A 72,089-nucleotide genomic window follows, 5' to 3' on the forward strand; every position below is an offset into this window, starting at 1 on the left:
GCACTATGTCCTTAGTCATCAGTTTTGACCTTGATGCAAGACATTTTGCAGCCAAGAAGGACTGTGTTGTCAAGGGTTTCTGATCACAGGAATGCTTAGGGAAACTATAAATCCATAGTGCTCTTCCTGAGCTTTGGGCAAGGTAAAGGCGAGCCCTGTACATAAGCAATGAGTTCCTCTCTCAAAGAGCCAACTGGGTGCAGCAACTGCTCTCAGCAAGTGGAAGTTGGGCTCGTTGCTTTGTGAGGCAGAAGGTCAGTGGTGCTGAGAGCCCACCTGCAAACCAAACACTGGCAGGATGGAGGCATCCAACCACAGATCCCCCCAAGCTTGCTCCCATCCCAGAGTCCTCAGAGCCAGACTTCCACTCACAGCCCCAGCCCTGAGGGAGGAGGGTGGCTTTACATCTGCTGTGGCCACTCTGTGCATCCTGGGGTCACCACCTGCAGTGTCTGGCCAAGCAGTTCTGCACCGTGCTGGGCATGGGTGGGAGCTGGTAAAGTCCTCCTGTGGCCCCAAGGTGACTGATCTGAGCTTGTCTAGCCTGGGGACATCTGGAGAAGTTCCAGGTTCCCAGAAAGTGCAGAATATCTGGAAAGGAGCTCAAGCACAGCAGGTTTCAGAGGTGAGCTGGACAACGTCCAAAACCTCGCTCAGGACAGAGCTCAGAGCCATCTGCTGCCTTCTGCATGGATGGGGGCCAAAATGCCAGGATATGCTAAAAAAGGAGAGAAACTCTTTTGTATGCCCAAGGCCAGTCTCTTTACACCCCCAGGAGAAGGTAGTGGGCTTTGTTTGGGTGGGCACTGAGGAGGTGGGGAACCTATAATCATGCTGTCCTCACCCAGTGCAGCAAGCCCAGCTGCCACCAGCACTGCTGATTCTCATCCCTGCTGGGGAACACTGTGTCAAGGGGTCAGTGAAGGGTATATCTGTGCTGCAGTGGGCAGTGCTGGCCTTAAAATAGCATTGCTTTGGCCTAGGACCAGCAGCACTATAGCCACAGCAGCACCCACTCCCTGGGGTGGAAGCAGATCCTCACCCAAGTTTTGGGAAACACACAGGTGTTCTGGGCACCTCCCACTTGCTTCACCTCCCCTGGGGCAGCTGGAACCACTTTGTGCCCTTGTCCTTTAAATTGAGGGTCATGGAGCTCTCGTGATTTGGGGAGAGGGTCTTTATAAGGTAGGGGTAAAAGGTCAGGCTCTTGGAGTGAGAAGGTACTTTGGCTTGGGTGCTTTCAGTTCAGTGTGCTGACTGGGTGCTTAGAAGAGTTTAATTTTGAAGTGCCAATTTCAGCTGGGTTGATCCTCTCTATGAAGAGCTTCACCTCTACTTCTAAAAGCTTCTGCTGCAGTTAGGTTTGAGCATGGCTCTCTGCTTCTAGAATTTATTAATTTTCATTTGATTTAGATCTGTTTTTCTTAGTTTGCTTATAATTTGGCTTCCAGGAAAAATGAAAAAGAAAAAATGAAAAGCAAATGCAGAGCTCCTTTTCCTCTGCCTTGCCCCCAGGTTTGTGGGTTTGTGACCTGGGTGTAGGAGAAGAAAATCCTCCTCGGATCTTCAGAAGCCTGGAGGAAAAATAAAACCTTTCTGCTGTGTCAGCCACCTGAGAAGCTTAACTCAGGGTCATGCAATGTTGTGTGGGAAGACAGACCCCACGTTTCTGACCAGAGGAAATGGAAATATGTGTCTAAATGGAAACTACAGCTCTTATGCTGGCCTGGAGCATCCTTCTTGCTGGCTGGTTTCATGCTCAACAGAGGTCAGCAGTTCTCATCAGCAACTTGCGCTGGAGTGCACAGTCCTGGGCATAAGTAATGCTGGGATGTTGGATGAAAGGTCTTGGAGGGATGCAGGAGGTGCTTCTGGGTTGAACTGCCTTATCACAGGGGGGTTGTAAGGGCAATGAATCGTGCTACCTGGCAATATTTCACCCTATTTTGTTATTTTGCTGGTAAGAAAACTAAGGGCAGCCACTGTTTTATACTTTGAGATGCATTTTCTTACAGATCAAAACATTGTCTGGTTGGTGCGTAATGGAAAAGCTGGGTATAATTTATAATAGTGCTGTTGGTATAATTAAGTGTCAGAAGAAAAGCATGGAATAAAACCTTAAAATGTATTTCAGAATTTAAGGGGACCAATGGCTTTTGGATGTGAAATGTGGACATTCTTCACCTAAAGTTGTTTTCTGCAGAGTTTCTAATTAGAAATAGATGGAATATCATGGAAAAAAATTAGTGTTGTTGAAAATGTTTGGGTCAGCAATATTCATAATTCTTTCATTAACCAGGCAGTAATAATTCAAAGTAAAACACTTTCAGTAGCTGTTCAGGGTCAAGGTAGTGACTTTGTGAAGAGAGACAGAGACATTAGGTGATATTCTTGTGGCTCTTGGCTTTGAGCAGTAAGGCAGGAGGCCATTTCTCAGACTTGATTGCTGCTTCTGTTCAGAATGCCCACACTGTAGCTGCTTAGTGAGAAAGAAAGAGATCATTTCTGAGATTTTAAAATTGATTGAAGGCTTTGGAAATACGTGAGGGACATGCTGAAGTACTGACACCATGCTGCTCCATACAAGTCTGCTGTGAGCTGTTCCTTCTCATCTTCCCTCATTCCCAAGAACTTCTTCACCTCAGCTCTTTCTCTCTTGCACAGATATCTGGTTTTCCATGAAGTTTTAATTACAGACCTGTGCTTGCTAATTTTCACACTGTTTGCTCCATGTTATTTGCTCCATAGGCAGCTGAAACAGCTGGTTTAACACAGTTAATGAATGTCCAAGGGAAATGCTGCAGGAGCAGAAGACCCTGGTGGCAGCTGAGCATCTATTGGCTCAGCCTGTAGGATTGACACCTTTGGCAATGAACACAGAGGGGTTGGTTGGGGGCTGCAAGGACAAGGAGGGTCTCTTGTCTCCCTCCTCACTGTGCACTCGATCCAGGGCAGATGTGCTCGAGGGCTCAGGACCCACTGCCCTAAAAGAGCACTGGAGCTGTGGAGTCCTGGGACCCTGCTCCTGGGGGACTCTGGGAGGGTGCCCAGATCTGCTGCCTGCTCACCCCTACCAGGCACTTCCTTTGATCTGTAGAGGCGAGACGGCTGCTGCTTGAGAAATCCAATTAATCCTAAATATAAAATAAGTTTTGAAAAAACTTTGCTTTCCTTATGGTTTCAGAACATTTAATGCAATTTTAATACATTTTTGATTGATTTCTGATTTTCCTCTGGGGGCTGCCTGGCTGAGTTCCAGTACAAAACATGGAGCTTTGTAACTAAGAAGTGTATCACTCAGAATTTCTTACAACATTGTGGGTTGAATTGAACCCTGAGAATAAATAACCAGGAATTTCAAACTGTAATGCTTTAAAAATGTGTGTGCAAGCAGAGTTTTCCTCCTGGTTAGCAAGTAGTGGCCAAAGGGTATTGACCATTTTTAATGAAAACAGTTCTAAAAAAATTAAAAATGCAAATGCAAAAATGTGGACCATAATAAAGAATTCCCATTGCAGCATTAAAACATGGTTAAAATTGGGAATTTAATTTCTGGTATTTAAATCAAATCACCTGAGATGTATAACCATGAGACAGCTGAAATAAGTGGTTTGAAGCCTGGTGAATCTGGGTTCAGATTCAGACAATGTCAGAGGCATTGGAGGGTAAGGAAGCAGAGAAGATGAATTTAAACTTTCCATACTGCTTTTAGCAGAATTTTGACACCAGGGGCATCTCAATAAAGTCATTGCAATGGTGCTGCTGTGCTGATGACTGTGCAGATCAGCACAGACCAGGGCTGAGCTGGGTGTGAACTGGGGAGCTGTGCATGGCTGTCACTCCACGTGTTGCCATGTTGACCTCAGAGATGCAAAACTGCAGGTCTGGCTGCTCCTTTGGGATGTTTGTGTACCCCAGCAGTAATGGCCAGTCCACATGGTGTCACTGCTGTCCTTGGGTCTCTTTGGGTGGGGAATCTTGAGGCCTTTCAGGCTCAGTTATCATCGGGCATTAGTGGTGGACTGCATGTGAGCTGCAGGTAGCCCAGGGGACCAAAATCAGTCCTACTCCATGAAAGTTTTATTTGGGCCTGTCTTGAAAACTCCTTGCCTTCATTTCTCATACATTTCCTATTTTCTGGATCAACAGAGTCTAAAGTGAACCAGTTAAACACCTGAGATCTGCTGTTCTTGCCACCCTCCCTGTGTGTACCATGGAGGTTGCTGGAGTCTGAGCACAGTTTTCCCCATCTGGGTCCTGTACTGACTTCTGAGCTGTAGCAATGTGGGTTGAAGCTGCCTGCTGAGACCTGTAATGACCCAGCGAGCTGGGGACACCTTTGGACAGCACAGGCTGGAGCAGCATCGCTCTTATGGTTCTAGGTCTAGCATCAGCCCCTGGTTATTTCAGAAAAAGATCTATGCTCATAGTTCTGTAGGGTGTCTGCACAAATTCAACTGCTGCTGGTCTCAGTTCAGGTCTGTTCTTATATTAGCCATAGCAGCTGCTCTGAAAACAGCATAACGACTCCAGCCCCTGCTTCTGACTAGGACACAGGTAAGGATTTATCAGTGGAATTTAGTCTTTGTGGCAAACTGGGTTCCAGGCACAAAGATCCTTCTGCCACAGGACTCGCTTCAGGGACAAGTAGATCTATAAAGCACCCAGCTTTCAGGCAACAGAGTCTTTTTGCAAGATGAAAGAATTAGCAATTTTTTCAACTTTTTTCAAGAGGAGGAGTTCCCTGGGTGCTTTTTACCCTGCATATCCTGCACTCTGTGGCTTCTTCAAAGAGACCCCACAGATGCTCCGTGCTCTTCATTTTCAGTTGCTAGCAGGAGGGATTTGGGTCTCAGTGGCCCTGTTTCTTTTGATATGCAATTTGTTACTGATAATGAATTGCTGAAATACAGATGCTGTAGTCCCCCACTGAGCTGAAGCTCAGCTCAGTGCTCTTTCTGACTGAGGGAGTAACCTGAAATAGCCCCTTTGGAGGGGTTGACCTGCAGAGCCACAGGAACACCTGGACATCCATCAGGTCTGTCCTGAGCTCCTGAGAGTCTGTAGTGGTGTAGCTACACAGAGAACAGTTCTTCACTCTCACACTACTAGGAGGGCTGTCAGGAACGTATGTCCTTCTTGAAAATCATGTTGTGTTGTGGGTGTGTTTTAAGATGTCCCGGTAACTAGAAGAGAACCACAAGAGAGACAGCAAGGAGGTTTTCCATGTTGAAGCTGTTTATTACGTTAGATAAATACATTTGCAACAAGATTGAGTTATTTCCTCTGAGTGCAATTGCTGGTAGTATGGCACAATGATTAAAAAAAGAACTAAAACTAGCAGAGGCACTTGTTGCATGCAGCTGAAATTACTACCAAGCCCAGTGATGCAGCCCCTGCTACAACAGACCTTCCACTGGCTGTGAGTGCGGATTTGCCGGTGGGGTCGGCACCGGCTGGAGCTGCAGTGATGCACCTTGGGTGGGAGGGTCCTGACTCCCAGGGCAGGGAGGATGATATGTCTGCTTTAGGCATGATGTTTAGTATTGCTTTTGGTTAAAGATTAGTGAGGTTGTGTGACTGGAACCAGTGGGGAAAGGCAGAAGTTAGAATGCATTTACATTATTTCTATAAAAACAATCATGTTGACTTTTACACAGTGATTATACGTAGGGATTGTTGAAGAACATTTTTGTCAACTGAAGGATGGACTTGACAGGCTATGCCAGGAGGACAAGAGCATTTTTATTAGAAAATAGAGCTAGACAGAGGGGTCTTTCCATTAGGATTTTCAGGAAAATCCATAAAATGGTTTGCTCAGCTGGACAAAGAGAGAAAAAAGTAGCAAACATTCTCGCGGATAAAATTTGTCAATTTGCTTCCCCAGCATTTGTAACCCTTTGTTCTTACACAGACTTTGCTCCTGCAAGGACTCTGTGTTGCTGTCCCTGCCCTGCCAAGGGCAGGCACATGACCAACCCTGCTCTCTGTAGTTGGACAGACTGCTCAGAGGCTTAAACTTAAGCACCTGCGTAAGTCCTTAGCTGAACAGGAGCTTATCAGTGACACGTGACAGTGCCAAAGGGTTCTGCATGCAGATAAACACCGAGTGGAGTATTGGCACTGGGAGGTGTGAGGACAAGCTTTGTCCTTGCTCTGCGTCAGCTGTGCGTGCAGGCAGGTGACCTGCAAACTGAAAGTTTCCTAGACTGCAAATTAGGTTGTTTTGTTTTTTTGTGAGTAGCCCCACTAGTATCAAAGTGGGATACAAGACTTAAAGACAAAAAATGGGTTCTAAACTTCCAGGAACAGAAGTGTTGCTCTTTGAGGTGGGGCATCCATTTCTATGGTACACATGGACCCGCTCATGAATAAGAGAGAACAGTGTGTTTGCTGCAAGTATGATGAACATTAACATTCACACCTAGAAAAGTCCTCTGTTACTGCTGATTAACTGCTAGCAGAAACTGAGGCTAAATAACAGCCTGGTGAGCAGTCTGCAGTGGGTAATGGAAGCAGTGGAGGACTCTTGCTACAGGACATCAGAATTAAAGCCAATCTGCAAATCTTCTGCTCCTGAACGGGATCTCCTACAACAGAGATCAGCAAAAATTGTGCAGTTTAAAAGATCTATGCAAAACTCTTCATGTGCCTTATAGCCTGCTATTTTGGGATCTCTGTAATCACAGTGCCGAGCACCTCACATCCTCAGAAATCAGTGGAATATGTAGCAAAGCTAGGTGCTATTTGGCATGGCTCAAAATCCTGCAATCAAAATGAAAGAGTAAATGGGGGTCTGGACAAATCCTTTGCCTGGGGAGAACTTCCCATGCTGTATACTACGATCCAGACCTTCCCTATTAGTTTCATCAGGACGAATTGTAAATAAGAACCTTAATTCATGTGTCTCTATCTAAGGCTTTCCAAGTACTTTCTGATACTGAGATAGACAAAACGATATGAGACAAGATAATATTGTGCACAGAGGCACACAAAGTGACTTGTGTGATCATCAAACAAATCTGTCAGAGCTAGAACAGTAACTTACAAAGTCTATGTCCCAGTTCCTTGCCACAATTCCTTCCTTCCTCTTATGGCAAGAACTAGAGGTCAGGTAGGATGGTAAGGAAGAGAAGTAGTGAAATGCCCTTCTTGCAGTTTTGTGCTTTCAAGTCTTGTGTGTTCATGATACTTGCTGTGGTTGCAGTACCTGCCTTGTATTGCATCTTTCAATCCCATGAGCTGAACATGTAGTCACTAAAAAAAGGCAGCTGTGAGGAAACCTTAGAATTTGAGGAACAGAGGACATGGGAATCTTGCAGTCCCCACTCCTCAAAGGTAAATAATAAATTTCCAGAGCTCCTATGTTCACTTATGACTTCTTGCATAACGGCTGTCTTAATGAAAGGAGAGAAGTAAATGTACCTTACAAATTTGTGGGAAAAATCTTCCACTGAAGGTGCTGAATCTCTCAGAGGTAGAATGTATATTGTTGTGTGTTACTGCAAGTGTTTTGCTGAGGAGTCTGAATGACAGAGCCAGGAGCAATGTCTATGCTTATTGTCCTTGACATTCTAGTCCTGTCTCATCCCACTGAAATACACCTGAAACAAAAGATGGATGAAGTTGCATGTGGAATCACACTTTGAAAATCACAGCAAGTTCTATGGGTTTGACACCAGCAGTGTCCAAGCTCTGCTCCATGGACTTCTTATGGCTACCAAGCTCATAGTCAGTGGTTTGACTAATCCATGGACCCGTGGCAGAGGATATGCCTAGTTTTTGTATGAGTAGGATAGAGCAAGGTGGTGCTACAGGGTCAACATTAGCCCAGTACCCCCTTATTCTGAGTGCTTCTGCATCCTGATCACTGGAAATACAGCTGCAGTGGGGTAGGGAGTCTGTGCAGAACCAAGTGAGTCAAGAGTAAATCTACTCATATAACCCTACTTAACCAGGGGTCCTTCAGCACTTCTGCTTAGAGATGCTCTGGCACACAAAACAGTAAAATCCGTGCCTTTTCTGAAATGCTACTGTAATGACTGAGGGAAATATTTGAAGCAATCTATTTCCAGGAAAGACAGAATATTCTTGTTGCTTGTTCATGGTACTGATGGTTACCCAGGATTTGTGGGTGGTACTAAGGGTGGGACAAACTGTGCTAGACCAACAGTTATATTAGTAAAAGTCTTGAGAATCTTGTGCTACTTGAGTTACAATGATAACTGTAAAATAAGGGTTGCTGCATAGTAGTAAACTGTGCTGCCAGAATGGCTTGCTGATATCTTGACCTGTTGAGCAAAAATCATTTACACTGTGTGCTCTTAGAGATATTGCTGTTGTCCTGCATATCTGAAAATGGTCGTTTGTGTGTGAGCCTTCCCAGTGGGAAAAGGCCTCCTGGACAGCAGCATTTTATGGCTCTGTCTGGTGAAGTCCTTTCAGTCATCTAGATGCTGCTCCTCCCACGTGGACGTTGGGATGGCACTGTAAGGGTCCATGATGACTTTTGCACAGCGAATAATCATCACAATCAGGAAGAGGCAGAGGAAAACAAAACATGCTAATGTCAGTCCCTTGTCCACGTCAACGTACACAGGCTCTGGGGTTGGTCCCTCCATTGCTCATGCCACTCTTCATCTGGGTTTATATTTACTCCTAACATCATCAACCACCTGCAAAACAAACACGGTGTCAGGCACAAGTGATCGCTGCTCCTGGGTATGGGGAAACTTGGGGGTAGAACTGGAAACAGAAAACCTCTGTGATATATTGTTGCAGGGAAATAAACCCACTGGAAATGTCACAGCTTAGGTAACTGAGAGCTGTGAGCAGAAGAAACCTCATTTCCATGTTAATTTAGCCCACAAATGCTTCTTGCTAAATATTAGACACTGAGATGTTAACGAAGGAAAGAGAAGCAGTAATGAATGAAAGCTATCCACTTGAAATATCATCTCTTAAAAGAGGCACAGACACTGTTCTTGTCTCAGCATTTCCTAATCATAAAAATATTTCCATTCCTCTGCTAGTGTGAAAGATCAGACAAATGGCACAGCAGACTGTTTCTATCCCAATTTTCCTCTCTGTCCAAACATTCTCTGTCTCTTACTGGCACAAAGCAAAGTGAAAATTATGCGTACTTATTTTCCATAATCTTTTAATTTCCAGTACTCATAAGTTCTCCAGGTAGTAGAAGATTTTTTTTTTTTTAGGAGCAATATCATTTTTAAGTGGGTATTTCATCACCCAGAGAGGTACAGGTGATTGTGTGATTAGAACAAGGATTATCTTATCCAATGCAGATGTCTGCATAGTTGAAAGTCTCTTCTGGCCTCCTTCTGTGAATCCATAACCAAAATGGCCTCAGCAGTGATTGAGACCTTTCTGCCTCTGCAAGTTTTCTTCTGCATAGTTCTTTAGCTGGTAGCACAAATTGCTTTGTGTGATGATGCTGAAGGAGGGGAACTGACCTGACTTAGGGAATTGAGTCACTGCCCAGGGATGGGGGAAACTTTTTCTGACATTCACCTTTAGCCACGGTGGGGGGTAGAAGTGTTGAGGGTTACAATGAAGAAGATCAGGAATAGGGAATGCCTATTTAAAGCAAACAAAACAACAAAGTCATTTACATCAAATGCAATAATCAATCTGAAAACTAGTTCCTGCTTCATTTGGAGTTGATAGATGGGAATGAGAAGATATTGAGCTGTAGGGAGGACTGGGTGAAACTTGGGTATCAAATGGCCCAGCTGCTCTCTGTCACTGCATTTATGCAGTGAGGAAATCCCAGGTACAGGTTTTATCTGCACAGCCAAGTTTGCCTGGTTATGTTTCCAGTGAGCTGATGATGCTGGCAGGGCTATTGCAGTGGTTCACATCTGGCTGGAGCATCCTGTTCCTGCAGCATCATGCTGTGCCAGCTGCCACTGGGTGTCCCAGTGATTCCTGAACTCCTGTGCCCTGCAAAGCTTCCTCAGGGTGAACTGAAGACCTTTTAGAACAAAAATTCGCAGTTCCTTCCCTGTCTCATAATTTACTTCTTTTCAAGTTGTTTTCCAGCCTCACAACCTCTTGGATCCCACAAGGCAAGTATAAATCAGCTGGGCTCTCGAGTCTATTTTAAGTGCAAGGATGTCAGATTTTTTTAATTTCCTGAAAGCATAGAAATTACTGCAACAGCCAGTCCTGCAGCAGGGAGATGAAAGAAGCTGATGACACAAAGTGAATGAAACCAAGCAGACATCCCATCATCTCATGGATTTACCAGTCACATCCTTAGGAGCTCATGAAGAAATCACTGAGGAGTGGGGTCAGGCTTGTAATGCTCACCTGGCCTGATCGGAGGTCTAATATTCCCAGAAGACTCTGCTACTGCTCTATTTCACCAACCAAGAGATCTTACTTTGCAGTTTATAACTTCATGTGATGAAAAAAGGGTTCGTCAGCAAGGCTGAGTATTAAGTATGAATACTTTATGAACACAAAATTGTTATCGAAACTACTAATGCAGCCCAGTCCTTTCCTGTAGGAAAGGACTTGTGAAGGTCCAACAAGGATGAATTTGATTTTTGTCTTCTGACATTCTGGCTATTGTACCATGTGGGGTTATTTCACACTAAGTTACCTCCTGCGGAATATCAGAACTACCTGGTAATTTCCATCAGCACCGATCTTTGAGGGAAAACTGCATTTTCAATCAAATGTACTTTCTTTGAAAAGATGAATCATTTACTTGGAAAATGATCAGAGGTTTCAAGTGGAGTTCCATCCCTTGGAGATTTTTCTCTTCAAAATGACATCACAAAATCTCACAGGAGTCTGGTTTAAGTGCTGCATCCCTCTGCTTCCCTCTGCCCCAGGACTGTGGCTGGAAGATGTTTCCTAGGAAAACTGTCAGCAGCCCCTTTCCTACTGGAAGGGAAAAGCATGTTATGGAAAGGATAGACCAGGTAGAAACCTTTACCCAGAGAGCAGAATGAAAGCGTAAGGTATCTGAGCTGTTGTTTGCACAGGACATTACAAGGGCAGCTTGAACCTAGTGGTTTCAGGTTTATATTGATCCCTTTTGGTGAAAACTAGGCATTTTCAGTGGGAATAGAAATATTTTTTCCAAAAAGCTATATTCTTGAGGCTGTATAAATCACATGTCTTCCTTCCTTCTGCTCTCCCCATAAACCAGATAATATTTTGATGCTGAACTCCTATTATGCATTAAGTCACTCCTGGTGGAGAACATATATTTTGGGACTGGGCAGAAGTGTCTGCCTTTCCAAATTCACTCTTCTTGCTCACAGCTTGGCTGCTCACCTGAACCTGTCTGTGTACCAGCACTGTCAGAGGGGAAAGACTCCTCACCTTGTCAGAGCTGCACATAACACCCGTGCTCATCCGAGTCGCAGGTGGGTGGGGTGCCAGGAGGCATTCGGTGTTCCATGGCATAGGTTACTGCAATTGCATTCCAGTGGGCTTGGCAGTGCAGAGACTTATTGGTGCTAAACAGATCTAGATGCTGGAATAGGCCTATTTTCAAGGCAGTTGTCTCCAGGTTAATTTATTATGGCTGGAACATATCACTGTTCTAGATCAGGCACGTTGAGACCAGCAAGAGACAATCCCCAAACGTAAAAGGAGTTATTTGCATGTGTTCACCCAGGCTGGTTCCTCTTGAGAAAGTCCAGCTTCCAAGTATTACCATGGACATGCTATATGTCCTGCTTCCTCCTGTCTCCCAGGTACTTGTGGTCTTCTATCTCTGTAATAGCTGCACAACTTGCTGCTTAATTTTCATTTCCTTCAACTTCCCTTCTCATCTCCCTGATACCCAATGGTATGGCCAGGCTTGGAGTGGGGCATGGAAGTGTCTGACAGGTTGGTTCATGCTGGAGGAGGTGCCTGCACGTCCTGCCATCTATCTCAGCCCTAGGGGATGTGCTGTGGAGGTGAGCACAATGGTTTTGCAGTCAGTTTTTCTCAGTCTTGCTTGTGAAATCCGTGGGTGCTACTGAAATTAACTCTCACTCCAGCTACAGACTGGTTGACTGGATGTTTTGCTCTTGTTTTCTAGCACGGCTGTTGACAGCATTGTGTGTGTGGAAAAAAAGAAGAGATCAGCAGAAACAGTTATAAAGTTTCACACTTGAATGATCAAGCTTTCTATGAATAGCTGAATTGTAGAAAATTACTTTTTTCCAGCTTGACAGCACTGAGCTTTAGAATTGTATTTTTTTTAATTTCTTCAGATTTGTTGAAAATGTAATTTGGTCTAAACAAAGCCAAAAGATGAAGGACAATCCCTGGTTCAAACCATTAGGCAGTTTAGCAGTGCTGAGTGTATGTTCTGCTATAAATCCCCCAGTTTTTCACTGCAATCTCTTCCCTTCTAACTCCTCTGAGAACAGATGAGCGACACAGGCAGGCTCACCCAGGGATGGAGCTGTGCTGGCTTGTGGTGGTCATGTAATTCAGTACCAAAAATTACTCTGTGGACTTGGCTCCTTGTGGGTTGCAGAGGGCTAGGACCAGGAAGCAGTTGTGTCTCAGAAGGGTTGGCATCACCTGGTTTTTATGCCCTGGTCCCCCTGGCTTGTGTTTGTCTGACCATTCTTGCAATCAGGAGATTCTGCAGCCTGGGTCAGGGATGTGGCCTGGGGATCAAGAACTTTGGTACCTCAGTGAAGAATCCATCCTGAGCATTTGGCCTTTGCTGTTCGCTTTGTTTCCCAGTGCTCTTTTCAAGAAGGATTGCCACAGAAGAGAGGATATGTTCCATTTTTATGACCTTATGTACACAAGCAGGCAGATGTTGTCATCCTCTTTAGTGTACCAGCTCTGTTACAGACTCTCTGCAATGCTTGTGCTCATCAGTGTGCCTAAATTTTGCAATCAGTCTTCCCTGTGCAAGACACTTTAAAAGATATGGTTTATTTTTTTTTCCAGACCTGACAATCTTGGCACTGTCACTTTAAATATCAAGTAATAATGTACCACATACATTGCAGAGAGCTAGTTCCTATGCTGGTTAATCATGTTCCAACTCATCTCAACCCATAGGACATATAAAAAACCCACTTTTTTTTCTTCTATACTCCTTTCCCAAAACACCATATGTACAGGGAGGGGAAGGAAGGGAAATGATGTGATTTCATGTATGCGAGCCGATCCCTACCTTCCAGACCTGGGTAGGAAGCCTGTCACATCCCAGCATAGCAGCATTGTGGAGATAAAATCCTCACTGTAGTCATATTTTAAAAGTTTTTGTTAGTCAGTGGGGCTTTAACGGCGTTCAGGCTCCGCTCAGGTTCACCTCCACCCAGACCTGGAAGCAGTTCTCACCGGTGTGCTCTGAAAACAGAAGATAATAATTGACAATTGCTCATCAGGCAGGATGTGGGCGTGACAGGTTCGTTAAGCAGTTGGGAATCGCTCCAGCGACAGCCTGAGGCAATCGGATACAGTCATACCCGGGATGGATTTGTTTGTCAGACATTCCCTAGAACAACAGTCGTGATACAAAGAGTGATGTTCAAGCCCGAAGTCATATCAATATTTCTTCTCAAACAAGCAAAAATAACCCATTTTTAATTCATAGTGAAAGATTGACCAGGTTTGAATTGATACTGCTCAGGAGTCTGCATAATTAGTTAGGGATTGGATTTTTTTAACCTATTACTTTCAACAATGGCCGGAATTTAAGGGGAAAATTCAGTTGTTTAAACAAAACTACTTGATTTATCTGAACTGATACACCAAGACTTAAAAACATAGAAAATAAATTCAATCAGAAAAACTCTTAAAACTTGCTGGATGAGAAACCTGTTTTTTTTCCATATTGGTGTGGAAAGAAGTTCTAAGATGTAGGATGGGAACTCTGAGAAGAACAAGCCACAAATAACCCCAAATCCCTTGTGAGGGGACTCAGCTGAACAGAGTGCTGCTAAGGCAAGGGAGTAGAGGTGAATGACCAGGAAGGAAGGTGAAGTGCTGCTTCAGGTCTATGTTATGTGTGTTTGTCAAATGAAGTCACCTTCAATTTGAAGTTCAAATCTATAAAGGAATAGCCTGGACACTTAATCATACTCTAATATTCTTAACAATCTAGTTTCGATTAAAAACTCACTGCCTCTGAGCACAGGAGTCAAATGCTGTAGATAGATATAGACAGATGAGCTTCTTGCTATATCCAGAAAGCAATAATATGACCGTTAGCTTAGTCTAAAAACTAATTGTCCTTTTATACTTACAATTCTCTCAGCAGAAAATCAATACTTCATTTCAGTAACTCTGTCTTCCTGTGAGCATGAATTCTCCTGTGTACCTGTAGTACACAGGCAGGTTTAATCTTTGTTTTTAACCCACTGTTTGGTGTTTTGTTTCGGTTGTTGGTGGTTTTTTTTCCTTGCTCTACATATTGATTTTAAATCTTTATGCTCAGCATAATTTATGCAAACTCCTTTATTGAATCTAGCCCTCTCAGTTATGATCAAGAGAAAAATAATCTCTCTTCCACAAACTTGCTTTTAGCCAGTTGTAAATCACTGGATGTCAGTATTCCCTCAGAAGACTGAAGACATCATTTACGAGTGCCCAAAAAGTTCAAAATGAATAAATACATAAATCAGTTGGGAGAAAGTTTTAAAAATTGCTGTTGCACAGCAACATGTTTCCTTCTTACATAGCCCCGTGGCAAGAATAATATTAATCTTTATTGAGAAAAAATGCAGCATACACTTAAAATAACTGTGGGCTGCTTGTAATTTGAGAGCATCCTAAATCAAATAATCGTTTCTCTCGCACTTAAGGAGTATGTGCAATTACTTGTTAACAAAAGATAAAAAAAGAGATGGTTGTGCTGCCGTTTGGAGCTATTGAGTGAAGTGATGGACAGTTGGGATCTGGAGTGAAAAGTGCCTCCAGTTTCCTAAAGATCAACTTGTGTGGATAATCCTTAAATAAACTTTGCTGAAGTGAGAGCCTGAGAACATCCAGGAATCTTTCTCAGAGATTGGAAGTGGTAGAAAAGTGGGGTAAGAATCTATGATGCACCTTATGAGTTGCTGATTGTTGGACCCAATAGTGGGAAGTGCTTGGAATTAAGTAACATATATTAATTAAAAAAGGGCAGGTAAGCCAGGAAGGGGTTGTGATGTTGTCTTTGTATTGATTCCTTTGCAATCCATACGGGAGCAGGAGAAGAAAGGCCATCCAATGTTCCCTCAGACCCCAGCTCAGGGGTTTTGCTGCATCTCCCGTGCTGTCCTTGGCTGGCCAGGATCTGAGCAATGGGTGAGCCAATAGCCCAGTTCATCCCTTGAGGAAGGAGCTCTGTGTCTCCTGTGTGTGCTGCAGGGACATTTCTTAAGTTCCCTGTATGTTTGTGCTGTGGTGTGAGAGCTGCAGGGATTTTGTAAGGTGGTTCAACCAACCCATCCTCCTTGCAGCACTGGCTTCCCCCAGGGGCTGTGGGGAATGTTGTTTCATCCTTTAATAGATAATGCCAGGAAAACACAAAGCAATACTCGTGGTATGCAAAGTTTAGATGAGCTTGAAAAGGAACATCTGTCTGCAGCAGGACCACCCTTCATTCAATGCTTGTTTTAATAAGGGGGCTGAAGCTGCTTTCCTTATCACTGCTGTGACTCACAGTGTGTGCATCCCCTTTCATCATGGAGAGTGACAAAAGTAAAGGAGTCTTAGAGAAACAAATGGATTTGGCTTTTAAGCCATGGCTTGTGAGGTCTGAATAGATATGATATAAACTCATTTTAATGGAGTATCTGCTTTTTAAACTCTCTGCTGTTTAAATCCTCTGAAAGGAGAGAAACATGCCTGTTGGTCCTATCAGTTATTTTATAAATTAAACCATGGCTGTTAGCCAGGAGAACTTTCAGCAAAGCAATGGAAAAAATTTTCACTGCAGCAAAGCTGACAGGGAGGAAAAAAGAAAAACATTTTCCCACTACAGCTCTGAAAATTTAATTATTTTACTTTACAAAAGCAAAAGGTAGATCAGCAACTTCTTTTTACATTAATATATCTACCTTCTGGTGGTGATGTTCAGTGTTCTCTGACTTGCAGGATACTTCTCAGAAACACATCTTTTGCCCTTTCATCTTTAAAAACTATATATGCCTGGATCAGATTGAGGCTGTATGAACATTTTGACATTTGAGGAAAAGTATTGTGGATGAAATCTCACCAAAATAACTAGGTTACACCTGTCAAACTGCCACAAATGTTGGCATGAAGAAATCACATAGTACTGTTTCATTTACAAATCACTTTTTTAACATTAAAAGTTAAATTCTCACTAATGAAGAAAGCTCCTAATCAAGAAGGTATTAAATTAGTAAGTCTGAGGCAAAACAGAAAAAAAAAGTGACAAGTAGTTTTGCTATTGTAATAGGTGTAGATTTTGTGTATGCAGGTACTCATCAATCCATACTGATAACTAATTCATACACTTTTTTGAATACAAACTTTACTCAGATACTTCAGAAATTCATGGTGAGTGGGATTTGATCAATTAAACATAAGAAAAAATAAAGCTCAAAGTCCAGAGTGTGTTTTGACCCCCAGATTTTCACACAGGGCTCCCATAGAAGGTACTGCTCATGTCTGTTCCTTTTCTGAACTGGTTTAATCTGAAGAGGAGGGTGAGGATGGATGTTTGTAACTTGTGCTCACGCTTGTAACTTACTGTGCCACTGCTCTGATTCTTTGTGGTGATCCAGTTGGAGGTGTGATGCCAGCTGAACATCCGATCTTAAACTGAAAAAAGTCTTGCAAAGGAGTCTTAAAGACTGAATTAATAAGCTCTGAGATGTAGTAGAAGTATGGACTTGACTGCAGAGCAGGACATGGTGTGTAAACACTGTCAGCATCTGTTGCCAGGTCACTGGGCAAAAATTGACCCACAGAAGGAACAACCCTAGGGGCCAGAGATATTGTTGGGTAAGGATGAGAAACCCTTAGAAAACATTAGTAAAAACAGCCTTACTTAAACAGATTTCTCTCCTCACTGGTATGAGGAATTGGAAGAAAAAATAATTGAAGATCTGAAATGAAGAGTTAAGGGACCCAGATGACCTGAGTAAGTTTGGATTAGGGCTGTTTCAGGGAGCAGTGCTTTGTGCTACGTAAGACACCCAGAGAAGCTCACTGCTGTTCCCCTCTCCAGCTGGAAAGCCAGAACTGTTGCAGCATGTTAGCTAATTTTGGTTCTAATTTGCCAACAAGGGAAGTAGAAATATCATTACTAGTTATTCCCTGTTTTCTTTCCTCAAGAGAACAGTTTTTCTCTTGTTACTAAAAGAACTGGGAGAATGAAAATTGGCCTGTTTTCAGAGACACTGAGTGCCTCCAGCACCATCTGGAACCAGTGCAAGCAGCCAAACAGCTCAACATCACAGAAAATCTTCCCATTTTCAGACCCCTCCCCCCCCATTCTCATAGCTCTGCACGTGAATACAGCACAAAAGCTTTTTTCTGATGAAGATCCAGTTGGCACACACATAAACTATATTTTCCACTGTCTCCCAACAGGGATGGATTGCATCTTCCTTCAGAGGGAGGCCAGATGATTTTTATTACAAATGAACCAAAACCTTGAGTCAGGACATGCATTACATTTTCAATGACAGCACTGGCTGGAGTGAAGGATCCTGATAAGAATTTAAGGATAATTGAACTCTAGTCTATAGCTCTGTAGGTAGGTAACAAATATAGCAGCCTCCAAATTTGGCGTGTCACTGAGCGAGGCCGGGGGAAAGGATAAATGGCCCATTGCTCAGACGAGCGAGGATCAGTCAGGATCCTGAGTCTGAGTCCCAGCTGTTCACTGTCTCTGCCTCTTGTCCTTCCCAGGACGTGTGGGCAATATCTGTTGTAGTAAATCAAATGTGTCCAAGACTACTTTTTGGCATCAAGACTGGCTGGTAAAGAGCAATACACGCAAATGGGGGCAAACTTTTTAGCAGGGTCCATTGTGATAAGATGAAGGGTAATGGTTTTAAACTTTTGGTTTAAAACAAACCAGGGATTATTTGGATTAGATATAAGGAGGAAAATTTTTACAATGAAGGTGGTGAAACACCGGCACAGGTGAAACACCACAGAGAGGTGGTGGATGCCCCATCCCTGGAAACATTCAAAATCAGGTTGATGGGGCTCTGAAGAACTTGATTTAGTTAAAGACATCCCGACTCACTGCAGGGGGGTTGGAACTAGATGACCTTGAAAGTCCCTTCCAACCCAAACCGTTCTGTGATTCTACAAAATACTGTTAAGCTTGACCTCTGTGACAGGTTGTTATGTTATAATTTGGTTATATGGAGAGATGGCAAATTAAACTTGTAAACTCTGAGTATCTTTTAGTTGCAGAATGTATTTATGAGAAGTGCCAGATGGATGGGTGTAAAATGCAGTTTATGTTTAATCAAAGGCAGAGAACAGTCAAAAATTATCTCTGAGAATGGTGAAGCAACAGACCACTTTCTGACTGGGATTTAGTGGCATGAGGTGGGGAGAATACTGATTTAATCACCACCAGCACAGCCTGACACTGAAGACTGTCCAAGAAGTAAAAAGCTACCTGATGACTCTTGCACTGGTTGTCATTCCTGTTTCTGGGTCATGTTTCCTGGATCACCTTTAGGTGAAATCCTCAGGCACTCGTGCCCTGGGGGGCTGCTGCAGGCCAGGCTGTGATGTAGCATCCCTGCAGCAGCTCTGATTGGTGCTAGTGATGGCTTTGGCCGTAGCTTTTTCTGTGCTTGGGATTTTGGGGGTGATTAATGCCTTTTCATTCCCTCCTTCCCCCAAAACCCAGTCTGTATTAATGATAGTACCAAGTATAAGCATGGCCTGAGTGTTACCTGTGTTTCTACATTTTTTTTCTGATCATGCTCTAACTACGTGTGCATCACATCAAGAAAGGTCCTTTCCTCAGCTGGAAGCTCATTGACTTTTCTATAAGACTTGTAGTTAGAGACACTCTTTAATTAAGACTGTACTGAAAAGAGCTTTGATTCCAGACATGTATTACAGCCTGATGTTGTTTTCTCTGTCACTGCAGCAGATTATTGGAAGTGTAGTCCTTGATTAAAAAGATTGTGTGCAATTACATTCCATCTCCACATCTTCAGCTGGATCAGTAGCTTGTCAGTGGGTCATTGGGAATCAAACTGCCAGAACCTTTGTACATGTTCAATTTACAAAAGACTGTTTTTGGCACAGCACCCAACAGTCCCAGACAGCCAATACTTTATTAACGCGCCATTAGCCACAAGGAACATTTTTAAGTGAACCTAATGTACTGGGAGCAACGAGGGCTTACCTGGACTGACTCAGCAGTTTGGAAGGTCTTTTCTCCCTTGTAGAGATCCCTTGTGACTTCTTCACCCCTTTGTAGCCACTCTTATTATTTTGATTTCTGGTGGACTGGGTTCACTGGGGTTTGAAAGCAGGTCAGTATACTGAGGAATAGATACCCAGTATTAGGGAGTTCTCTTTAGAATAACTGAAATGGTCAAAGGGATGATTAGTTGCTTTATAAGTGTTTGAAGAGGATGGGACTCTTGAGTTTGGAATAAAGGTGGCATTTTGAGTTGGATGAGATATGGATGACAGGTCCATAGACCCTGAAAGCACTAAACAGAGGTCTTCCCTCTGATACAGCAGTTGTGGATGTTAGAAGATGGGCTGCCAGAAGTGGCCAGGCTTACACAGTGCTCCTAGAGAGCATCTGCTCTTGGCAGTGCTGAGCTGGACAGACCCAGCAACAGGTTTCTTAGTTTGTTATTTCTTAGATTGCTACTGCTTTCCAGCTACCTCCTGGTAACTCTCCTTAAGAAAAGAGAAGATATTTAAGGTCTGCTCCAATTTCAGCTTCAATCTCTATTTGTATCTGTAAGTAATATAGCTCTAATACTTTTAAAACCAGACACTGATCTTTGCTTCTAGTTTAACTCTGTCTCTTTATTATCAAATATATTTATATTCAGTACAGTAATGAGATTCCTCAAAGCTTTTTCATGCATGAAAGGAAACTAAACTCAAACAGCTCAGTCCTATGAATAATAAGGAGAAATGTGTCCCATTGGGTTTCTGCTTGTCCCCTGACTTGTATTCCTTTATTGTCACAGGCTCATTTTATGTCCATGCTCTTGGAGGTTTAGTTAATTGCAAATGCAGGCAATGGAGAGTTGTCTTGCAGCACTCTTGATTTTGGGCCAGAAGCAAGTACACATCTAAGAGATAGAAATTACATCCCCAAATCTGTGTGTGCTGAAAAAGAGAGAACTACCTTTGAGCCTCATCTCTCCAGACATGTAACTCAGTACAGATCATCCAGCCAATGATCTATAAAACTACACAGGGAGCAAGATATGATGATACCATCAGGATTAACTAAATTTTCTTATCTCCTTTGGTGTACATCTGTGTTAAGATTTATATTAGGATAGGAACTAAAGGATTGCAGTCATACCTCAACACAGAACTAGCCTTTTCTAAGGCAAATTTTCATATATGCACAAATGCAGATATGAAATGGGGTTTTTTTGACTAAGTACTCTTTCTTTCCCCTTGAACTGTTTTCTCTGCAAGGTCTTCTTGATGATCCTAGTGCTGAGCCTCATGGTACAGAGTGACTCCAGATCTCCCACAGGTTCAGTGTGCTGCAGCTGAGCCTGGAGCATCTGGAAGGACAGGACACTCAGCTCAAAAGCAGACCTTGCTTTTCTGTTGCTCAGCTGCAGTTCTGCCTGGTGCTGTTCCATCATTGCTGTGCTCAGAAGCTGCTCCTGCTTGTGTGCCAGAAACAGTCAGACTGCTTAAAACAGGGTTTTGATGGAGGAGGGGGATAATGAAGTGGCAGAAGGAGATTTGTAATTCCATTGTGGTTCAGCATAGGCCTTCTTTTAGAAGGTAAACAGGGGCAACTGGTTTTCACTAGTTCTGCAGTGTTTCTGATTCACAGAAATAACAAAAACTCTGATTTTCTCCCCTGTTATTGGTTATAGTGGTTGGGGGAAAATGGTTCCCTCTAAAAAAACCCAGCATTTTTCTTTTGGGTTGAAATCTCTGTGTAGGTACAGCCTGGGATGCAGTGATATGTAAGATGCTCAGGTTTTGTGCAGTGGGAGCTAACAAATGTCACAGGGATTCTCTATGACAGGACAAGGCAAGGAGTCATGTTTTGCTTCAAGTTGGCTATTTAGAGCAGGATTGTTCAAGTCACTTGTAACAGGGAAGCACAGACCTCAATTTTAGATGAGTTGAAGAGTTCACATTTCCAAAGGAAAGCAAAAAAAATCATGTGACCTATTTTTCTGAATAAGGTGAAACTAAGCATTAACTAAGAGTAATATATTAAGAAAAGATACAAGGAAGCTCCTTTACTAGCAGAAACCTCCACACTGCCACTGTAATTCAAGTCTGTGCCTGACAGTGCTGTGCCTTCTCTTTATCTGCTCTGCAAACTGAAGTTTGCAAATGGAGATTTCATCAAGATCTCTATCCATGTACAGTGACTGCACCTGCAGCTCTAAGGGTGGGGGTCAGATATGGAAAGTAGCCTGAGACTGCTATAAAATTTCGTTCTTGTAAATATGCCAAGCCTCAGAGTAGGAAAGACATGTAATTGCTGGTGGCTAATGAAGATGGAGTGCAGGAAGGAGGCTGGAGAGCCTGCTCACAAACAGCCTGATGCATGTCATGTTACTGAGGTCAGCAACCTGTGGTGATACCCAGAGTGAATAATTGGGCTTGTGTGGCAGATCTGCCTAAGGCACCCTTCCTGGGTTGAATGAACATTGCAACTGCAAACCATTGGAAAGCAGTGAGATGTACAGCACCAAGCTAGAAAATAGCACTTTATTGGCATGCTAAAATATGGTCTGCACATGGCTGGGTACCTCTCTTTGAATGACTTTTCCCTAGCAGAGAATAATGGCTGGCTTGTATTGACTTGACTGCGAGCACCCTTGAACTAAATTAGCTTTGTAAATGTGGGACTGGCAGTGGGTGGGTTGACTACTAGAGAAATTCTTTTAATAATAAAATGCCTCATAAAAATTGCATTGACTGCAACCAGGCAGACTGTGGGCAGCTTGAATTTTCTGATTGCTTCACCTTAACCCAGTGGTTTGGGGCTAACCAAAACACAAATGTCATCATCCCTGTGGCAAATGTCCTCCATGAGCAGGAAAATCAAGAGCAGCTTTATTATTCACATGGACATCTGGTGGGTCAGGGCTTAGGAGAGGGAGATCCAGTGTGATACTCAGAGTGAGTAAGGTTTGTGCTTCCAAGACATCTATATGAAATCAGTGGGCTGTATAGGCTGGCAGCCTACACTTGGCATTTCCCATATTGTGCAGTGATATGACAAGCACAAACTTTAACCCTCCTCCCCCTCAACTTTTTTTATCCCACACACTGACTCACTTCTGACTGTGCAGTGAGAAAGACAGTGGAGTTTGTGCATTGCTGGGTGGGTCCCTATGTCTGAAGGCACCACCTCAATGTCTTCTAAGGCCTCCATAAAATCAGGTCTGAGAGATAAGCAGTCTCAGGAAATCCTGCTGAACTTTCTCTCTGAGGAAAACCTTACTGCCAGAAAGGATGCTCTGATGGGAACACTGCATTCCCAAACCAAATTGCCCTTGGTATCACCTCTTCTTCTCTGCCAGCTAATAAAACCCTAGTTTTCTCAAAGGGAAGTCCAAGCAGAGTTTTGACTTTGAAAAATAAGTGCCAGCAATTACCTGATGTTTGATATGGCCATTTCTATTTGATATGCAATATTAAATAGAAAGTGTTTAAATATTACAGTAGCAGCATAAAAACTTACACTTGACCACAAAGAATGGTGTCCAAATTATTCCTTTGGCATCTTCTGTAGGTATAACTTGAAGTAAGTCTTCCAGTAGTCTTAAGTACTGATAGGCTGTCTTGTCCCAGCTCAAAACTTCTCTTAAGCTTATGAAGCAGTTTTCTGAATGCTGCACTGGGGTGGGTTTGTTTGTATTTTTTCTTGGTGACCTACTGCAGTGGATACCAACCAAAGAATCTACCAGGTTTCTTAAAAATATAACCTTGAAACTGTATTAGCAATCTAATGTGAAATGTAGCCAGCCTATGCATATCTGTCCATCAAATGACACTGTAAGTGCCATGGTTAGGAATAAATGCAGATCTGCTTTTGAAAAATTGGGGGCATCCTTACTACACACCACTCTGGTACATGGACCTGCCAGTTTATGCTGCAGGGACTCCCCTCCATTCCCTTCTATTTCAGATCTTCTGACAGAGCTAATTATGGTAGCAAGTGACTTGCATCAATGACATTCAGGGAACATGAGCATTTATGGGTTTGGGAGTTCTTGTGCACTGCCCTGAATTTCAGATGCAGTTTGTTGATTGTTGAAATGCACCTGACTGAACTGTCTTCATACATTGTTTCAAAGCAAAATAACTTGTCCTGTCTGCAAATTTTGCTTCTTCCAGTGAAAGTGTGATGGTTTGCTATTTATGTATGTTTAGGAAAACTTCACTATATATTCACTCTTTTACTTTACTGCCAGTCTGTTGGATAACTAAGAGTCTCAGAGATATGCTCTGTTATAGACAGGGACTCTCTCCTTTAAGCTTCAGAAACAACATTGCTTTTCTAACCCTAAAATCTTAGCCTGGGAACTGGATGCAAGTTCTTTGCTACCTCATGAATCACCATCCTGGGAATGATTCCGCACTGGAACTTGGAACAGTCTAACAATTCAGGAGCCAGGAGACATCCTAGCTCCTCCACACACCCTGGCCTTACATATGGTATTGCTGCATTGCTACTGGATATAAAAAGCCTACAGGATCTGTTTCAGTCAGGAAGCAGCTGGGACTGTGAATGCAGATGAGAAGTAGACTCAATTCACTCGAGTAAAACGAGGTCAATAGAAAACGAACATTATTTTCCTGTCTATAATTGCATTTTAAGTACATAACAAGTAGACGATGGTAACTATGTGCTAAAGAGTCCAACTGTTATTAATTGACTAAAATAGCTTTTGAAGGCTGTTCTGTTACGGATTTAACACAACATGGTGTTATACCATTGCACCAGGATGAGTTTGCAGTTAACAAAGTGTCTCTTCTCTGGGTCAGGCAGCTTTGAATTAACATGGTTTTCCACAACTCAGATAGTATCACTTGGTACTGACTGTCATCTGCCTTTGCCCCACTGACCTCAATTGAGGGGCAATTGCAATATATCAGCACGAAAATCCTGCTGTCTCCCATGTGAGCTGGAGGAATCTTTTCCAGTGGTTAATGTAAAGTTCATCTGCTAGAAAGAAGCAGAGGTTAGTGGTTAGACAGGACAAGCTGGGGGTATTGTGCCCAGCTGCTCTTCTCTGTATTTCTTTCCCTCTACCCCAATGCCAAATCTCTGGTATAAAAATCTATGTTGTTTCACCTCAGTCAAAAGCATTAAGAAATTTCCCCCTTGACAACCCAGAGCAGGTCTGGGAGTAACACAGGGAGACACTTTGAGTGACCCTCTGAGAGAGCACAGGGTCAGCCACACCAGCAAACTGCAGAGGCTCTGCCAGGACAGGGAGAGTGATGGATGGTTTGGGATGGAGAGGTGGAAATAATAATTTATCCCAAGTCATCAGGGTGAGGGTAACCATGTCTGGCTCTGTCCTGGTAAATAGTGCGTTGAGTTACAGAAGCACAGGGAGATGGGAATTGAGTTTCTCCTCTGTGGGCTCTTCAGACCTGGGACTCCATCTGTTCTGGGCTTACGTTTCGTGTCTCAGAGATGGGGAAAAACTAGGTATTTTCTTTGTAAGATGAGATAGGAAAATCAAGTCTGTTTTCTCTGACTGTGCATGGAATATACATAGACAGGTGCTCCCAGTATTGGAAAAGTAGTTTTCTGTAGGGTCCTAGAATGAAAACATTATTTATCCTACCCTTGTCTAGAATGAAGGCTTTTGTTCTCCAGCCAGAGAATGAGGAGTGCACTTCTGAAGTGTCTTGAAGTTGGCTGCAGTACAGGTTGCTCAATATTAATTAAAAAAAAATAATAACAGCATAATCACCACGGCAATACCAGCCCAGTGTTTTATCCCACCTTTTTAAACAAAGTAAATCACTGACTTAATAATTTTCCATGAAGTAGCGTGGCAACCACTTCAGTTCACTGGCACTCCCGCAGACACCAGAGTCCTGGCGGAACCTGAACACCCACATTTGAAAAGGCAGCATCTCTGCGTTTTGTCTTTTAATTGCAGAGCCTTAAATCACATAGCCCAGCTAGCTCTAGGCTCTCTGTCTCAGCTGTATCTTATGTTAACCTGTTGTCAAAGCAAATTTGATTTGCAAATATACAAGAGCCGGGGTGATATTTTAATTTTAGATCACTTATCTGAATGCAATTTTCACATAAGGATTTAAGAACATGCCTGACTTTAAATAGGTCCTCAGGGTGGCCCTGAAAATAAAACACTAAGGATAAGATATATAATTGCATTCAGATTCCTGAATTCTTGTAGACTTGAATAAGAACAGGGATTCCTAGGAAGGATTCAAGAACCAAACTATTCCTATGCCTCTGACTTTTAACCTAAGTCCAACTAATACTGTCAGATTTGAATTTGTGCCCCATGTGTGTGCTTGGTTTGCTAGGTGGCACCTAGAACAGACTGTACATTGCAGTCTCTGGACTGGATATGTTGCTTCTCCTCCCAATCTCCACCTCTGTTTTTGAATATCAAGGCAGAAAATTGAAGCATTGCTAATTACAAGCTGGAAGGAACTTTTAAACTCTGAAAATTAATGCATTTATCTGAAATCCTCCTTGGAATTCAGATTATTTCCTCATATCTCAAGAAAGAGTAACCATCTCTTTCCTGTAGGTCAATGTGTATGAATTAATCTAAATCCATGTGACAAATTATATGAGATGGAGCTGAACAAAAAAATCGTAAATCTATGCTGACCAGGCATATTTTCAAAAAAAAAAAAAGGCTTAAAATAACCTGCTTAGTAAATTAATACAAAGCCTTTGACATCATAGGTGCTTCAGACTAACATCCATGGAGCTGGTAAAATGGAAGTTTGTCATCCTGACTATTAAATGGAAGAAAGGTCAGAGGAATTAATTAAGCAAATATATAGCAAGCCTGACCTAGCAGTCATTAGAAACTCAAATCAATGGGTATTTGTCTTGCAGGACAAAACCATTACTGCTTACAGTAACATTAAAGAACTGTGGACTTGGACCAAGTAGATAGAAATCTATTTTGGAAGGCTTTTCTTCCTAGCACAGGACCTTTTCAAGAGCATTTAACCGGACTTTTCCATTTTGGAACTGAATGGTAAATTCTATCCCACAGTGACTGAGACCACAGCCTCATATAACCCCTTCAGTAGCATTTTCCCTAAACAAGAGCCAGTTTGTCACTGTCTGACCTTATTACTATGAAAGCCAGAGTTCATGTACCAAAAAGAGAACTCCCCGGGATAAGCCTTTGGCCAGAGTTGCAACAAGTTCTGTTTTAAGTTTCAAACTCCAGTGATGTTAGTAAATGACAAAACCAGCCTTAGCTCCTGAGATGCACTGAAGTTCACGAATGGCAGTTCTTTCATTGCCATACCTCAGAAGCTGGAGTTCCATACTCTTATTTGGGAGACATACAATAAATAATATCAATACCAATGGACTTGCACGTGCATTTTCAGCCTTATTTTGCATCTTGGTGAGGTGTTGCTGGCAGTTTTGATCATGTAGGATCGTGTCTACGGTGTCTCTGAACCCTTTCCAAGGATGGCAGTCATCTCCAGGCTCCTGAAAGAGCAGAGTATCCTGCTTTTATTGCTCATTTTATCACAGGCTGCTCTTAGGTCAGTGAATGATTTCTCTGTGTATTTAACAGGACACAACACTGGTAACTGCCATTAGGTATTTCAAGTGCTAATCTTTTAAGAAGAAAAACTATTTAGCTTTCAGATTCATTTGCTTATACCCTAAATGTTGCAGGACTCTAATTGTAGATATAGTTCACCAAATGCTGGACTTCGTGACAATAATGCAATCTGGGAACATTTCAATGGAAGCACTGAGCAATAACTGGGAATAAAACTTCTCCCTGGTCGATGTGGTTCAGCTGTAGATAGATAAGACCATGTGCTTTGGATATTCCCTATGCATTTTGCTTCAGCGGTTCCCTTCCTGTTGTTTTGATTTATTTTTTTTTTCTGGTATAAACTTAACATAAGACAGTGCTGTGCAAACTTGATAACCTCAAGGAATTATTTGGGACACAGTGATCTAGGCATAATTCTGTCCTCATTTATCCCCATAAACAACAAAGTCCATAAATCACCTTCCATCTGCTTTGGCATGCAGTGGCACTCAGGAAAATGCAATGCAGAGCTCTCCATCATGCAAATGTAGGCTGGGACCCTGTGACCAGTTAAGTCAGCAACATGAAGGCTTGCTTCCAAACAGCAAGCAGAGAAAACCACAAGAGGAAATCTTGATTCCTCCTTCCTTTCTTATTTTTATTTTCGTGTATATAAAAAACCCCAAACAAACCAAATCACACAAAACAATGCACGTACATACTAGAGCATCTATCTATTGATCTACCTCTGCCTTAAAACCATCCTTTTCCTCTTTTGACACACTCTGAGGTTGGTGAATTTTATGAATCCTCTCTTAAAATATGGGAGAACTGAGCTCTGTATAACGCCAGCTTTTTTTTGGGGGGGGAGGGTGGAGGGGAGTGGTGGTGGTGTGGGGTTTTTAAGAGAAAAATATTTTTAAGGGTTTGACTCTGGATACCTAAGTGATTCTCCATTCTGTCCAGAAAGTTTAAAGTCAAAACTGTAATATTTGGCTGTTAATGCAGCAAATTAGGTGAGCAGGGTGTTGTACTGCTGCGATTTGAGCACTTTGGAACTGCTGAGGCATGTTAAAATACTTTGATACCATTTGATGAATAATAAATGTATTTATTATTGCTATGCCACTCAAGCAGGGAAAACAACATCAGCTTGCATGGAAATATGTCAGCAACTGCTATGCAGCAAAGAGAAGTTGATTATATACAAATCTTTCCTGTGGCTGGCTTAGAAATGTTTTCTTGAGTGCCTTTTGCTCATAATTTCTTCCAATTTGCAAAGGAGAATTTTGGTTTTCCCTCTTTGCATGCACTTGCACTTCCTTGCCTTTTTTTAGTTCCAGCAACTGGAAACTATTCCTTCATCCTTCTTTTCTGTAACCTGGTGAAAAAGTGCTTTTATTCCTTCACAATTTCCTTTTCTAAACAGCAGCCAGCAAGGACTTTATGGAGCAGTGATTTTCGCAGCACCCTTTCAGTGTCCCTGTAGTTGTTCTGCTGTACAAGCAAATGCAGCATATTTTGAGAAGGATCAAAATTACCCCAGGTTTTCTGCTCTGTGCTCATGCTAGTGTTTTAAACATAGCTTCTCAGAAAGTTACTGAGATCTAGAAGTACACAAAAAAAGAGATATATGGAATTATCTTCTCCATTTTGATGTGATTGTTATTCATTCAAACACATTCTCACCCACTAAACGTGTTTTTTTACAAGACCTTTACTAGTTATTTAACACCCTGCTTGCCAATTTGTTTACGGGCTCAATAAGTGACATGTTAATCAAATACAAGTTTATATTAGCCAGAGCTGTGGAGGGAAATAAAGTAAAGTGCTAATACAACCAGAAGAACCTATAAGAATAGAAATCAAAATTTTTGCCAAGAAAATCTGTTTAGAACTAGAATTCATCCTTCATACTTAGTTCTTGAAATCAGGGGCAAACTCATTAAGATAATCTTACAAGGAGATTAAATGAAAAAAAAAAAGCAATAGCCCATATTATATGAGAAAAGTAAAAAAAAAAGTGTAGAAACTTGATGGTCCTCCTCCTTTTTCCTCTGATATGAGCTGTGGTTAGAACACTGACTGATTTTTTTTTATTTCATGATAGTACAAATATGGGAGATCCTGGTTAAGAAAGCTTAATTCTGATTTCGTTTATGTTACTAAGTAGTGGATCAGACCTTGCTTTCCTCATGTTTGGTCTTCTAATATTATTCCTTATTTTAAAATTCTCTTTGATTTGGCTTTCAAGGTATAGAATATGCTCAACAGCAGCAGTGACATGGCACTGACATGTACTCTGGAGGACTGGCATAGGCATTTGAAGCCTTGTTTGCAGCTGCTCCTGTTTTCTCATCTCTCTTACAGCAGCATTGAGCAAAAATCCATTCTTTTAGACAGAAATGCTTTAATAATGGAGGAAAAACAAAGGTTTAGAATAGAAAGCTGTTGTTTGCTGCTATGAAGTAAGGTGGGAGACTAAATAATAGATCATGCACAGGAAAGGTTCAAAATTAATCTAATCACTCAAAAATGCTGAAGGAACAGCCGCTCTTATTTTCCCCTGCTGGTTACTACTCTGTTTTATGGCTTAAACTGCTCTAAAAAATGCTGACTTTCTCTATGCCGTAGAACTTCCAAATATTTCAGAAAAGTGCTATTGGGCAGTTGTGTAATAAAATTAACGTCTGCTTGCAATCATATATCCTGCTGCTGTCCAAAGATCCTCTTCTCTCAGGACACCCAGTGAATTTAATAGAGCTGGGGAAGAAATTTTTCTTTTCCTGATCAATCTTATCACATTTTCCAGACATTCAATGGGTAGGACACTTTGTTGGATCATATGATGAAGAGGGGAAAGAACAAGGAAAATTTTGTGGCCAAGGAACTGGGACTCTAGTTTGATGCTTTATTCCTTCCAATACAGCCCTTTCCTCCCTGAGGAATAGGACACCTTGATGGTGCTGCTCTAACTCCAGGGTAAGGCAATCCTGGTTTTCTTGCAGAAAACAGATTTGAAATGCCATATCAACTGTATTTGGTTATTGCCTATGATCCTTGCCCAGAGAAACAGAGATGGCAGTCCTTTGAGAGGTTCCCAGGGCTTCTCTGCCTCTTCCTCCCCATTTCTGAGGAGTTACCTGGAGTTATTACCTGTCGTGTGATTTTTCAGTTAAGGTTCTGTAACACCATCTACCTTGCAGCTGAAAAGATGCTTTCAGCTGATGCTGAGCCATTTGAGGAGCTCTATGTGCCTCCAAACAAGGCCACTTGGCCCATCTCAAATCTGGCCACTTCACTACCCTGGACATGCACAGACTCTGTGTCCTCCAGACGTGCCGTTCCCGTGCTTGCCATTGATTAATGTCCAGGATCTCCTTAGAACAGACCTAACCACGGTGTGAACTATTTTACATATCATGAAACTAGTATGAGCAGATGTGACTTGCAAGTGGAGGAAGAAAGAAAGTGTTGAAAGTAACAGGTTTTTTTTAAAGGAATAAAAAACAGTAGGTGAGGCAGCACGAATTCCTGTAGTTTATTGTTTTTTCTTTGCAGGGTGACTTGCTCCATTGCCTCCTATTATGTTTACTAATGGGTAGCTTAAATTGTCAGTTAAGCTACCTCTCAATATAGCCAGAGGTTTTAAAGTAGGAACATAAGGAGATTACAGGAACAAATTGTCAGGAGAAAAGAAAGCTAAAGACAACGGTTCTGATCCTTACGCAAATAATGAACAAGACTTTCTTTACACAGAGCATCCCATTCTTACCAAATCCAACAGATAAAATTCTGCTAAAGTGCCAGTGTTATTTCCTTCTCTGATATTAATTTTAAAAAACTGCTGCAGGCATGGATGTTTTGCAGATACTTGCTTAAGATACAAATAGTTGTCCACATGTAAATAAGAAAATACAATATTTTCCTTGCTGGGAGATGGAAAATCACTTGGAAAATTCTTCTGCACTGTGTCCAAAATATCAGCAAAGCATTTGTGTACTTGAGTGTCCCAAGGCAATGTTCTGAGAATGATGCCAACCAGCATTGATTTTCATTTCAGAATGATTCCTTAAAAAAACTATTTTCGTTTGAACAACCAAAAGAAGGCATGAATTATTCCCTTTCTCAACATTTCCATGTGCTCCTTCTCTGACAAGTACCCACATAAAAGCTTTATCTTTGGGGGGTGAGTAGTAGGGCACACAGAAAATCACAGGTTAGTACAAAAATGGTGGAGTGGATTTTTCAGCATGTGTGTGTTTTCGGACAGCCTCTAACGTTCCCCTCCCCACACTGGTGGTCACTTAATCCCTACACCTGAGAAGGGTGGGCTTCAAGACCACTACAAGTTCAGCTGGCTCAGTTAGACCTGGGATTACCCCTTTGTGACATTAAAATGTCAAAAATTTATGCACCAACCTTGCCAAATCTCTCTCTGTCCTCTGCTTAGAAAGCATTGACTCCACAAAACCTCCTCTTAGATGCCAAGTTCATTTATTTCAACTCCTGTTCTGGAGTTGGCTTCCAAACAGACTCCACAGCAGTTTGCTACAGCACTTGTTTCCAGTTGGCCAAGTTTGAAGTGCACTGGAAAGGCTCATGTTTCCTGAAGATGAAAAAGTTTCTCTTTACTTCATTCACCTGAAAAAGTGGCTTTCAAAGCTGTGTCAGAGCTATTCCTAGCAAAGTTCATGTTGATGTGTTTCAGTTATTGCTATCACATAACACATAACGTGGCCGTAACTGCAGATGGGGTAGGGAACTTTTTATCAGCTTATTACTTCCAATATAGTAGGGTTATGTTGCCAACACAGCGAGCAACCAAGGTCATGTATCTTTAAAATTTACCTCTTGTCGTCTGAGACAGAGTAATAGACTGCTTATGAGCTCTCAGTCCATCTCGGAAAACCAAATAAGTTTAAATCACTAAATCACAGAGTTCATAAAAAAAGCTCAGCCTGGGTTGGTTGCACCTGTGGTTTCCTTGCACAGCCAGTCTGTCACATTCAGTCTTAACCTAATTCCTGTGATTTTAGCTTAAAAAGAATTCAGTGTGGTTCTCTGTTGCCAAACTGCCCAGTGAAGTCACTGGAGCACATAGAAATGATTTTGAGGGTGGCATGTTTACATATTCACTTTAATTTTGAATCTATGGGGCCAGGTTGCTATGGTAACAATGGTACCTGTGGTGTAGATAAATGGTGATTCTGATCCTTCATGTTTACAAGTGATGGGAAGGCTGATAAGTTCCACCTACACACGTACAGCATGTCCAGATGTTTGAAACCCAGGGAAGTATCACAGAACAATTCATTCCGTGCCCAGTACATGGATACTTCAGCATTAACCACAAGGAAAAAAAAAAGAAACCTAACAGACAGTTGAGGTATTTTCTTATGAACAGTGTCTGCTTGATTAAATGTCACCTGAAAACATAACATCACTTTTAAAGCTAGATCCCAGCTGCAGGGGAAGCAGAAGAAAGCTGTTCTGTTGAGTCAGACAGCAGGTTTTGGTGCAATCTCTGCTGTATTTAATCTGTACTCCCCTTGCCCACGAGCTGGGGCAGAGAGCAGTGCTCGTAAGGTACTATTGCTTCAGGTCTACAAGCTCCAGGAGGGAAGTTCAGAGTATTGAAAACAGAAGAGGAATAGAAAAGCTCTGAGTGTTCTTTGTTTCAGGAGAAACTTAGTCTATTCCTTTCATAATGTGGACAAATGCTACAAAAAGTTTGTGTTGTTTGTGAGTTCCAGTGGCTCTCAAGTCCTTCCTAGTTGCCTGTTTAGTGGGCAGCTTGTGGAAACCCCAAAGATGAAGCCAAAGGTTTGCATCTGCATGTGTGTACATGTACACAACTATATAATAAATGCCCTCTCTATATTTTACTTTTATTCAACCCCTTACTCTTACAGCCGGTGATGGTTTCTGTATGAATTGTGCTTCTTAACAGCCAGACAGTGTCCTTTTGAATCAGTCATGGTGTCATGGGGTAGTTTTGGAGACAAATACTGATATCAGCCATTCCCTGACTCGTTGCTGTACAAGTCTGTCCAGAAAGCTTGAAATGAAGCGGTGTATGAGCATTCCTCTTCCCGTGGCTGCTGCTGAAATGCTCAGCTGCTTTGGCAAGACAGACAGGTGTATTCAGCTGGGACCCATTCAGGTGACACGCTGCTTTTTCTCTTAGATTAAAGACAATAAATGCTTTAGCACTAAATACAGCTTAAGGAAACTTCATGTGGATATATGCTTCTTGCATTTTCCTTCCAAATTGTGACTTACTGGGGGTTTTTTGGGGTTTTGCTTCTTTTAGAGAATCTGCTTCATTTGTATGCACTTAGTATTTCTTACCAAAATCTCAGGTTTACAGGGATTATACAAAGTAAATGCTTAAAAAAAAAAAAAGATAAATTCCCTTGCTGCTTTTCTCTACATTTTGAGATCTAAGGATGTCTAAAGGGCTTTTTAAATCAAATCCCAGGCTATAGAGTACTATACAAAACACCCTCCCTAGGCACAGTATTTCTTCATGAGAAAAGTTATTCCATCTACTTAAATTCCATCTGTAACCAAATTTTATTTGTGCCTGTATTATGCTTCCATTTGTCTTCTAACATATTATTTCCTTTGTTCTACACATAATTTAAATCAAAACACTATTAGGAAACAACAGGATGGTAAATAAATTAATTGTCTACAACAGTCCCATTATGAATCTTTAATGTATGTGCAAGGACTTGGGCAAATAAAGGCCCTGAGGAGAGCTGGGTGTTTGCACAGCAGGGGCTGCTCACCATGGCCAGGGTTTGCAAGGTCACGATCTCCTGCACTTCTTTTTTCCTGCACCACAAGCAGCAGAACTTTTGCAAATGCCAAGTGGCTGTAGATTACCAAAAATACTGTCAACATACCTTCCATAGAAGTCTCTTAGGTTCTGATACAAAGTCAGTGGGAGTCTCCTCATTGCCTTCCATGGATTTGGGATCAACACCCAAAGCAGAAGGCAGCTGGAGAAAAACTCCTTTACAGATGCAATTATGGGTTCTTTTTTTTTTTTTTTTTTTTTAACTTCCTATTAGCAACCTGTTCCCCATTCTCCAGGCAATTCTTAAAAGAGTTCATTACTAAGATCTGGCAGGAAGTGAAAGCAGGTGTTTTCAAACAGGAGAATCTGCTTCTTCCCAGAAAATACCCATGGTGAACATGGAGATGAGAATTGTAAATGTTGTAACGGTGTGACAGAGTCTGAATGGGAGAGAATAAAATGCTGGTCAACTTCAGTGTGCTGACCAAATACAGCACATGAAAAGAGCAAGGGGAGATCTTTCTGAATACTTTTGCAGCTGAACAAGGATTGGATCAGCTTTATTTGTGTATTTTCTTTCTGGCTGCCTTTTGCTTGCAACTTGCAAAACTGCAGTGATGATATCGTGAACTCAGAGGCAGAATATAATCCAGAAAACACTATTTTCTGGTGGTTTGCTGATGCAGACAGTAGAAAATCTCTCAATTTGTCTTCCTAGGAAACATTTCCACTGGCTGTAAGACACAAAGATGGGCATGTAAAATCGTAAACAAACAGCAAAAAAGAAAGCAACGTTTTGTAAAATTGTGATTCTATATATAGGGGTTATCTAACTTTTAGCCATGTGTGATTTTCATACGCAGTGATGCTTTTGAAGCTCAGCTGAAGTTACTGTGCAAGGATATAAAATTCCTTTTTCCAAAATGCTCTCATATGCTTCTAGATGAAATTTTTGAAGCATAAATCCTAAAGAATCCCCCAAAATAGAAGACAAAATGAATGCAAGGTTTATTTTTTTCACAGTTCAGGCTTTTTGATTTGGTTTATTTGAGTTTCATGACTTTGAGTAGTTATGATTTGTCATTATTTGGACTTCTAATAGTGGGAGATGCTTTCCTGACAAATCTTGCTGACAAAAATTGGCTCCTTCTGTGTTGAGAGCTAAGATTTCCTCTTCTTTTCAGTGCTGCTGTTTTTTGAAGTCTCTGATGTGGCTTCTGGTTCTCACAGGATTTTCAAAAATCACTTCCCTGGAAGTGTTCAAAGCCAGGTTGGATGGAGCCTTGAGTAACCTGATCTAGTGGAAGGTGACCCTGCATGTGGCAGGAAGGGGGATTAAGGCCCCTTTGATCCCAAACCATTCTGTGATTCTAGGATGGATCTCCTCCTAGCTGAGCAATGTTCAGACTGAGGGTGAATTCTAAACTAAGCTGGTGAAAATCCAGAAAAATTCTGCAACATATGGTGTGTTATGGTTATTTGGTAAGAAGTCATAGATATATTGGTGATGCCGACAAAGGGAGTGGGAGCTTGAGTTTGAATATGGAAACAAAATTGGCTGGTGACACCAGCTACTTTAGACTGGTTTATAATACAAACTGAATGTGATGCAGCACATTCTCCAGCAATCATGAAATCAATCAGACAGGGCAGGGAGAGAAATGGGAGGCTTTCCCACCAGATAATTTAAATTTGCTTGAGCGTGGGGTTCCTTACAGCCATCAGCGCTGATTGAAAGTCTAAAGTAAAGCTTTGAAGGAAAACCTGTGATTTATGATAAAAAGAAATATGTAATTCTGTGTTTCTAGCAGAAGAAATGTGAGCATCTGTGTTTTCAACAACTTTCTGTCTCATTTCTTCATCTTTCCCTCTGAAGAGAATACCAACTGACAAAGGGGATATGATGTTCTTCCTGTCTAGGAATCTCTCTGGCTGACTACCATGAATTCAGAGTATACATGGATAGGACCCCTAGAGGTTTTGTCTCCCAGAACTGGACAAAATAGATTTGAAACTCAAATGCCAAAATAATGCTGAGAAAAGGTGTGTGTCTCTGCAGCCATTGTTTAAGTACACTCTTGTTTAGTTCACATGCTGTTCCCTTTGTATTTGCATTCAAAATGAATGAAAACATTAATAAATGTTCCATGAAATAACTCCTGAAGATTCAGAGCTGAGCAAATGGCATTTGGAGTTTCTTCTGGATGTTTCAGTGAAAATCAGATATCTGATTTGTAGTTTGTTACTGATGATCAAGTTTGTCAGAATACATATTTTCATAGCCTTATTTTAAAGTTCAACATTCTGAATTATCCTCCAAAAAGCCAGATGCCAGAATTCTTGCCTAAAGCTTTAAGAAACAGATATAGGAGGTGGTGGAATCATAGACCGGTTCTTCTGTGTCTTCTGGAGGTCAGCTGCCTTACCAGGTGCACTTTGAAGGTACCTTGCAAATTATAGAGTGTGATCTTTCTAATTCTGCATGGTTTTTGGGTGCATATCTATACCTTTTGAACAACACTTGAAAAAGGCAGGTACGTTGTTTTTTGCTCCTGTTTAAAACAACAGCTCAGGTAGCAGGCTTTAGGAAGTTCTCAATCTTAGTCCTTTAATCCTCTTTGAATACTATTGCACTGCTGCTTTACTCACAGTGGGTTCTGGGGTTTGTGTGGGTGTGGAAAGTGAAGTGAGTCATTGTGGCAAAAGAAATATCCTGAATTGTAGCTATTACAGAGTATTAAGCAATTGCCCTTGGTAAGAAGTGATAGTAGAAAATAATAGCATATTCATTTTGTTGTTAAAAATGGACTGTCTAACCATATATCTGAAAATCTCAATTAAAGTCAATCTTGATGCTCACAGTAGATAAGTATAATGAAGATTCTAAGAGATCTGCTTTCATACATATGAATAAAATAATTACTATGCAGCATATCTAAGTAGTTGACGCCATCAGAAAGTCTACCCTTGAACAGCAAGAAAGGAAGAAAATGTCCTTTCTTTTGTAGTCAGAAAGAAAGTCTTGACTATGTATGTGGCACATTTTGGACGTCACTAGCTGTAAGATATATTTCTTTATAAACATGACAGCTCTACTAAGGATGGTACAAATATTCCCCGCTCTTGTACAAACACAGCTAAACTCATCTCTTTGAGAATGTGCCGAGTGTCGTATCTTTTAATGTAACATCGTCTGCGCCGTTGGTTCCTGGTGCAACTGTGACACACGTTTTCACTGTGCTTTGAAATTATGCAGCATGTTTATCAACCCACTGTATATTCCTTTATGCAGTTTTGTACGGGAAGTTGTGTCTCTTGTACTTGAATGACACGATGGTGCAGTCGTATTTCATACTGTCAGGGAATGTTGTCAGTGCTTCTACACAGTAAAACCTGGTAGAAATACAGTGATGCAAATTAAAGTAGTTGAGGTGACTACAGATGTTAAGCAACTACTCTTCATTAATTAAATTCACTTGCTACTCATTACTGGCAGTATAGGATTAAATTAGTAAACTTCCCTTTGTGTGTATCTCTCCGAGGCTGCAATGCAATAAAAGGAACTTGACTTCCAAGGAAAAGCTCCTGCCAGTGTTACTTACAGACAAGATGAAGAAGTGAAAACGTTTGTTTGCCAACATACTTACTCTAGACTGGGAAATTAGATTTTATTCCTAATGTACTCCATTTTACATTTGACATGAACAATAATATTTAGCAAATAATTCTGAGGTTCCAGTTCAGGAAACACATTTTGATTAGAGACTCAGAATTGCATGAAGGCATAATCTTTCTTTTTGTCTGGTGATTTTCATTATAAATCCAATGTTTTTCCAACATCCAACTCTTATTTGCATTTCTTTTCCTCTCCCACTTTTTTTCCTCAGAGAAAATAATTTGAAAACAGTAGCTTGTCAAATTACTGGAATTAGTTTACCTGAAAATATCTGATGATAATGTCATCAAAGCTGTGTGTTCTGAGCATATTCTAGGTAAAATCCCTGCTGTTTCCTCATGACAGATAAACCAACACTAGGTTAATAATGGTCAGTCAGAGATATCTTATAATAAATCCTCCTATGTTCCAAATTCTTTACTGGTTTTACTGGATATCTAGATGGAGAAAACAGGAACAGATGAGACACACACAGATTGTGAACCTGTGACTGGAAAAACTGCACTAATTCTAGGTTCAGGTCCTTGAAGGAGAGCAACTATAACACCTACTAAATGCCCATAAACAGTCAGGGAGAAGCTGGGATTAGAGAAAAAAGGAAGAGGGGAGCAGATCAGATTGAGATGTGATTCTCCCTCCTTGTAGATTTGTCCATCTTCAAAGTTGTACAGCTAATGAAGAATAATTATCGCTTATTAATTGCTCATTAGCTTAACAATTGCAATTCAATAGCACCATATGTCACAAGACTTCTCTTAGGCAAAAATAAGAAAATTCTCTTGACTGCAGCATCAGAGGAAATAGCTCTTAGCAGCACCTGAGCATCAATCCTGAGGAGAAAAGACTCCAAGACACGCAAGTTCCACAGGAGTGAAAAGGTGCCAGAACTTCCAGGGTGTTTCTTGGTGCCATTATCTGTGCCTGGGACTCAACATTACACACATCTTCAGCAGCATGTCTGCAAAAACTCTTCCAGCAGAAGCTGAACTTCACTTGTCTAACTGCTGAGAATTACCCCTTCAAATATAGTGCCACTACAAATTTTGCTCAAAGCTAAAATGACAGATATATCAGAGAAATTTTTTTCATTATGTTAAGACTTCCTATAAGTTTCACAATAGTTTACAATAACTCAATAAACCCTAACTTTAAAACAAAAATTGAGTTGGAAAATCAAAGACTGTTTTCGTTAGTGCTCCTTTACAGGAGACTGATGACTATTTAATATTGACATTTGACTGAACAGCAAGAAAAAGATCCCTAACTTTTGGCAGTTGTGTGCTCTGCTCTCTTAAAAATTTAGCATACAATGCCTTAAAGTGTTAAATATGCCTGAAGCCCAAAATGGCAGTGAGGCTCAAGCCAGGCAGTTATCCTAAAGCCAGAGCCTCATAAGTCACTGAAGAAGCTGTATCAGGAAACCAGAGGAGTGAAGCTTGGTTTTAGTTCCTAAATAATAGAACAAAAACTGCATGGTTAAATTTGCTTTAAATGCTGCAGTTTCTTCCAAATTACTGCTCAAATGCTAATTTTGCAAACACTTTCAAACTATGTAAAAATCCCTCTTCATATAAAACCAAACTTTAAATCATGCTTTTCCTCTCCTACTCAGTACAAACAGAAAGCTGCTGCTGCAGAGTACAGAAACAGAACATCTGAATCTGAAGAAAGCCACAGCTATGCTATGATAAAGTACTGCTTACAAACATTTCTCTACTAAAAAACCATCTGCAATTTCAGACCACAGTGAACAATTTACCACAAGCTAGAAATTAGCCATATGTGCTGAAGTGAAATAAAAGTATTATCCATCACTGAGGCACTCGTTCACATAGTTTCAATGTACAATTTAGCATTATCCAAAGGCACAGCCCCTGTAAATCCAGTATTAGAGTACCAGTACAAAAAATAGTTTGCACCCAAGCACAGGAAGCATGCTGCATGATTCAGAAGGAGAACACAAATGTCTGCTGACATTAAGTTATTAAGCACCATCTCTGAAAAAACACTGTCAAACATGACCATAGAAAAAACCTACAAAGAGAGCAGTATTAGTTCAGCACAGGACACACAAGCAAGTGCTCCCCTGCAACACCCACACATGCACACAAAGCAAACCATACGATCCCTGTCACTGCATATTGACTCGATCCCTTCACTTCATTTAAAAACAACAACAACAAAAAATCATGCAGCCCTGACACTGCTCCCAGACTGGAGGTTGTCTCTCTCCCAGCAGAAGCTGCAAGGTTTCAGCTCCTGATTAGCCCGGGGAACCGGTGCCTGCTGCAATATCCCAGTCACTTACTGCATTGCTTTTCAGCGGAGCGAAAGTGGCTGCTCTTCCCGGGCACACATGGCTCGCTCAGCCGGAGGGTTCTCTATTCAGCACAATTCAGCTCCAAAGTCTCTGCATGTGGAGGGGAATTGTCTCTGCTCTGTATTGGGGGTTTCTGGCTGCAGTGGCTGCTCACCCTATCCATTGCCTCTGGTGTATGCTAAGTAAGCAATCCCCTGGGTCTTCATAACGAAAGGATGAAGAGTCACAGCTTTCGAGAGCAGATAAGGTGTTCTGCCGAGAGCCTCTGTGCTTCCATGGCATTTTAAAGGCAAAGGGGCTGGGGATGCTTCATCTTGCTTTACAGTTCTCTATCGAGCAAGTTGTCGTATTCTGTAACTTACAGTCGAATTCGCAGCTGAACCCTAATTTTTTTGTTTCAGAAAGAGCTCAAGTTAGCATTACAAATTCAAGCCAATGCATTTTTTAAATGCTGAGGAACACTTTCAAATGAACTAAATCTTCTGTTTTTCAGAAGTACAAGTGAAGGGGAGGGGTTTCCTAGCTCTGAAACGGACTGTACCAGCCCTGCTGGATACAGTCAAAAAGTAGTAGCCTAAAACTTCACAGATTTTAACATCCCAGATATAACAGGCTCAAAGCATTGCTCCAGTCTTGAAGGAGGGACTGTCACCCTTGTCCATTGTCTGCAGAGTGTCTGACACTGTATGGGGGGTCCTGCATGCAGACAAGGTAGAAATAATGAGCAGCAATAATAAGGAGGCAGAATGAGCAAGAGTCACAGTGAATAATTTCTCATTAGGGATCCTAATCTTTCACTGCACGGAGGTGTTTGACTCTGTGCCTTTGGGAAGCAGTGGGGGAATTGCACTTGCTTTCCCTGTAACCGGCTGGAGTGAGGTGTAGGACGGGCAGATTTGTGAAGCCGAACTGCCGCCCTCTACCACCCTGACCTTCAAGGGACTCACAGGAGAAAAGCCCCATTCTGGGGCTCTGCTTACCTGTTACCCAGGCCTGCTAATGCTAATTGTGCCTAACCATGCATGGCAAACCTGTGAAAACAAATTCATTGCAGTCCTGCGGGCAAAAGTGAGATACTTTCTCCACTTAGGCACCCCCAAGAGGTAACACAGCACAGTCATTACTAAACATTTCCAAAGAATTAGGTGCTGTGTAAGGTGTCGATTAGGGCCCCCAGGGCTCTTGGGCAGGGGAAATTTTCTCTGCCACTGGAGGGAACATTAAGACATCATGAGAACAGCAGCAGCTTCGAGTTGGTGAGAGAAGGTTTTGACCCCTTTAGCAATGGCTTTGAGCATCCCCGGGGGCTGATTATCCTTTCAGATAGCACGGGGAAATCCCAGCCACCAAACCAGTGTGGATAATAAATTTTGCAGGACTATTAATTGGATCCTTTAGAAAAAGGGCAGTCAAGGACAGACATCTAGAAAGAGGCCATCATGTCTTTTTTCCTTTGGAAAGTATTTTATTACCTGGAATTTCTGTACAAATGCAGCTTTCTACAATACCCTTCAGCATCGTTGGTCCTGTACCTATTGTTTACTGTGCTGTAACTTCTCCCTGTGTAAATGCCAAAGATACTCAGTCTTCCTGCCTGACAGATGTTACTGGAAAGGTGCTGCTTTGCACTTTCCCAAAAATAACAACTCAGAAGAGAGGGGAAACCAGCACATATTGGTGTCAGTGCCCATGGGTTCCTATGATTTGTGAAGACATTCCCATAGTAGAAAAACTGACCTTTTTTTCTCACCCTTGTGCTCACAACAGTGTTTAGCACCTCAAGGTAACAAATTTGTTGAGTCATAGAAAGTAAGAACCAACAATGCTGCCTCGAATTTTAAGTTTGTTTTATACAGTAATTATGTATTATGTGCACATCTTAACTTTTAAAATGCAGACAAGGCACAGTCCCTGTCCCAAAGAGTATCCAATGAAGTCAGGCAAAATGATGCAGACATGTAACAACCAGGATTGCCAGGGGACAGCCTTGCTGCAAGCAAAGCAGGAAAACATGGATGGATTTGGGAGCCACAGCACTGGTAGCAGAAACAATTAACTCACACTGAAGGATCTCAGCTTTTATAGGACCCTGTAGAAAGGAGCTCCAATTCTTCTCTTTATTCCTCCCTCACCTTTTTGGAGTATATTGATCCTTCTAGTAAGTCCATTTACTTTCCTTGGTTGGGGGATAAGCTATAATGGATTTCTTTGAAGTATGAGTTGGACAAAAATAATCAAGTCAGCAGCATAATTAGGTGTGGACCTTTTTAACATTCCAGGAGACACCAGCCCTGGCCATGGGCAGATAAGTAGTCATTCTAACAAGCATAATAATCTCATGTTCTGGAGCTGTGGTGAGGGAAGGATTATAGGTTGCAATGGATCATTTTCCTCTGGTTTTCTGGGCTCCCTGCCTCAGTTCAATAACACAGAAACTCTGCTATGCTAACACATCACTTTACTTTCTGCTGGTTAACAGTATTTTAAACCCTGAAAACAAAGAACCAAGCAACTGATTTACTGGGGACGAGGCACAAAGGACAACAGCATTGACTCAAAGCCTCTAGGAGACATTTAAAATTTAAAAGCACAGTTGTGCCCCCACCCAAAACCCCCACAAGACCAAAAGAAACCCCAAACTGTCTATGTGGTCATTTCAATAAAAAATAAATATATTGTGAAATAACTGTCACATTTAAGGAACAGATCAATAAATAGCCTGGGAGTGTGGGGCTGTCAGTTTGTTGTTGTGTGGGGAGGTAACAGTGACTAAGAAATAGTATTGCACAAGATGATTTAACTGAGGAGATTTTCCAAGCCAGCCACAGAGTATATTGTATTCACAAACTACAATAAAGGAGAATTGAATTTTAGCCTTCCTGTTAGAGAAATATAAAGGATTTATAATTGATGCTGGAGGTGTAATATTGAGGAGAGCCATAGAGTGCAGAGTCCTTGCCTGTGAGAAAAGTAAACTAGTCCATGTATGAATTTATGTTTATTGTAAATTTATTTTTTTTTTCGTCATGAATACATAAAGATTTACATAGTAACACTTAAAAGAATTTGGGAGCACCCTGGGTATGCCTTTACTGAGCTAGCATTACAGGTTAATTCTGGTTGTGTTTAATATTCCTAGAAATAGCCTGGGATAACTTGTGTGCAGCAAGATGAAGAGCATGGCCTGCACAGTGGGAAGCTGAGCTGGAGGCCAATGTCTGCAGGAAGATCACGTTGTCACTTCTCTTTCAGGTGGGGAAGAGAAAAATGGGGAGAAAGACACTGAGCAAACACTTATCACGTCACTTTAGTCATCAGAGGACTCAGAGAGTACAACTTCAGGTTACAAGCCAAGGGTGCTTTGTGCCTCCTTCCAAAGTTAGGCAAAAGATCATTCTTTTTCCTTACTTATTTAAATAAATTATGTAATTCAAATTTGAATTATTCTCTTGCTTCGTCATCTTTCAGCTGACTCTGTGGTCAGCTGCTCACTGTGACTTATAGAAATCAAGGACTAGAAGAAGGATTTCCTTGCTGCACATCATCTCGTGGTGGCAATTAGAGGAAAATAACTATAAAAAATAGACATTTGCACATTGAGTTAGGACAATAATCGTTTTTTTGATGTGTAAGATCAGATTTGCATACACACTGAATTAAACTTGTCATGGTTGAACTGTGTTTAATATGTGAGATGGACACCAATTCACAGTGATACCACTAATGATCTGCATGCTGTTATTCCAGAATAATTTGACCTAAGTTGAATGACAAATGTCTTAATTTTCAACATAAGCATATAACTACAAACGAATCATTTAGGACTCTGCTTTAAACACATATCTTTACTTATTTCAGATGAATTTTCCTGAATATGCCTATGTAGTCAGACAAAAGTGGATGTATGGGAGTAATGTTTGTCTCCTCTAGGAGGACATTCTCAAATCTTTCTTAAACTGATTTCATTCTGTTCCATTTGAGATATTACAGTTTGTGAAGATGAGGAGAAAATGGAACTGAGTATTTAGTCAGCAAAGCATCTCACTTGAATTAGAGATGTGCTTTCTAATTTAATGGGACACTTAACTGTGGGAATCAATATCTTAATTAGCTAATATTTTTCTCTTAAATTAGCAGATTGCATAGTCTTCTATAACCTGTTTCAGCTTTTCTTCTTGAGTTTCTCTTGGTGCTCTTACTCTTATTGACATGCTACAAATAAAATGTGTTATTTAATTCACAACTTTTCATCCATAATGTTTTCCAGTTCATGAGTCCAACTTTACTTTCCTTACCCTTTCCAAATGGTTGTTATGTCTCAGATCAAGAATGAGAGAAAGTCCCCCTCTCACAGGGGAAAATCCAGGTATGTCCCCAGTTTGAAAGTGGGATCATGGAATCTGAACTTGGTCTAACAGAATATTTAAGATCAATTTACAAAAATTGTAGTCCCTGTGCCCAAAAATGCATTAGACCCTTCAGAGTTGATGAGAAGGCAAGCTCAGCCCTAAAAAAACCCCTTGAGTTTGGCAAAGGCATTTGCTCTGAGGGGATATGGGAAGCTACAGTTTTGTATTTCAGGATGAGGGGAAAAAGAGCAAAGTGTTCCTGAGGAAAGCAGCTGATGTGAATGGAAAGGCATGCAGACAGCCCCGACTGTCCATGAGATCAGAGAATGTCTTTTCTCCAAACACATTTTGCATTTGGATCTTGCCAATGAAATTTTTGGACAACCGACTGATATTAAATTCTGGCTTTTGTGTTCATTTTGGAGGTGGTTTTGACTTGAAAAGAGATAATCATAGGTTGGAGGGTAGTTTATGTGGTGCAGTTTTGACTTTGACAACATAGGGGTGAGAACTTGAGGTGGTTGTGGCAAGAGACTGGAACTACTGAGAGCCCTGAACAGCAGCTGAGGAGAGGGATGTGGGAAGACAGTGGTTTAGCTGCCTCTTGGACGTACTGAAGAAAAAGGAAAGTGAGACCTGGAGACTACGAACAAACCCCAGTTCCAGCTATCCCAGACTGTACCAGGAGAGAGGCTGGGAATTCACAGCTCTGATATAGGTTATGAGATAAAGCCAGGACAGGTGACTGGTCTCTTATTGCTCTTCTGTGATGGTTATTTATTGAGCAGCAGTGAGAGATAATGAAGTTCCTTTCCCATTTGAACATTGTTAATTCTACCCATCAAACCTCCTTTGGTATTGAAAATTTAGAGGAATAAAACAAATTATTTTTATGTAGCCAGTTCCCAAAAGCCTCCAAGAGAATGAAAGTTGAACGGGATCTTCTGGGAAATATTTTTTTCTCTTTCTCCTGTGTCTTTGGGGAAGTGTGTGATCTGATGAGCTCCTTATCTGTGCATCTTTATTCTTATTCTCTTCAGGGCTGAAGTCAAACACTCAAAAGGTTGGGTCAAAAGAATTGCAATAGTGGAGAAAGTAATCTGGCTGAAAATTAATGATTTAGCAAAATGGGTCTTTTATGCAGCCAGTTTCTACAAAGAGAAAGGCAAGTACTGTGCCTGTGCTGTCCCATTACTGTTCTCCTGACTTAATTTAGTCAGGAGCTGGGATGAGAAAGGAATTTGGCTCTGTGGGTCCATAATGCTCTCCAAGGCTGTCTGACATGGGTAGTTGTGGTCTTGTGCAAGTAATGCTTTAAAGAATCTACTAAGAAATGTTTAGAAGCAGCACCTGTGAGTAATTTTTGTAGCCCAGAGTTGCTCCAGGAAAGAAATGGATTGCTCCCTGTCTTTACAGTTTGCCTGTGATGGGGTTGGGAGTGCTGAGCAGAGAGTTAACAAGCCCTCCTGACAGCAGGGAGATCTTGTTACTTCTCAGAAACTGTGCTCAGTCTCTCGGTGGAGCTGAGTCAAAATGAGTGTGGTTCCTACTCTTGGAGGTTGGTGACCTGGGACTTATGCAAAGTTACAGTGATGGAAAGGACTCGTCTGTCATTTCAGATGATGTCTGAGGGCAGACCCAGACTATTAGAATTTCTTTCAACACATGAATTTTAGCTTATTAGCTAATGTCTGGATACATCAAGTGGTTAATAGGTGGGTGTGAATCTGCACTTAATGCTTTGTATTAAGCAACAACTTAAAACTTGTGAATTAAGATGTCTAGGGAACAAAACTAAATCAAAAAATAATTACAGCAAGTTAGGCCTTCTTAAGAGATGGGAACACTCTCCAACCAAAAATAGGTTATTAAAGGATGGATCATAAGACTGTGGGTAATAGGATCATACATTACAGCTGGCTCCCTTCAAGTGTTTGCCATTGTGCATGGCATGTATCCCTTGGAACAGCATGCAGGTAAAATATGCATCATATCTGGAATGTGTAAGTCATAGATGAGGAATAACAGCTATGAATGATCTCATTCAGCTGGGTGTAATTTTCAGATTATGTTGTTACTCAACATCACAAGACATTTATGACTGGGAGAACTGAAATGAAAATATGGACTTGGAACAAAAAATGGTTCATCATGCCAAATTAAAGTAATTGGGGTTTTTTGTTTGGTTTTGGTTTTGGTTTTGGTTTTTTTTGTTAAAGAGCAAGTCATGCATTCCTGCTGTGGGTGCTTTGGGGTTTCTGTGCAGGAAATAGGCACCTTGCTGCAGTTCAGAGAGCTGCAGGGAAAATATCTTCAAAGAATATAAACCTTCCAGTATGTCCTATTGCCAAAGGGAATATATATAGGCATGTTGAGTTGAGAAATGGTCTGAAAACATCTCAAAAAAATCCCTAAAAGTCAGACTGTTGCTCCCTTTATCTCAGCATGAAGTGAGGAAGAAAAGAATTATTTGCTAGGGTGTGGATTAAGAAAAGATTGAAAATGTCTGAGAGATGTTACGATTCCCTTTTGTACATAGATAACATTCCTTAAGAAGTGGTGAGAATGTGACATTAGTCATATAAATTGATGTCTATTGGAAAATGTTCTTTGTCTCCATTCAAAATTACCTTCAAAAAAGATTTGTGTTCATGTTTTTACACACCTGGTCTTCATCACAAAGGAGAAGAAATTCCCACCTGCACACAGTCCCCTCCTGAGGTTTTGATTGATGTTTAGGACCAAACACTATACAAATGATAACCAGTCCTCAAGACCCCAGATTTCCTTTGCTGATGTAAAAAGCATACCTAGGATCCAAATGGAGAAATCATAACCCCCAAACTGACTGGTTGTTTTGGAATTGCCCTTTCTGGAGGAGCAATGAAGCCAGGAACTGGCCTTGAGTTAGTGAGCTGAGAGGTGAAGGGCCTTGGGTGGGACATGTCTGTTTTGCTGTCATAGTCCCGTTCCTTCTCTAGAGCATATTTTGGCCCTATGAAAGGCAGCTCTTGCATGCTTAGAATTTTTTTCATTAGAAAAAATAATTTTCCAGGCTTACCCTCTGTGATTTCCAAGGGGTGTTGTAAAATAGTATGCCAAGCCCAATTTAGACAAGAACTATTATCTCTGAGGTTTTCTAGCTGATGTGCTTGGTAAGATGGTAGTTAAATTGCACCTGTGGGCTTATTATCCAGCCACACCACAGACCTCACTGTGAGCCTGAGATGAAGCTGCATGAGTAGGATTTTTATTTCACTCTTGTACCTGCTATATATTAGTCTGTTCTATAAGTCAGTGCTTGATTTGGCACAGATGATCAGCTCTGATTAGAGCTCCAGATGTAGAGGGAAGAGCAAAGTTACCCCTAGATCTTGATTTATCCACTACATGTATCTTCTTATAAAACATTATGGCCTTAAAAATTACCAGGCAGTGTAGGGAAAAGCTGCATTAAGATAATGAGTTTTCTGAGAGATGCAGCTCATGCTTTAGGACTTCACTCATTGCACTGTCATAGCAAACGATGCAAGAAAACTTTCAGTTACTAGTTCAAATAAAATCAGCTCAGCTTGGTGACAAAATAAATCAACCTCAGGCCTCGGGCATATGACGAACAACAATTCCAGTTGAGACCTCCATTTCTTTCTGATGAGACTGTCAAACATTATTAAAAAATCATGAACACAATTTTTTTCTGTAAACAAAGAACACTTCATTATAATATCTGCCAGCTGATCTTCTATGCCCAGCATATATCAGCAATGAAAATTAAATGCCTTTCCTTGAAAAATAAAATAGAAGGTGGAAGTAACTGAATGTAGGAGGTTTTTTACATACACGGAAGGTCCTGGTTACATAGCCTGTACATTTATTCTGCTGCAAGCATCTTTTTTAATCAAAATAAATCTCTGTTTCTCAGCTGTTAAGGCAAAAAGCTCTACTCCAGTAAAACTGAGCTCAATTATAACAGTTCATTACAGCAAACAAAAAGCTCAGTTCCCTAGAGAAGAATAACATTAAGAATGACGAGTTGTTTGCTGTTTTATTACCAAACGTCTGTGAATGGCTCAGTACTGAACAAATTTCTTTTAATTTTTGGTCATATTAGGATTATCTGTCCTTTACTAAAATAGATTTTAGATCTCTGCCACAAATTGAAAGACCAGAAAACAACCCTTCTAGATCTCAGCCTTGTTATTGTAACACAATGCCTTCTAGGGTTTTGAGCTTTTGGTTTTATAGTGACCTGCAACTTCTTTTGACATTTGAAAATATAATTAGCATTTGTTATTTATTTAGTCCTGCTAAATATGTCAGTATAAAGAAAATACAGGGAAAAAAATGAGCCCTATCTCAGTTGAGTGTGAGAGTGTTGCCAGCCCAACTGATGGAAATTTTCATGGAAATCCCTTTGCAGACTTTCTCATTCACTATTCAGCTAAAAAGGGAATCAGAGTTCATTCTGACATATTCTGAAGAGCCTTTCACACCAGTAATAACAACTTTTCTTTCTTTCTGCTACTCATTCCACACCGATGGATTTTTTTCATCAACTGCCAGGGGAAAAGAGAATTAATTCCTCTCAATGAGTCCCACTGTCCGGGATAATCTGAAGACATAGGACTGACTTTTCCTCAAGGGTATCCCAAAATCCATTTCCACATCCTATGCCAAATGTTGCTCGAGGGAAAGCCTTCAAAGGCTGGAAGAAGACTTTTCCCTACCATAGCATCAGTGCACAGATATGGTCCTGAAGCTCTGTAAGTGCTGTAGTTCTCATCCACATCTTTTGCATCAAGAGAGCCACGTTTCATTCCTTCTGCCACAGGACAGCCACACTTCATTCCTCCTACTGCCGCTGTGCTCACAAGTTCACACTGTCTCGCACTCACCCACTCACTCTTCAGTGGATTAACAATGACATTCTTCTTGGAAAGAACGTGTTCTCCAGAAGCTCATGACTGCAACGTGTGGCTGTTTATAAATACCAGCATGTTGAATGGTTTTCCTGCATTGCAAAGGAACATTTCCTAATTCTGCAACGGGATACTGCATTTTATCCAGCAGTTGGATGTTTTGTCTGGGTGGATTTTGCAGTGGCTCCAAAAGTTTCTTACAAAGTACCACAAAACCTCCTGCTGTTGCAATTCCACCTCAATGCTAAATCAGAAGAAAACTGTTACCCTTGCACCAAGTATGAGGAGAGCCCCAGACTTCAGCGGAAGTTGACACTGGATGGATCCAGGCTACTTTAGGAAGGCCTTCTCTTAATGTTTCACCTTGTTAGCAGTGACTGAGGACACAGGCATATTCAAGGTTGCAAAAGACATAAAAGATTTTAATAGAGTGTTACGTGGGCCTGAACAGAATAGAATTGCTGACAGCTGTTGCAGCCCTATCTCCTCTTTTGTTCCCACTGCAGCTTTCTGTAGCATTGTGCCCTAGGTGTTCAACATCCAACTTTGCTGTTGGTACATGACAGCTGCTAAATCTGACATGCACACTGACAAAAGCTAAATTTTCCCAGAAAACTGGAAATGCATTTGTGAGTTACCTTTCCTCTTCCAGGTACTTATGCCTATTTTCTTAAGCATAAGAATTTCTTATTTTCTTTTAAGTATATGTCATTTTTACTGTAAGTAGCACAAGTGTGGAATTAGGCAAAGAAGTAAGATGCAGTGTTTTCTGTTTTCAGTGCATTGCTCTATCCACAAATAGTATATTTTAGGAAGTCTCGAAAAATATTTTTCCATTTTCTGCTAGAAGGCTTCTCTTTTATTCAGTTCCCACCATTTTTTAAAAGGAATCAAAAAAAGTAAGAAACCTCAGGCTATAGTGGAAAAATATTCTTAGTACAAAATGGTTTATAAAAAGAAATGGTATGAAAATATGAGTTGGAGGGGACAAGAAAAGAAAGATAACTAGAAAATATTAAACAAAGGGACAATCTTAGCGAGTGAATATACCAGGCATGAAAGCTCTGGCTGCTAGGAATTTTTGGAAGGAAGATGCTTGTTTATACAATACCTCAGGACAACTCATCTACTCCCTCACCTCCCTATTCATGTGAATAGCTGAGAAGACCTATGAAGGAAAGCAAATTCAAGAGCTGGACACACTGTGGCACAGAAGCCTTTACCACCACTGATCTAACCCATAAATCTGGGAATTGTTTGTATAATGTTCTAGATAACTGATCTTAACTCCTGTGGTTTGGAGAACCAGGGGAATTAAGTGTACTGTTTTCATGAAGAGTTTATATGCTTCAGCCTGTGCATGTGAAGATTATTTATAGAGTTAAGTCCAAGAAAGCTGTTTAGTCTGGGAGAAGATGGAAACCAATGGTCAACAGAACAGTGATCAAGACATGATACCTGGGGTAAACAACTTCAAGGGAGTTAAAAATAACAATAACTCAATAATCAGTCAGGAAAATGCTATTTTGCAGGCCCCGGGCAGTTACACAGCTGGCTTGCCAAGTCTGAGAGCCTGGAGATCAAAAAGAATATGAATCTTAAAAGGACTGCATTGGAACTAGAAAGGAGGGATGAGCTGTGAGCAATTGCCTGGGGATGAGAGGAAGACTCTGAAAAAGGAAGGGAATGCAGCTGAGCCCAATGATGGAGATAACTGAACTGACTGGGAAAATGTGGGCTGAAACTCACCCCTGCACAGGGCTTATTTCAGCAGCAGGTGGAAGTAAGTCCTGGTGCACCTGGGCATATTGTAACTAGAGATATCTGATTACCATAAGGATTTGCACTGATAATGTCTTCTGATAGACTTTGGTTTTCAGTGGACGAGGAAGAGGGCAAACTAAAACTGCATTTTGGAGCTGATATTCCCTTCTAGTTTAGAATTCACCTTTTTCTGTGCTAATATTTCCCTGCATTAGCCAGACTGTACTTTCTATGCAGTGGAGACATTTCTTGTCAGCTCTACTTAAAAGGATCTGTAGAGTGCTAATGTCTTTGTTCAGCAAGTAATGTTCATCAAGTTACCACATACTTACCAGCTCCAGTAATAGCTGGTGTTTCTGTCCATTATTGGCTGGTGGAAAAAGAAAAGTCTTCAAGATATGCTTAAATCCTAAATGAAATAATATATTTCATTCAAACTGTCTGGAAAGTAAGTGCCTTTAGGTTGAACTTTCCTGAAAAACACATTTTGTTTGAACATGATTGTGACATATTTTGCTTTCCCTTCCTTTTTTTCCTCTTTTTCTTTCTTTCCTCTAACACTGCTCCTGAGCAATACAGGTTAAGACAAGCCATACTCAGCCCTTTGGTAAATCATGATCATCCACATGCAGCACTTCTCTGCAGTTAACATCACATCTCCAAACTCTCCTGGCAATTATATTCAAAACCAGGAAGGTTTTATACTGAAAACAGAAGCTTGTTGAGACAATAGCATGTAAGTACAAGCACTGTCTACGTGGGATGAGAGTTTATGTTTGGAATGACTCTTTTCTCTTTGAAGCCTTGAAAACCTTAATAAATATTTTGGAAGCTGTTTCTCTGGCTGGGGTTTGTTTGAGATTTTTTTGAAATTTCATTGTGCCTGCTTCCCACCCCATCCCACAGATCTGTGTTGTCTATCTGTTACGGCTCGTCAGCTGAAGGCTCCATGGAGCAAGGATTGTCATTATCTTCATGTTTCAGTGAGCTGGCCACCACATGCTACAGAAATATTTGCTATAAAACAATAACGACAGCTCATCCAAGTGGCATTCACCTAAGTACAGAATTATTGCTTTTGAATTTGGAATTTCTTGTTCAGATCTTCAGGAAAATACTACTTTTTCTGAGAGGAAATCCCTCTGCAGTACCAGAGCCTTAGCCCACAGCAGAACAGGGACCATTAGAGTGACTTCCATGTTGGAGTATGTGCAGCTGGAAAACAAACCCCTGAATATGCTTCTATCCAGTTTGCTGTGCAGTAGGCTACAGACCTTATGGTGTAGTTGGGTCCATTCTCTCTCTCCTCAATAAAATGGATGTTGTGTTACAGGCACACATCTGCCCCAGTTTGTGCCAATGTGGGCTCAATGTCCAGGTCCACCCACGGACTGATGTTAGCACGGAGTACTGAGCAATGCAGAAGCTTGGGTTTTTCCATCTCTGCAGAGAGCTAGCTTAATGTACCCATTGAAGATAAAGCTGTGCTGCTCAGGGCAGCAGGGGATTATAAAGTCTATCAGAAAGACTATGCCACAGAGTTTTCAGGGTGATGTATTATCCTTGTTCATCTGCCTCCTCGAAATTAACATCCACCTGAGCAACTCTCTGCATCTTGGCTAAAGGCCAACCATGTTCTCAGCCCAGGGCAGGGAAAAGGAAGGCTCAGGACTGCTCCCAAGAAACTGCCATCACAATGGAGGTACTGACAGCCTCCTGAAAGCCATGGGAAGACCAGGTCTTAAATTGTCAGAGATTTACAGCTTTGATTTGTTACTCGCCAGGATCCTTGCTGGAAGAAACATGTGGACTTGGAAAAAGTGAGTCTTGAAGGGTGACTTAAAAAAAAGATGGTATTAGTGGTTCTGGTTCTGCATGGTACTCAGAGAGAGCCTACTCTGACCCCCTGCCCAGTGTGCTCAGTGAGTGGGTAGGGCTGGGAGTCGCTCATGAGTGTGATATTTTAATATTCAAATGCCCTGAACCAGCCATAAACCTCAGTGACTTTTCCTCACAAATAAAGTCATTTGTGTAGGGGCTGCAGACATGGGAACAGTGCCTTTTGCAGCACCAGTGGATGTCAGTTCAGGGGTGTGAGAACTGGGAGCAGCATGTCTGGTTTCAGGGAAGTTCACTGTGTTCTATGAATAGTTATTTTCAGGCTTTCTGCAGCAATTTTGCTTTGTCTCCATCTACAGCTCTTGACTGTTTCCCATGAATTCTCTTGCTTTTTTTCTCCTCTTATTCAGCATAACAGGAGCAAGCATTATGTTTGGTTTTCAAATGTAACGAATTGTTTGAACTCAGCACCTTCTCCCTTGGGAAAAAAGAGATTACAAATAAATAAAGAAACATTTTTAATTATCAGAAGTCCTCAGCATCTCTGACTGACGTCATTTGGGGTCTTCCCATTGACACTGATGTCAGTTAGAGCTGGATAAAGGACAGGAAGTTATGCATAATGGTTAAATATGCATTTTTTTTTAAATCTGTGCCTTGTTGAAAAGTGACATAGAACATGGGAGACAGAGATAAGGGTTAAATAAATAACTGAATAGATAATCAATGGTAATGCTTAAATAGGTAGGATGAGTTATCAGAAACTTCATAACAGCTTGCTGAAAGTATTTAAGACTCTCAGTCCACTTGTAAATGTAATTTCAAATTTTGACAAGAGGAACAATATTGTCTATTACCAGGAGACAGTACATGAGTAGGATCAGGATGTTGCTTTCACAGTATCTCACTGAACATAGCACCTTGATAGGTACGAAACAAAAATGTCTTCATTTTGATCTATAATTTTACTGCAGGATAGAGGGAAGGTTATCCTAGCTCCAATAAAATTCTAAAATATCTTTTTACACAGTTATCCAATGCTACTCACACTCACTGAACATCAGGGTAAAATTGTATTTGCTCTGTCTTCTGACAGCCACTCTCAAAGAAGGTACTCACAGAAAGAAATAATTTTCATCCACTTACACCGTTTTGACAATCTGGCTCCCTGTTTTATCCCCAAATTGTTCTAATGTGATCCATAGGATACAAGTGCAGTATCTCTGTCTCTGTCCTTGCAATTTCTTCTTCCAGCACATATTCCAGTAATCTTGTGTCATAAATAAGTAAATCCAACAATGTATGTTATTACCTCTCACTGTTCTGTGTCTGCTATCCAACATTACTTCATAACCCACTGAGTTTATTAGGGGATTTTTAGAAGGCATTTCTGGAAATGCTGGTCAAATGTAATTCCACTGAACTACAGAAAATATTTTTTGACTTTGTGCTGTTCTGTGTCACAGCCAAATTCATGTCTGGGTAGACATTATTTCTTACTTTTGAAAGATAAGACAGTGATACAACAATACCACTGTCTCTGCATTCCTCATATTTAGGGATCACTGGTTCAGCAAGCTCTTACTGACATGCTATTAGTTGTCTCTAAGAAACATATCAGAGGTGAGATAACCATTGCCAGGATTCACTTTTGTGGATCTTAAACTCTTTTTCATTACAAATATGACTAGTGATTAGTCAGAAATCTTTATTACTGTATTTACCTTTGCATCTTAGGGGCTTCATCTGCTTCTCAGATTTCCTATTTCCATCCAAATGATGGTTTCCCTCATATGAATTGGTTTTGAGATGTTCTGTATATCCAAAGTTAAGATTCTTATTTGTCTAGATGGTATTAAATAATTCTTTCTCTGCAGGGAAACTGGATTCATGGACAGCAGCTACTGAAAAATTATTATTGACAATAAATTAATCTAGACCTTATTTCTTACATCAGTCTGTTACTCATAAACGGAGCAGACTCAGAGGAAAATTAATTACATTGTCCTAAGCTCTGCAACTACTTTGACAGACACGTAAACTTTTAGGTAAGAGGGGCAACTCCATCCTCCTCTGCTGCTCTGCCTCTGTGACCTGGGCTCTGTGAAGCTAAAGGTTACTTGTATCAGTCAGACTTTGAAGCCCAAATGTCTTCCTAGCTGCAAGCAGTGTCTTTAATGGAAATGAAGAATGCAAAACGCAAGTCTTGATAGGTAGAATACTTCACTGCAGCACATTTAGCAGCCAAATATACTGTGGGTGTTAATGGTGTTGGAACAGAGATGCAAAATTATTGAAGCAAATAAGCTTAACAGTTAAGTTACATTATGCTTTTTTAAATGTTTTGTTCAGTTTTGGTGCTTTTTCTGTGGCTCATTCAGCACAAGTCTTGTGCACTATCTAGAGTTGCTCTCTTGGTGATTTAAATGATATTCAGCACCTCTCATTTTACTGCTCATTAATACTCATTCCTTGCAATGAGAAAGGTCTCACATCTGCACACTTCTTTACACCTCTTGCACTAATGAGCACTTGCTCATTATGCAAGAACTGCAGAATTCCATTCAACACTAACATGAGGTAGAGAAGATGCTTTAAGATGTGCAATGTGAGATCCTCATAGTTGTAAAACTTTTTTAATAAAAGTAATCTTAAATGGCAAGGTTTTTTACATGGTGCATCAGTCCCATACCTTGCCTGTTCTTTGCTTCCTCTTGACTTAAAGCTTTGCAAGTACTCAAGCACCATGTTGACAGTGAAAAACTGATGTCATAGGTACCTGTGGGACAATTTGGTTCTCTCAGAACTCCCGGAGGTCCAAAGCAACTGATCCTGCAGATCTACTTGTTTGCATGACTGAGGGACTTGGAGGCTAGTGCTTCTAGGAACTCCATTTCCATCCTGCTGCTGTCCACAGGTGAGTGTGAACTCTGGAAGAGCCATACCCCAGCCTGTCATGCTGCAGCTGGGCATTCATCCTTACATTTTATTTTTAATGAAAATATTTCAGGGCATGTGATCCTGCAAGCACTTGCATTAACCTTCTTTAAAACTAGTCTATGAAGTCTTCTTAGTTAGTCCTCTAAAATGACCAATCTAAGCAATTTTCTGCATCCCATTTCTTCTGCTTCAGCACTTACACCTCGTATTCAGAGTAATACCTTGAGTCCAGTGCTCAGCTGACAGTCCAACCCACACCATGAAAGCAGAATCTGGGCATTCATCTACATCTGTGTGACATCTGTATAATTTAAATAACCTCCCACGACCCTTGTGTTCATGTAATTACTGACAAAAATTATCTTGCCCATAAACTGGGTGAACTGTGTATAAATCCTTGATGCCAGGGAGTAGGATTCTGAAATGTGAGTTATATTCAGAAGGAATATAAAATGCAGAAGAAATTACTCTTGCCAGAAAAAAGATTGATTCACTGAGTTCTATTCAGCTTTTAATTTATAACAAACTTGCCTAATCTCAGTTTCTGTAGCTTCTGTTAAAATATTAACCAACATTATATCAAGTACATCCCCTGTGATATTAAAGGGAATGGAAAGCTTAGGCACACATTAATTGCATTCCAAAATGTGGCATAGACCTTAATAAACCTAATTTAAAGAACCTTAGAACAATGACATTTATGCTTTAATTAGAGCAAAGGAAAGCTGGGCCACACACTTTTAAACAAACAATTTTTCTTGCGGGACTCGGCCTTTCTGACAAGGTGCACATTTCCCTGCACTGTGCCACACATCAGTCTTCTTCCACAGGCAAAATTGGCTTCCTGGAGATGGACATTGCCAAACCAAAACACAAGAATGAAAAGCATTATGAGAACCAAGCAGACAGCATAGGCAGCCTTAAAACAGGGCTTTCTCAAAAACCAACTGGACTTTCCCAGGAAAATGAAGTAATTTATTTCTCTTTAAGGAGGACAGATTAAAATAACCAGATACGTTCCAAACCCAACAATAACAGTTTAAGATGAAAAATGTTATTTTAATGATCCCTATCACTCTGGTATTCTAATCACAGCACATACGTTTAAAATGGAAAACATCCAAATCTGCCAAGAAACAATTGACATGAGACAAAAACCCCTTTCAAATCAGATAGATTAATAGATCTAATTTATTTTAAAGATATTCACAAACTGCTATAAAAAACAGATTGGTCATAAGACTCTAAGTTGTTACCATATGCATCTCACAGATTCTGTGTTATGTTCCTTATGCTGGCAAACTGACTAATGATTTCAAGACTGTTCCCCAGACAAGAACATGACAATTTGTGTGCTCTGCATTAAAGCACTTTGTGCTCTGCAGCAGAAAGAAACATAAATTTTTGTGGAAGAATTTAGATGTTCTTTCACAATCTGGTCCAGTAAAAAGGAAATTGTGTAGCAGCTTAATATATATTTAAAACTGACAATCTCTCTGAATGCAGATGAATGATGTAATATGTAAATACTGCACTTGTATTTACTTTCATTTTGCTTTTTTAATCTTTTAATACTGTAGTCACAATCTCAGTATTTCATTATCTTGCAGGTTTTCACAGCAGACCCTTTGGCTGTTGTTTCTCTGAAGTTTGACAGAGTTTGGAGGCACTTGGGACCATCAGATAAGCAGAGCAGCCAGGTAGACTTGTTATCAGCAATTTAATTGTTTACTCTGAAACCTAGTGACACTAATTAAAAATGTCAATATTGTCAACAATTCAATAACATTTTCAATGAAAAGTATGGGTATTTGGAAATACAGCAAAAATATTATTTTTAAAAAGCTGGTCATAAAATAAATTTGCAGTTTCTTAGGGAATTCTAGTATTTCTAGGACTTTCTTCAGTATCAGGGTAAAACCCCTAACTTTTAGGCAGAGGGCTGGTGTGGCAACAATGCATTCAAGCCCAGAAAGCTGTGATGACTTGTTTCATTTAACAGGACAGAAGTATTTGATTCTGACTTATGCAATTTATCCTATTTTGATTTCTGTACTAAAGTATTATTATAATATATTGCAAAAGGCTAAGCCAGATACATGAGGATGGTTGACAAAACTCGATTTTTTTTCTGGTTGAAATTAATGATTTTGATATGCCTGAAATAGAATTTGTAAGTAAATAATGCTTCCAGCTTTTTTTCCAAAATCTTTTTTTGGGAAAAAGAAAACAAAACCAACCAAACAAAAAAACCCCTCCAAACCCCATGTTCCAAACTCTGATGAAACTGCAGATTCTGGAAAACGTTGTTTCATTTGAGAAACATCATCAACCTCTATCTTGGGGCTCATTCAGGTAATTTAATGCACACAAAGCTAACACTTGCAATCAAGAAGGACTAGCAATACATTTTTAAAGAGGAACTTCATTTTGGAAAACACTAGAATTGTAACACTGTAGGAAGTCTGTGGCATCAGGCCAAGTACTTGATATTAGCTGTTAATTGGAACTCAAATTCTTACTCTTTTTTGTGGGCATGAAAAGTGATGAACCCAGGGCAGCTCTAAGCAGGACTGGATGCTACAGGAATCCCTTAAAACCACTGCTATAAATGGTTACACCTCATTAGCAAGAGGCTCATGTCTAATGTCCAAATCCTGGTAGAACAGAAAGTCAGAGTTCATTTATCTTAGACTTTAACAGCCCTGAGCATTAGCAGAAAGCCCAGGTGGGTAGAGGACATGTTCCTGTGCTCCTCTGAACAAAAATGATGATGCTGATGAGCTATGCAATGGATGTCAGGTGATCTGGGAGTGAAGCACCAGCCCCATGTGATCCCGTGATGAAGCAAAGACATGAATTTATTGAGTATAATTTCTTCTTCCTGGCAGTGAAGACAGGATATAAATGAGCAGTTACGGCTGAGTTCTTCTCCTCTATTTAAATCATGAGACTTGCCCCGCAATATCACACTTGAGAATTTAAAAACACTGAATCACACCATTTAATTGTGGCTACTTAAACCTCCATCTGACTGCGGCAGAGTTTTGTTTTTGAAGATACAATATAGAAAACCAGAAAATTTAGAGTTAATCTATACATAAAAATATGGGGTAAATACAGCATGAACACCAGAAAAATCATTGGTATTTTAAGAAATTCTTTTTCTTCCCTATTACCACTATGCTGTCGTAGCACAAGCAGAGTTGGCCTGGTATGTGTGGTTGTGTGTTCCAAGTGATGGTTAGATGATTAGTAATTCAACATGACCTTGAATTCCATCACCCTCAGACTGGTAATCACACAGCTTATGTCTATTTTGCTATTGCTTTGGGTAGGAGAAGATAGAAGGATTTTCCTTCTTTGTGAATACTTGAGCAGCAGGGGCTAATCTGACTCCATATGGTATTAATAGAACTTCACCTTTTTTTATTTTTTTTTTATTTTATACTATTCGAATAATGTCCAAGAACAGCACTTGATATTAGTCATGGTAGTATGAAAACACTGTGTCAATATTTTTTTCCATGAAAAATACTGCGAGAAAAAATTCATTTTGCAGCTGCTACTCTTTGGGACACATTCCTACTATTCACTCACCTGTGCTTAGGGGTAAGGCAGCAAGAAGCAAAACAAATACCTCAAACACATACTGAAGAATGTATTCAATGGGAATAAGAATAATAAACTGTTCTAACTTGGGAAAGCACAGAGTACTCAATCCTATTTTTCATGACTATTGGTCATCTCAAGATGAGATTCTCAAAGGCCTGGTTTGCTCAGGCCTTTTGAAGATCCTAAATTTAGTGGGGTGGCTGAGGGTAAATAGGGGATGCAGAACTTACCCAATCCACATTTTGGCACTGGACAGTGTCAAAACTGTGTACACATTTCTCATTTCCAGACCGTGACCGTTCCAGAGGTGACTCCACCCACACGATCCAGCTTTCAGGCAGCTGGTTCATGACGAGGAAAACTTGCTGTTCTCTGTGGAAATCATCTGTTTCAGGCAACAGGAGCAGCAGAGGAAACATTAGACTGATGCTGAGCATGATTAAAGGCAAATTTAGACAAGGATCAGCTGTGTCCAGCACCACTGCAGGAAGTACTTTCCTGTGATCCCATATTGTTACTTATGCTCTGACTTAACCACATTTCATGCAGCTCCTGCCTACAGTTGCTAAGTGCTCTGATCTGTCTCCATCATGCACAGTCACTGCCATAGACAGTTGGGATGTAATTGTAACATGGGGGAAAACATGTAGCCTTGTCCAGACAGATATAACTGCACAGCCTTGACATCCTCCCTCCTTGGGGTTGGGAATCAGCATAATCTCTGTGGTCCTCTATAGCTTCAGTGCACCAAGGGCATTTCTTGAAAATCCTGTTCTCAGATTTTGCCTTCCATCACCGTTCAATACTCTAATTGATAGATGGTAACTTTAAGGTGAAACACAACGTGCTCAGAATGGGAAATACCTGACAAAACCTGTAAACATCACATTACAAAAAGATAACTCAGGCTCTGAAGAATCAGTCACCAACCCACATTTCTCCTTTTGGTCTCTCTGGCTTTGTCTGTCTTTCTGCCTCACACGAACGGACAGAATAAAATACAGCACGAAAGAGGCAGTATGAAAAGACAGTGTCCTGCTTACACCCCACCAACAAAGCTTTTAAGGTATTTCCTTTCCAAGTTAGCTGTAAGCATGTTATCCTGGAGTGAATTCCATGGACTCAGGAAAAAACGATGCTCTGGAGTGGCAGCCAGTAAGTGGCTCTTCCAGAAGTGCAAATTAGAGCACAAGACAAACAGGAGAAGCCCTACATATCATCCCAGCCCTCATCACATTTCATTTTGCAATATGGTGACAATTGTGAAACAGCTAACTACATTTTGTTCATGTTTTCTTAGACAAAGATGAATAGGAAAAGGAAGATGGTGGTTTTCCAGCTTCCAAACCCCCACAATTCATTTGCCTAATATTGTCTGGGAGTCTTATCTTCAACAAAACTCTGTGCATGTGAAACACTCAGACAGAGTGAATTGAGATTAGATGAGTAGAGTAAAAATGCATTTCAGTCTCTGGATATCCAGGATATTTTGTGACAAATTCCCTCACGATTTTGTCCAGTCCGAAGCACACACCGTAGGCATTGCTATTCCACAGTCTTTTTTTTATAAGCATTCATCTCAGCTGCCTTGCAGTGCTATTCCCACTGTATCATTATCTCCTACCCCAAAAGATGCAACCACCAAACAGGAATCTGGATGCCAACTCCATCACTCCACTGTTTAAAATCCTGACACTCAGCCTTCTGTTTGAGGGGATCAATACATGATCTGGCCTGGATGGATAGAAATTAATTGATGTGACATTTCACAATTAATTCAGAACACTGGGCTAATGCTAAGAGTGGTTTTAATGATGCAGATGAAATGTTCTACTGCATGAATTCCCCCAGCAGCAGTTTGCTGGAAGCTGCAAGAGTACACCAGAGGGAAGTATAACTCAGCATTTGCCTTGTCTTTACCTTCCTTCCTCAATCATTGCAGAGTTAGTGGACACTGTCAGACACAAAACTCTCAGCCAGGTGGATCTTTGGGCCGATTAGTTGTTATGTGTTGGTAAGTGTTTTTAATATAAGTATACTACTACACTTTTTTATATGTTAGCAGATACGGTAAAAGAATTTTATTATATTTGAGGTGATCTGGAAGAATGGATGAGAAAGAAAAATTGTCTATGGCTGTATATTCATCTGTTCAAGATGGTTGTTCCTTCTTTGTTAATACAAATGTGAGAACCATAAAGCATATGGTAAGGGATGGTCCATCACTTTTAAAGCACACTTTTGCTAATGTAGAAATAAATTATGATGCATTCCATAATTCAGGGATTAGATTTCTGAACATAATTAAGCATGTACTGCCTGGTCTTTGAGACACGGGTACATGTGTTCAGTTTGTCTATTTCAGAAATAAAATCAAGTAGGAATATTTTGTGCAAGCTCTTTAAATAAAAGGGTCTGCTGAGAATTTGCATAACATCTTACTCGTGAAACGTAAAATGTGTCATAAATCATAATTCAATTTATAAGACAATTAAATGCATGTGTTTCTGTTCTCTTTTATTGTTCTTGGAAATTGTTATCTTGCATAGCTGGAGAAAGAGAGGCTAAAGAAAGCAGAGAAGAATTAGAATAGAATTAGCATTAGAACAGAGGGCAAATGTCAGACAGTCACTTCCTTCACATATTTGTTTTTTCTAGCTATCCTGTGCTCAACTGAAATAGCACAGCATATTTCAAATTCCTCATAATTTCTTATTTTCCTTAGGACACAGATTGCCTCCTATGTCTCATGGGATTCAGATGGTTTTGTTGCAATTAACTGTGAGAGATTTTCTGCCATTTTAGTCTCTGTAGCTTATGATACTCAGTAAATCTCTCTGATGAGATAAAGAAAAGTCTCTAAAGGGGATGGAGTGTTGTTTATGAAACTTATCAAAGTACTCTTCGTAAATTCTCACTGTAAACAAGGCAAAGGCCTCCCTCAACTTGGCAGCAGTATTTTTATAATATGCCATGTTCTTAAAGTATGCTTTTCAAACTGCATTGCCATAAATGTAAACGTGTCCTGGTCCTATTGTATGTTTTATTGTATGCCCGAACACATCAATCTTTTGTTGATTACGAATAGATCAATTCTAGAAATATTGTAAAACTAGAAATCATGAACCGAGAAATTAAATACTTCTGTCAAGATGTGTGGTGTGGATGTTGTATTACTTGAATCTTTATATTTTATTACATTCATAGACTTTGTAAAAGAGCAGATGGGGCAGCAGGAATCTGGGAAATCGGCAGTTTGGTCTCACGCTGAGCAGTGAGTGAAAAAAGCCCTTTTCCCTGCAAAAGACCAGCTCTGGTTTTACTGTTCATTTTTACTAAACTGGCTAATCTTTTACTCCAGCTACTATTATAGGACTAGTGAGTTGGAGGGATGCCACACAGTGGCAAAATTTTAGCAAAAAGTCTTCACCTTGCTGGAGCTACTTGTGATGTGCATGTTTGTTTCAGCAGAATTTAGCTCAGGGCCTTATTTCTGAGGGTGGAAAGGGATAAATATGCTCAGGACTCTCTACTGACTTGGAACTCCATTCCTATTTCTTCAACCCAACAGGTCTCATTCGCTTCATGCTTTAAATAATAATATCCCAACTGAAATAGACCACAAACACATCCCTTCAAAGGAAAAAGCTCTTGGTTCAATATAAGATATACTGCATTTTGGAAAAAAAGACTTGACTTGCATAGTTCTTGGTGTCAGTTTGCTGATACAGGGCCAAGTGCTATTTCTGGGATCTGTCTTTTTGTTCATGTCTTGGGTTCATGTAAGTAGACCAGTATTGTTTATATGGTTTGGGGTTTTTACCCATTTGCTTCACAGAATGATTTCAGGGATATAATTAGGTATGCACTGTGAAAACTATATTCCCAGATGCTCTGTGGTCAGTTCTACCTGAGGTAACCACCAACAGCCTCTATCAGCTTAATGATGTCTATTGTTGGCAGTACTTCTGTCAGAGAGCAAGGTTAATATCAGGAAATAAAATAAAATCTGCTTAGTAAACATTGTGAAGAAAACAGGTTATGTGTTAATGTGCTTGCACCAGCTACTCCTCTCTTAGGCTTTATAATCAAGTTTCAGTGTTTAAATTTTGGTTGTTAATACGTGGTTAAATTTATACAAACTTTGAAGTAGCTTGAAATGTTAGAGCTGAAGTTAAGAGATAAAAGGTGTCCGTCAGGTGTTTGGCTCCCAGTCCAGACTTCTACTAGCACAGGAACACTTGTCTGATCTCGGTTACATTTCTTAGGTAACAGACATCTGCCACAGACATTTCACCTTTAGAAGGGTTTCTGTAATACTCAATGTCATTTTCCCTACAGGAAAACCACTACAGAATTTAACAGCAATAGCTATAGAGAACATCATAGAAACTACATTTCTATACCTCCAGGACCGAATAGAGATTAATATAACTTACACATTCCTATCAAGGTCTTTTATTGCATTTTATACGAAGAATACAATTTTCTCTCACATTATATGGGATAGTTTAAAGAACAAGGTTGTAATTTCCTTAACAAATGCTTTTAAGACCTTCCTATGATAGTTCACATTTTAAATTTTATCATTTTTTCTATAGCTTATTTAGGCAAGTGTGGTCACCCATATGTGACGAAACAAATTAAAAAGGGCACATAATGTTCCAGTTCAAAGTACTTGGGTGGATGGGGTTGCTTAATATACATATATCATACTCTTCCAAAATATCAAAGACTTTTGGATGAATTGAATCCAATATATTAACTCAATTACAATGGAAACACAGATCAAAGAATGTAGCTGGGAGGTCTTATTAAAGTATGAGACTTTATTAAAATGTCACTGGTTTTGATTATACTGTATTAAAGTGTGTGAAATTTCACTTCATGTCCCCAGAAAAGAAAATTCTAATGAGGAACTGTAGGTTCAAGGTTTCAGACCTTGTTTTTCAATGTTGCTATTAGAGAGGACTTGTATTGGTAAAAAACACCAAAGATCTTTTTTAACCATTTTTGACGCTGAAGATATGATCTCATTTGCTTCAATTTATTGCCTTTTTCTTTTTTTGATTTTTGTTTCTGGACTTTACTCATTCACATCCATCTTGGAAAGACTTCGGTTTTTCAAAGGAAGTAATAACCCCTCTCTCTATGCTTCCTCTATTAAAAAAAATATTAGAAATTATTCGTTCATGGCATGGAAAAGTACCATGTCCAAGTTTTCCAACTGGCAGGGCAGTGCTGAGCTTTCAAAGGAAAGGTGTTAATGGAGAGCATTTTCAGCGAGCTGCAGTGCTCATCTCATCTATTTCTGCTTCTGAAGCCAACACGCAGAATACACGTGTATGCTGAGCACTGCTATCAGTGGTAATAGCCCTCTAAATTGGAAACAATCATTGTAAAGACATCTAACAGACATTCTCCGGTACATAATAACAAGATTGAGGTAAAAATCACTTTTCTTAATTCGTTTACTTTCCTGTTGCTACACATCATGTCAACACTTGTTTGTAATTATATTAAAATGGTGACGCACCCCCTGTTGTGAGGCAGGAACAGTGTAAAGTTTGCATATTGCTGTCTTGCATATCCATCCTATTTTGTGCTTGGTATTGATACAGCACTGTTCAGTCTCTCTGCAAGCACAAAGGTAAAGTTCAGCACTGTCCCTGCTTTTGTTGTGAGGAGCTCCATTGCACAGGAATTAGGCTTTCAATGTACATAGCTCGGCATGAACTTGGAGAAACATGAATTCAGCAACTAAATTGATTTCTTGCTTTACTCTGTACATGTTCTTTGCATTACACTGAAAGTAAAACACAGAGTATGCATTTCCACCATGACTAGAACATGATTTTAAGAGCAGTGATGGTTTCTATCTCCAGTGACCAACGTTACAGATCTTACCAGAGGTATGGAAAGGCTCAGGATGAGATAACAAGGAAGCAGTTTATTACAGATAAACAGAGAATAATTCCATTACATTTATGGATTGTTTCAGGGATTCTGAAAGACTCTGCTAATACTGCCTATTAAGATAGAGAAGATGGGGAGGAGAAAAAAATCAATTTGTTTCTTAATCTATTTAAGTGAACAAAGAATTGCGAGTGAAACTGAACAGAGAGAGTCAACAAAGCTCACAGCAAACAAAAAAGAAAAGAAGCTTTATTTTTGCATAATTATGTCTGAACCACAGTAGATTTGACAGAACCTGTTCCATGCTAAGCCCTAAGGTCTTATTTAGGCGGAGCACAACATGAAATACCCTGGCTGTAATGTGCTCTTTCTGGGCTAATCTAATATCTCATGGGATATCACACATGGGGACAGCACAGGCAGTTGAATGGTTTTGTTGGTTTATATTCAGGCATTGTAGGACTTATCCCATATGTTTGTTGAAAGCTATGATAGCACACTGTCAGATCTGTTTGGGGTTTTTTTTTTGGGGGGGGGGTGGCTTCCTTATCTCTAAAATAGAAATGAAATAAGAAATATTAGTGCTTTTCTGGCAAGAGAGAGATAAGGTTTAACCCCTGAATACTTGTAAATGCCTTCAGAGGACACTTCAGAAGTGCCTAATGCTGTAAGTTATGGTTTTATAAGGTCTTTTACTATCATTATAGTGTTAGGGTTTTGATCCTTTAACCTTTATGCATGTATGTAACTTGACATAATGGAGGCTCATTGAAAAGCTTTCATGAGCAGCACTAGCCATGCAATCTGAACACCAGATTTGATAGGAACCTAAAGGAACTGAGCTCTGACCCTGCACCAGGGTAAGTCACTCCAAATGTTGCTTTGTTCAAATCACAACGTTTTATCTGAATGGAAATAGCTGTATTTACAAAATTGCTGATATTAACCCAGTCTTCCTGTATTAGCAGGGTAAATGCCTCAAGATAAGAATTAAGACTGCCTGCTGAGCATCCAAAACTCTACAGCATCAGGAGGCACTAAAGCACTAAGTTGTTCAGAAAAACAGCCCCACATCTGATAGACAAAAGCACAATAAATCAAAGATAAAGTAAACTTTCTAGATAACCAGGAGCATTTAACGCTGTTCTGATTAAACTCCTCTACAAGAAATCAGTAAACACAGCCTCCATGCTTTCCCCATTTTCCTGCCAATTTGCATCTTAATGGATAAACTGGTCCAGGTTACTCATTCAGCAAAGCAAGGGATTGATTTGCAACTTTTCATTTTGAGTGCTCCCATCAACTACTGCAGGGTTGTTCAGGGCAACTGAGCACAGCCACGGGCAGGCATTTAAAGATTAACAGGCCTTTGTGGCATTCTGGGGAGATGACAAAGCCATCAAAATTCATTAATTTTTTTCCAGTATTACACACACGCGGCACGTGACTGCTACAGTTATTACACCAGTGGCTTTTCAGAAATCTTGTGGTTTAAATCTGTGATACTGATTTTTTTTTTCCCCTTAAAGACCTGAGTTATGAGATTATGAGAAAAATCTCCAATTTCATTGAAAGTGTATTTTTTGTCCTTGTGTTTGCAATGGAAAGGTTTGAAATGTGAGCCGAGTTACAAAGGCTCAGTTGTTCAGTTGTGCTACTTAGCGTGAATGTGAGTGCAGTGTGAGGCAAAATAAGGTTTTTAGAGGAATATGATACAATTCATATGCTCCACCTGGAGGGGCATAGAAGGTTTCTGAACTCCTGGAGATTTTTTTAAAGAACTCCAAGAGTTATTACACTTTCCTCTGTAATTCCAGGAAATTAGTATTATTAACAAAGAACTAAGATGTTTCTGTACAACACTGTCCACTTGAAGCACCAAGTCTTCCACCTCAAAGCACTGTAACATGTAGATAACACCACAGCTACTCCTTTCCCCAAAAGATCTTTATCCAGGGCTTGACCAAGCTGCACACCATGTCAGCACGTGTGATCCTGAGGAACCACAGAAATGGCTCTCCTGAAACCCAAATGGAGAAAGTGTTGGAGGTGTACGGACTCACAGGGCCCTGCTCCCCTTCCACCTCCCAGAGGACATCGCCACCTCAGGGGTGAAGGGATGTCATTACCTAGGGACAACAGGGGTGGCAGTGACATTGTCCAACAGCTTCCCTTCTTCACCAATTAAGTGGGTAAGCTCTACCACAATCACTACCCCTCAGTTTTGGGGGCAGCAGGTGCGGCCCAAGATTCCCCCTTGGTTTTGGGGGTGGTGGACAGCACCCCTACCTTCCACCTGTTTAGAGGGTGATGGACAGCACCTCACAGCTTGCCTTGGTTTTGAGGGCAGCAGGCAGGACCTCAACCTTTCCCCTCAGTTTTGGAGGTGATGGACAGCCCCTCAAACACTTCCCCTTGGTTTTGGGCGCAGCGGGCAGCACCCTAACCTTCCACCTCTGCTTAGAGGGTGATGGACAGCACCCACAGCTCGCCTTGGTTTCGGGGTGGTGGACGGCATCCCACTCTTCCCCTTCAGTTTCAGAGGTGATGGACAGCGCTTCAAGCACCCTCCTTGGTTTTCAGAGGTGATGGAGAGCACACCAACCTTTCCCCTCAGTTTCAGAGGTGATGGACAGCGCCCCACAGCTGCCCCTGGTTTCGGGGGTGTTGCGCAGCCCCCGCCCTTCCCCTCACTTTAGGGGGGTGGGCAGCTCCCCCCGCCCCGCGCCCTCACCGCCGCCACCGGCGGCCCCTCCCTCGGGGGAGTTCGCGCCCCGGGGGTCGCGGGTTCGAGCCCCGCCGGAGCCGGGGCCGTTGCGGGGCCGGGTCGCGGGGGGCTCTGGCCCGTTCTTGCGGGGGGTCCCGGGCGGGCACCCGCGGCCCGCGGGCCCAGCGCACATGTGCGGCCGCCCGGCACATGCTCACTGAGCGCGGCGCATGAGCAGAGGCGGCGCGGGGCCATCGGACATCTTGGGCCGCCCCGCTCGGAGCGCGGAGCGGGACCCGGGGCGGGAGGAGCAGCCGCCGCCCCCGCGCCGCCCGGCCCGCCCGCCCCGCCGCCTTCCCCCTCCCGCGCCTCCCCCCCGGGCTGCTCAGAGCATCCCTCCGCCCCTCTTGCATTTGTGTTAATTCTTCTCAGAGACAAGATGGCAACGCCGGCGGCGGTAAACCCTCCCGGTGAGTAGCTGCCGCCTCGCCCCCCAAGTGGCACAACACGCCCCCGCCGCAGGCTCGCACCCGCCCGGCTCGGCGCGGCCCCGCAGCCCTCGGGCCGGGCGGCCCCCGCCGCTCCTCCCGCCGCCCCCGCTGCGGGAGAGCCGGGCCAGGAGCCCCCCAGAGCCGGGAGCCCTGGGCGGGTTCCTCGGGAATGAACAGTTTCGCATAAGCATCGCGGGCACAGGGCAGGAGAGGAGCGGGGGCGGGCAGTGGGCACCGCGCAGAGCTGTGCGTGCCCCGGGACGAGGGGCAGGTTTATTGTCGGGCGTGCGAAGCCCAAGCAGGGTGTTGAAGCTGACCAAGGGCACCTCGGCGTGTGCCATGTGCTTATTTGTTTCCCAAAGGATGCAGTAAATATTTTGCGTTAGTGCTACAGTTACTAAGAGAAGAAACTTACAAAAATTTTCCCTTTGAATTTTTGCGTGAGGGAAGACATTCCCTGACGTTTCGTTAGGTGTCTGTGAGATGCAACATCTATTTTGTTGGGTACGTGATGAAATTAAGTGAGTTTGGATGAAATGACATATTTGGATGAAACGACATATTTTGGAGATGTACTTGGGTCAACTTAGTGTGAATCAACAGGTGACTGACACTAAAAATAAGTGAGACAAGGGATCTTGCACTGAGCTCAATACTAATGAAAAGTGTTGTTATCAAAGGTCGATTCCTGGTTTACTTGTTTTAGTACGTGCTTGCATTGTGTCACTTTTTGGAGAGCCAGGTTCAGTTCTGACAATTAAGGGCTTGCTTGAGTAAATGCCAACTAATGTGTAAAGCCTGTTCATTAGATTAAATCCTTCTGTAGTTGGTAGTGTAGCTGTCATGCGGAAAGTAAATATTGTGATATAAACAATTAATTTGGTTCAGTAAGTGCCAATGAAGTAAGCAGGAACTGATATTTGTCAATCAGATTAAGTTTTAATGTCAGAATTCTACATATTAAATAAAAATCAATATTTAATGGAAGGTTATTAAATTAATATTATTTAGTTTCCAGGATACCATGTTGCACACGATAACTCACAGCTACAATTCAGTGAGTGGTGTTGCAGACAGAGGAGGATACAAATAGCCTGTTTTGACATGGGTTTGGTTTGCCAGTCTCCCATCTGCTCCTCCGAGCTACACACTGAAGGAACAGCCCTGACTGCTTAGAGGTCAGTGCTGAAACTGCTGAGTTACAGCAAAGCCTGGTGCCCCTTTTGCACCAGCCCTCTCCTCTTTCTGTTTCTACCTGCCTGCAGCTGAAGCCACAGAAAGATGTGGTTGCAGGAGGTACAGTGTGCATGGATTGCTTAGCCTCGGAGTAGGGCTCTACCATTGTTCTCCTGTGACCACTTTGGGAAATGAGAGAGCGTTACGGGATTATGGAAGAAACTTCAAAAAAAAGAGGGAAAGAACAGCCAAGTGTGTTGTCTGTGCATCTGATATGGTGAAAGTTGACTTGCAGTGTGGTCCTCAAACTCTCTGAAGCACAGATTGATGGTCTGCCGGAAGGATGAGGAAATGTATTGGTTTCCTGGAGTGAACCAACATCTTCTGCAAGGCTGAGGTTACAGAGCATCATTTCACTCCTTGTCTGGGCAGTTGGAATAGATCTGAGCTGAAAGACAAACTCGCTGGCTGTTAATGATCCTCTCACCTTTCCTGTGTGTAAGCGTTGTCAGATGCAGCTGTGCATGGACAAAGTCAAAATGAGGGGTTTTTGGACTATGAGGAAAGGAGACCTCTGATCTGTAGCGTAGTGCTGCATTTGCTCTACCACGGACAGCAGAAGACAGAGAGCTGTGTGAAATACCTTGATTTATGCTGTGGCTTTTAAAGTCATAATTTGTTGCTTCTGGTATTTTTTTGCCTTGACTGCGAAGTGGTGCAGAGAAACAGTCAAAATCTGTAGCGAAATTATTTTAATCCTGCTGTTTTCTCTTGGGGACAGATCCTCAGCTGAAGGACCATGAAAGTAGCCCTGTTAGTGGTAGCGAAGCTGTGCTGCCTTGTGCCAGTTGACTTTCTGATCCGCAGTGTTAGGGGAGCACAATAGAGAGATTAACTTGTTAAGCATCTTTAATGATGATTAGAAATTACAATATGATTAAATTTTTATTAAGCAATTGTCTGGGGTTCTAATAACAGTTGATAATTTAGGCAGGACATTAACTTGCAGCTACCACAATACAAATACATGTGATTTTAGTCATATTCTAGGCAGTGGAACGAGGATTAGCTGAGACAGAAAAGCTGGGTGTTCTGTAACTCTGGGACGTCTTTCAGTGTGGGATCTCTTGGTTCAGAACTGTGCACTGCTCTGCAGTAGCATCTTCTCTCTCGCCTTAGATGCAGATTTATCCATTTTCCCACTGTTCTTTTTTCAATGGCGAGTTTGAGTTGGAGAAGTTCATGGGAGTGGGGGCAGTTGGCAGCCTCTCCAGGCTGGGGCTCATGGGAACTGCAGTGTCAGGGACTGAAGTGTGGTGGAGGTCACACCACCTCTCTGGGCTTCCTGGGCTGCGTTAGATCTAAACTTACAGTTCTTTTTGGTGAAGGTGTTTGTCCATAGCTGCAGCTGGACATTGCACTGACAAAAATGGGGGCTCTGTGAGATAGGCTTCTTCCTCTTCCTGCATGCTTAGCTTTGGGAAAAGATCTGGTTAGAAGTACTTCGTTTGTCATAATCTGGATGACTAACTGGAGTGTGAAACACAGGTGTGTGGGAAGCTCATCTGCATTGGCACAAAGCATCAGAGTTAATTTATTTCCTCCTGAAATAAGATTGGCATATTAAATGGGATTTAAGAACAAAAAAATTGTGGAGGTGTAACAAGCATTTCATAAATTATTGCTTGCAGCAAAGTAACTTAGTGCCATGTCTGTTTTAAATGTGTGTATTTTTGGAATGCAAACTTTGTCCATAGCTGTTGCTACTTTGGGGTCAAACTTTGGTTAACTTGTGTGCAGTACGTGATGTGGTGGTTCATGTATTAGCTAAGTTGGATTGAAAACATAAAACTCTTAATGAATGTAGGAATTTTTTTTCCTGAGACGTTGCTTGGTCTTGGGTAATGAGTTCCAGTCTGGCTCAGTCCAATGTGTGAGCAGCAACTTTCTGCTGTGGTCAGGTGATGTGAAATGAACTGTTTGTATCCTTTCAGTTCTTCCTGATGAGGTATCCCTATGGATTGCCAAAATACCACAAATTCAAAAGTCAAGTTAGGAGAAATCATGAGATAATTTTGAGTTAATCTATAGTTACCTTAGAGGGAAGATCCCTTAGGATGCATTTTTGGCTATGTTTTAAGATTTTGTGAATCCTTAGGGTTATATCCTTATATTTAATTGAAAAAAAAACCCAAGCCTGGGTTGTTCATGTAATCCCTAAAGCTCCTTTTAACAGTTTCTTTTTAAGCAGAGAGCCCAAAATCCAAAGGGTATGGAGAACAGCATGTCCTCAAAAGGGCATCTACTAGAGATTGTCTTGAGGTGGTGGGACATGAGAAAAAAAGAGTTTCTGGGGCTGAAGTATGATCATTACAACTGCAGCAGCTCACGAAGGGTACTTCTAGCCAATGGCTAATTCAAGATATGAAAAAATTGGGGTTGTAACTTGAAGAAAGATGATTAAATAAGCTCTCTTTGCTTCCAGTTTGTAATTTTATGTCATATCAGTGAAAGCTTCTAACTCAACCCTGCATCTGAGCTCTTGTTCTAGGCAAGTGCACTGGGTTCTGGGAGTTGGTTTTGGTTTGTTTGTGTTTGTTCAACTTGGGAGTTTCGTGGAGATAAATCATTCTCCTGTTTCAGCTGGACATTCTGAGAAC

At 41.2% G+C, this 72,089-nt stretch overlaps 2 protein-coding genes and 1 long non-coding RNA gene across 8 annotated transcripts in view; 2 read left to right on the forward strand and 1 right to left on the reverse strand.

Annotated features, from left to right (window-relative positions):
- Positions 1-5,232: 5,232 nt before the first annotated feature.
- CTXND1 (cortexin domain containing 1) lies at positions 5,233-40,186 on the reverse strand. Of its 4 annotated transcripts, XM_027644669.1 has the most exons (3): positions 39,702-40,186; positions 13,169-13,344; positions 5,233-8,675 (listed from the first exon to the last, which is right to left on the reverse strand). In XM_027644669.1, exon 3 carries the CDS (start codon positions 8,619-8,621, stop codon positions 8,442-8,444), a length of 180 nt encoding a protein of 59 aa, XP_027500470.1. In that variant the 5' UTR covers positions 8,622-8,675; positions 13,169-13,344; positions 39,702-40,186; the 3' UTR covers positions 5,233-8,441. The 4 variants fall into 4 exon arrangements, with proteins under 4 accessions (XP_027500470.1, XP_027500471.1, XP_027500473.1 ...); XM_027644670.1 differs by lacking the exon at positions 13,169-13,344; XM_027644672.1 differs by lacking the exons at positions 13,169-13,344; positions 39,702-40,186 and adding an exon at positions 10,736-10,861.
- A 15,205-nt stretch (positions 40,187-55,391) lies between these two features.
- On the forward strand, positions 55,392-58,819 carry LOC113947595. The gene is made up of 3 exons (XR_003527816.1): positions 55,392-55,501; positions 57,135-57,224; positions 58,720-58,819. It is a non-coding gene; the product is annotated as an uncharacterized LOC113947595 (long non-coding RNA).
- Positions 58,820-68,037: 9,218 nt separating this feature from the next.
- The window catches only part of ARNT2 (aryl hydrocarbon receptor nuclear translocator 2), a 98,888-nt gene continuing 94,836 nt past the window's right edge, over positions 68,038-72,089 (forward strand). For 2 of the 3 annotated variants that reach the window (XM_027644314.1, XM_027644317.1), the window contains exon 1: positions 68,040-68,232. In XM_027644314.1, coding sequence (XP_027500115.1) covers positions 68,202-68,232 — 31 coding nt within the window. In that variant the 5' untranslated portion in view covers positions 68,040-68,201. Of the gene's footprint in view, positions 68,233-72,089 lie in introns of all 3 variants that reach the window. The other variant, XM_027644315.1, reaches the window with a different exon arrangement.

This window comes from Corapipo altera, unplaced genomic scaffold, assembly GCF_003945725.1.
Source record: "Corapipo altera isolate COAL_440 unplaced genomic scaffold, ASM394572v1 50, whole genome shotgun sequence".
Lineage (NCBI taxonomy): Eukaryota > Metazoa > Chordata > Aves > Passeriformes > Pipridae > Corapipo > Corapipo altera.

Bases quoted from the DNA above. Each gene is read 5' to 3' on its own strand.
- CTXND1 (XM_027644670.1), bottom strand. From the start codon at position 8,621: ATGGAGGGACCAACCCCAGAGCCTGTGTACGTTGACGTGGACAAGGGA.